Source organism: Erinaceus europaeus, chromosome 12 (assembly GCF_950295315.1).
Source record: "Erinaceus europaeus chromosome 12, mEriEur2.1, whole genome shotgun sequence".
Taxonomy (NCBI): Eukaryota; Metazoa; Chordata; class Mammalia; order Eulipotyphla; family Erinaceidae; genus Erinaceus; species Erinaceus europaeus.
Genome location: NC_080173.1, coordinates 92,535,795 through 92,607,883, shown reverse-complemented (window position 1 = coordinate 92,607,883; position 72,089 = coordinate 92,535,795). Strand labels below are relative to the sequence as shown.

Genomic DNA, 72,089 nt, shown 5'->3' with positions numbered 1-72,089 from the left:
GGTGACTCACCTGGTTAAGCATATACATCACAATGCACAAAAATGTGGGTTCAAGCCCCTGGTCCCCACCTGCAGGGGAAAAGCTTCACAAGTGGTGACACAGCAGGTCTGCAGGTGTCATTCTTTCTCCCTCTCTATCTCCCCTCTCCTCTCAATTTCTCTCTGTCTCTATCCAATAATAAATAAATAATACATATTTTTAAAAAGAAACCTTTGATCTTTGTCTATGCCTTAAACATCTTGAGAGGTATAGCTTTTAACCTATGTAGGCATTCAACTTGCCTTCTTCATTAAGCTTAATCATTTCTATTGAATAGTTTTTTTTTATTTTTTGGTTGAATTTTTTTATTTGTATCTATTTATTTATTCCCTTTTGTTGCACTTGTTGTTTCATTGTAGTTATTCTTGTTGTCATCGTTGTTGGATAGAACAGAGAGAAATGGAGAGAGGAGGGGAAGACAGAGAGGAGGAGAAGAAGGTAGACACCTGCAGACCTGCTTCACTGCTTGTGAAGGGACTCCCCCCGGCAGGTAGGGAGCCAGGGGCTCAAATGGGGATCCTTAAGCTGGTCCTTTCGCTTAGCGCCACATGTGCTTAACCCGCTGTGCTACCGCCCGACTCCCTTTTTTTTTTTTATTATTTAAAGTGATAAACATACAAGCCTCCTTTTCTACACTTAAAAAAAAAAATGTTTGTAAAACAATTCTTTGTCTTAATTTCAACATTGTCGTGTCTTGGGGAATAGACAGGCCAAAGCAGAGGGAATGGAATGATCTATACTGGAGCAGTCAGAACATATGTAATATTTACTAAGTTTTCTGTCTAACATGGGCATTGTTAATGATGCCCTAAAACAATTACACTAATAACATCAAACATCATTGATTTAAGATGGCCATACCAAAATATTGTGAGAATTGCCAAAGTATTCTGTAAGTGAATACATTGTTGGGGAAAATGGCACCATAAGATCAATTTGTAATATATATATATTCATATATATATATATATATATATATATATATCATATTTTCCCCCCAGATGGCTCAGTATGTAGAGTGTACAGCATAAAGTTCTGTATTTGATCCTCAGCACCACAGGAAAACATCAGGGACAACAACAAAGGAACTCCATGGGTGGGAGATGTATAGTTTGGTTTCTCTTCCTCAAAAACGAAGACTAAAAATTGGACCATGAAGGTCACTCAGAGGCATCATGTATACACAAAGCGCTGGCTTCATTCCAAGGCAGTATAATCATCATCATCAATAAGATAATGTACAATAAAACAAGGTGTACCTATAACTCAGCATTTTTAAAAATATTTATTTATTTATTCCCTTTTGTTGCCCTTGATGTTTTACTGGTGTAGTTATTATTGTTGTTGCTATTGATGATGTCCATTGTTGGATAGGACAGAGAGAAATGGAGAGAGGAGGGGAAGACAGAGAGGGGGAGAGAAAGACAGACACCTGCAGACCTGCTTCACTGCTTGTGAAGCGAACCCCCTGCAGGTGGGGAGCTGGGAGCTCGAACCCGGATCCTTAAGCCAGTCCTTGTGCTTTGCGCCATGTGCACTTAACCCACTGTGCTACTGCCCGACTCCCCATCATGGTTTTATCATGACTATCAGTCTTCTCCCATAATATTGTGGTTTGCAGTATGAAACATCTTTGCTCTTTATCCCTATTTCTGACACAGAGCTCTTAAATTTTTTAGGTATTCTTAAGAGTGGAACCCAGTCAAGCTCTCTTTTGTATGGTAATATGGCTACCTTTGGTAACTACCTAGTTGTTTAATAACTCAACCCCATGATTAGAGGCTTATAACTTTTAATCCTTCTTCCCACCCTCCTACAACCATACACACACACACACATACACACACACACACACTTCTGGAAAACAAAGAGAGGCTAGCTATTTAGGTCAATGTTCAGTGATTTGATTCATTGTAACTATGCAATTAAAATTCATTTTAAACAAAACTTAACTATGGTGGTCAGAAAACTTCTAAGCTGACCCCCTAAGAAAGGATACAGAAATTCACTCCCTCTTTTTCCATTCCTTAGCCATTCCATCTCTTCCACCTGGTCACTCCTGAGTTCTCTAACCTCTTACAATAATCTGCAAATCTAATAAGCGAGATTATTTCACTGAGTTCTAGAAGCCACGAGAGCAAACTAATAGAATCCAAAGAGGGTATCATTGGAACATCCTATCAGTAGCCAATGAGAAAAAGTCAAATTGGTATCTGAAGGGAGCAGGGAAGGAGGGCAATCTTATAGGGCTGATCGCTTAGCTGATGTGACCTGGCACTATTTCTGGGCAGCTAATGACAACCCATCCCCAGGTCATGTTGGGCACTGCCCACACTGAAGCCGACTAGAGTCACCTGCATAAGATCAAAGGCCACATCTTCTTTCCTCAGCCAGTGTAGGGGATGTGACTAGTCTTCAAGAAACATATTCTGAATGAAACTATCGACTAAAGTGTTTTAAAAGGTACTGTGCCTAAAGATCCTGCTAAAACACAACTCTGAGTAAATACAGTCATATTTACTGGCAACTTTAGTACTTCATTTTTCTTTCAAATTAAATGATTCTTAATCAAAAATGGAGTAAACCTGGACCAGGCACTCAGCCTGAGAAAAAACTCATTTTTGCTTACCTTGAACCATGAAAATTCTGTTTCCAGAAAAGTTGATCTTTCTGAAAAGATAAACTACGTCAAACTGAAAATGTTCTGCTCCGCAAAAGGAACCATCACCACAACAGAAACAAACCCTCCAGGATGGGAAAAGATACTACATGCCACACTTCAGACAAAAGGCTAAAATGACCAAGATATATGACAAGAAACTCCATATCACCGTCTGAAAAAGGCAAATCAAGACAACAGTGAAATACAATTTCACCTTGTGAGAATCAGCTGTATCAAAAGACAAAGAGATAAGTGCCAGCAAGGATGTAGAGAGGACTGAAGCCTCTACACTGTTGATGGGAATGCAAATCATTACAGGCCATGTGGAAAAGCTTGAAGACTGTTAAAAACATTACAAATTGGGAGTTGGATGGTAGTGCAGCGGGTTAAGTGCAGGTGGCGCAAAGCACAAGAACCAGCACAAGGATTCTGGTTCGAGGCTCCGGCTCCCCACCTGCAGAGGAGTCGCTTCACAGGCAGTGAAGCAGGTCTGCAGGTGTCTGTCTTTCTCTCCCCCTCTCTGTCTTCCCCTCCTCTCTCCATTTCTCTCTGTCCTATCCAACAACATCAATAACAATGACAATAAAACAACAAGGGCAACAAAAGGAATAAATAAATAAGTACATAAATATTACAAAAAAAAACATTACAAATCAACCTACCAGGGTCGGGTGGTGGCACACCTGATTGAGCACAAATGTCACACCAGGCAAGAACCTGGTTCGATCTCCCAGCCCCCACCTATAGGGGGGAAAGCTTTGCAAGTGGTGAAGCAGTGATGCAGGTGTCTCTCTGTCTCTCTCCTTCTCTATCACACCTTAACCTTTTGATTTCTGACTATCTCTATCCAATAAATAAAATAAAGATAATGAAAAAAAAAATTTTGAAGACTACCATATGACCTAGAAATTCCTCTCTAGACATTTATCCAAACAACACAAAGACACCTATTAGAAAAAAAATCTTTGAACTTCACAGGCAGTGTAGCGGGTCTGAGATGTCTAACTTTCTCTCCCCCTCTCTGTCTTCCCCTCCTCTCTCCATTTCTCTCATCCTAATAACGACGACATCAATAACAACAGCAAAAATAACTACAACAGCGGGTTGGGCAGTGGCACACCTGGTTGAGCGCAAATGTTACAGGGTGCAAGGACCCAGGTTTGAGCCCCCCGTCACCACCTGTGGGGGAAAGCTTTGAGAGTGGTGAAGCAGGGATGCCGTTGTGTCTCTGTCTCATTCCCTCTCTAAATCTCCCTTCCTTCTCGATTTCTGGCTGTCTCTATCCAATAAATAAATAAAGATAACTAATTAAAAAATATTTGTTCAAAAAAAAAAACTACAACAACAATAAAAAACAACAAGGGCAGCAAAAGGGAAAATAAAGAAATAAATATTTTTAAAAAGTTTTTAAATCTTTGAAGGGGCCGGGTGGTGGCACACCTGTTTGAGTGCACATGTTACAATGCACAAGGACCTAGGTTCAAGCCCCAGGACCCTACCAGCAGGGGGAAAGCTTCACAAGTGGTAAAGCAGGGCTACAGCCATCTCTTTCTCTCTCTCTCTCTCTCTCTCTGTCTCTGTCTCTCTTTCTCTCTCTCAATTCCTCAAAATTTCTGGCTATTTCTATCCAATAAATAAATAAAGATAATTAGGGGAAAAAAAGAAAAAAATCTTTGTACACTCCTGTTATTAGCAATACTATTTATAATAGCCAGCCATTTGGAAATAACAGATAAATGGTTAAAGGACTTGTGGCATATCTACACAATGGGATACCATACTGCTAGAAGAAATTATATCTTATTCTCCTTTGCAGCAAAGCAGATGGAACTGAACAGAATCACTTTGAGCGAGATAAGCCAGAAGAAGGACCAATAGCTGATTGAACTCAGAGATGGATTCTAAGAAACAGAGCAAAGGATGATACAAGAGGTATCCTCAGTATGCTATATTCTGTCACGGCAGATTCAGGAACTCCGAGTGCGGAAAGGAGGATTACTAAGGGGATGTTGGAGACCAAGGTCCCTATGTAAAATAATACGGCCGAGTAGGGCGGTAGTGCAGCAGGTTAAGCGCACGTGGCGCAAAGCGCAAGGACAGGCGTAAGGATCCCGGTTCGAGCCCCCTCCTCACCCCCAATTGCAGGGAAGTTGCTTCACAGGTGGTGAAGCAGGTCAACAGGTGTCTTTCTCTACACCCCCCCCCCGTCTTCTCCTCCTCTCTCCACTTCTCTCTGTCCTATCCAACAATGATGACATCAATAACAACAACAATAATTACAAAAAAAAGGACAACAAAAGGGAAAATAGATAAATATATTTTTTTATTTTTTTATTTTCCCTTTGTTTTTGCCCTTGTTGTTTTATTGTTGTAGTCATTGCATGCAGGGGAGACAGGGAGAGAGAAAGATAGACACCTGCAGACCTGTTTCACCGCTTGTGAAGCGACTCCCCTGCAGGTGGGGAGCTGGGGGCTTGAACTGAGACCCTTACACCGGTCCTTGTGATTTGCGCCACCTGCGCTTAACCGCTGCGCTACCGCCCGACTCCCAATAGATAAATATTTTTTTAAAAAGTAAAATAAGACGGTGATTTGGTTGAAGGTAGAATTACTGAGCCCTCTCTTGGGGAAATGTGGACATCTATCTTTGTGAAAACAAAAGTCCTGTTAATCAACATTTCCTTAATGTCTTGCCATTGGAGTTGAAAGATAAACATGAGAGATATAAAGCAAGATATAAAACTACAGTTATCCATTTTTATAATATCCACGTACAAATGTCTGCACAACTGTGCAGATAGATCATTATTCTATCAGCTTTCACCACGACTATCTAGGATTTAAGTTATTTTTATGTTCTCATTATATTTTTCTACATTTCTAAAATTTACATGTTAAGCAGGTACTAACTGCTTTATCCTGAAAGGGAAAGATAATAGTTTTAGAAGGTTCCTTGTTTGAGTTAATGAACAAAAGTCATTAGAATTTTCTGAAACTTGGATAATTCCACCCTATATGTGAATGATAGCTATAAGTAAATCATATTTTCATGGCAGTCCTTAATTAGATGGAAATAGTATCACTTTAAAAAAAACTTGCTGGAGTTAAGTTTTAAATCTTTTGATTCATAAATCCAGGATAAGTACTAGAGCTGTCAGGCCCTTCATATCAATCACAAACCACATTTTACATATTTTTTTCCATCTTAGAAACTACAGATAGTCAAGATGAAAAAGAATTAGATTTTACAAATTTTTCAACTAAAACTTATGTTTTTTTGGAAAATATATATATATATATTTCCTCTAAAAATACAATAGTCCATTCACAGAGCATCATGCATGATTACATATGCTAATGACCCACACCCACAAGGAATTTGAATAGGTTTCCTAATCTGAGTAAAATTTTTTTTTCTGGTTGAATTCTTTTTTAATTATATAAATTTTTATTTATAAAATGGAAATATTGACAAGACCATAGGATAAGAGGGGTACAACTCCACACAGTTTTCACCATCAGAACTCCGTATCCCATCCCCTCCCCTGATAGCTTTCCTATTCTTTATCCCTCTGGGAGTGTGGACCCAGAGTCATTATGGGGTAGAAGGTCTGACTTCTGTAATTGCTTCCCCGATGAACATGGGCATTGGCAGGTGGATCCTTACTCGCAGCCTGTCTCTCTCTTTCCCTAGTGGGGCAGGGCTCTGGGGAGGTGAGACTCCAGAACTCGTTGGTGGGGACATCTGCCCAAGGAAGTCTGGTTGGCATCAAGGTAGCATCTAAAACCTGGTGGCTAAAAAAAGAGTTAAGATATAAAAGCAGAACAAATTGTTGACTAATCATGAACCTAAAGGCAAGAATATTACAGATGAAGATTTGGGGTCTCTGTTTTGAAAAAAGTCAGTAGGTTTGTTTTAGGTATATTTCAGAAGGCCTATGACTTTACTAGTTTTTACCTGAACTTGACATCTAATATGCAGGTGGATCGGGTTATTGTCTAGAGAAATGGCATCATAGTTGGAAGAAGAGCTAGAAAACTGGATCAGGGAAGAGAGTAGCTCTCAGATATGCATACCAGCCCAGAAAACCATGAGAGAGAAGAAAGCAGAGAATTCCAGCCTTTAGGTTCATGAATAGTCAACAATTTGTTTGGCTTTATATGTTAACTCTTCTTTCAGCCACCAGGTTCCAGATACTACCGTGATGCCAACCGGACTTCCGTGGGCAGGTGACCCCACCAATGTGTCCTAGAGCCCTGCTTCCCCAGAGACCTGCCCCACTACGGAAAGAGAGAGACAGGCTGAAGGTATGGATCCACCTGTCAGCGCCCATGTTCAGCGGGGAAGCAATTACAGAAGCCAGACCTTCCACCTTCTGCACCCCATAATGACCCTGGGTCCATACTCCCAGAGGGATAAAGAATATGAAAGCTATCAGGGGAGGGGATAGGATATAGCGATTTTGTAATAGCCAAAACCTGGAAGCAACCCAGGTGTCCAACAACAGATGAGTGGCTGAGCAAGTTGTGGTATATATACACAATGGAATACTACTCAGCTATTAAAAATGCTGACTTCATCATTTCAGTGCATCTTAGATGGACCTTGAAAAATTCATGTTCGGAGTCGGGTGGTAGCGCAGTGGGTTAAGTACAGGTGGCGCAATGCGCAAGGATAGACGTAAGGATTCCGGTTCCAGCCCCACCCCCTCACTCCCCCACCCCTGCAAGGGAGTTGCTTCACAGGCGGTGAAGCAGGTCTGCAGGTATCTATCTTTCTCTCCCCCTCTCTATCTTCCCCTCCTCTCTCCATTTCTCATTGTCCTATCCAACAACGGCGACATCAACAATAATTACAACAATAAAACAAGGGCAACAAAAAGGAATAAATATTTTTTTAAAAAAGAATGATTCGTGTAAATGAGACAGAAACAGAAGGATGAATATGGGATGATCTCACTCTCAAGAACAAGTTGAAAAACAAGATCAGAATAGGAAACACAAGTAGAACCTGAACTGGAATTGGCGTATTGCACCAAAGTAAAAGACTCTGGGGTGGGTGGGTGGGTGGGGAGAATACAGGTCCAAGAAGGATGACAGAGGACCTAGTGGGGGTTGTATTCTTATATGGAAAACTGAGAAATGTTATGCATGTACAAACTATTGTATTTACTGTTGAATGTAAAACATTAATGACCCAATAAAGAAATTTAAAAAAAAGTAAAATAAAATAAGAAGTAGAGATTCTCTGAAAAAATTGTTTTGATGTTTTTTAAAATTTATTTATTCCCTTTTGTTGCCCTTGTTGTTTTGTTGTTGTTATTGATGTCGTCATTATTAGGACAGAGAGAAATGGAGAGAGGAGGGGAGACAGAGAGGGGGAGAGAAAGATAGACACCTGCAGACCTGCTTCACTGCCTGTGAAGTGACTCCCCTGCAGGTGGGGAGCCAGGGGCTCGAACCAGAATCCTTACGCCGGTCCTTGGAGCTTTATGCCACCAGCGCTTAATCTGCTGCCCTACCACACAACTATAAAAAAAAAAAAAAAAGAAAAAAAGAATTAATGACCTAGGTCGTGAGTTAGAGTATCCTGCAGAGAATTTTCACAGTGAGATGAGGAATTGTGCCCATAACCTGCCAATAAAAATTAGGACATAAAATTAAATCAGGGTTGCTTTCATCTTCTAGCAAAAACGGAGCTGAGACTTTAACTGTTGGTCTCATCTTGATCCAAATTAACTCGGAAGAAGCACATGAAGCAAGCAGTGCTTATTAAGTAGGAGATAGGCCAGATGGCATGACAGTGCTTCATGAATGTAATCTCTTTTAATCCCTATAAACCTGCTAGGCCAGTATCATGGACTCTGACTTGCTGTTAAAGGATCTTGGGTTCAGAGAGGTTTGATAATTACCCCAAGGCAACAGAGCTAATAAGTAATGTGGAGCTACAAGTTCAGAGTGGAATGCATGAAGACTAAGAAGACGATGTAAAAAAACAAACAAACAAACAAAAAAACTCCGTTGCAGGAATTGAGACAAGTAAATCTGTTATTTTTTCAGATTTGACCCAGGTTTCTTTTCTCCTGCCTCTTCATGAACCAACTATCAGACCCCAATAACAAATGGTCATTTGCTCAAGAAAAAGAAACAAATAATGTTCACAATGGAGGTTACTAAAATGATATTTTTAAGCTCTGAATTAATGCTTATTACTTATGACTTCTGTCTATTTATCTAACTGCTTATCAACCAATCAGTCTATTCTACTCAAAAATCTTGACAGATTTTATGGTTGCCACCTAGATACTTCAAAGTCACCATGTTAAGACAGAGAGAGTAGATAGCATAATGGTTATGCAAAAAGAATTTCATGCCTGAGGCTCCAAGGTCCCAGGTTCCAGAACTGAGCAGGGCTCTGGTAAAATAATAATAATAATATAAATAAAGTAAAATAAAATAAAATCACCATGTTATAAAGAGGGTTAATTTAATGGTATATTATATAAACCAATACGTTGATTACCAACTCAAAACCCCCTTCACTTGACAACACATTAACATATACTGGTTTAAAGTTGTGTAAATGTCTAGATCCCTCTGAACCAGAGAAGTCATATAAAACAAGCATTAGCAGGGAGAATGTTCTGTAACTATTTATCAAGTTGTTGACAGACATATATTTCTCTCCATGGGTCAGTAAGAAGGAAAAAAAAAGCTGAAGTGTCATAATATCAGAATTGAATTCTATGAGTCATAGATAATATTCATGAACAACTCAACTCAATGGTGTCATTTTCCCACCCACCCTCCCCACCTCCAGTATCTTCACTTTAGTTAAGAATTTCTCCAGCTTCCCCCAGTTCAGCTTGCCCTTCCAGGTTTCCAAATGCTTACAGAGCACATTCAGTCCAACGGTGCCCATATTGTGACATTTGGTGAAGCAGGCCAACTAGAAAAGCATGGGTTAGTCAGCAAGCCAGAGCCCTTAGCTGCCACCACACCACAGAAACTCTCATCCTTAATGTCTCAATTACTGCAGCAGCTAGCTCCTCCTTCTTAGAGAGAGACTCAACTTCAGTATTAATATCCACACAGATATTTCAGACATAAACCCATTTTCCATTCATGATGCCTCCATGTTTATTTTATTCTTTTATTAGTGATTTGATAAAGATTGACAAGACTGTGGGAATAAGAGAAGTACAATTCCATACAATTCCCACCAACAGAGTTCTGTATCCCCTCCATTGGAAGTTTCCCTATTCTTTATCCCTCTGCGAGTCTGGACCAAAGATCTCTAGGAGATGCAGAAGGTGGGAGTTCTGGCTTCTGTAATTCCTTCTCCACTGGACATGGGCCTTGACAGGTAGATCCATGCCCCCAGCCTGTTTCTCTCTTTCCTTAGTGGGGTAGGGCTCTGGGGAGATGGGGTTCCAGGACACATTGGTGAGGTCATCTGCCCAGGGAAGTCAAGTTGGTGTTATGGTAGCAGCTGATACTTGGTGGCTGCAAAGCATTAAGATATAAAGCAGAAAAAAAAATCCATGTTTTTTTTTTTGTTTGTTTGTTTGGTTGGTTGGTTTTTGTTTTCTTCCAGAGCACTGCTAAACTCTGACATTTGGTGGTACTGAGGATTAAACCTGGGACCTTTCTTTGGTGTCTTGAGCATAAAAGTCTTTTTGCGTAACAATTGTGCTATCTCTCCAGCCCAACTTCCACATCCTCTTCTTTTCTTAGATTAACTCTGGCTCCTAGTTCCTAGTCCATTACCCTACTCCTGACGACCATCATCACTCACCCTGGTCACTGCCACCCAGTCTTTAATTGTCTGTTTGCCTCTACATCTAATTCCTTCTATTCTGTTCTCCACATAGCAGTTTTCATCATCCTTCTAAAGTATTGATCTGTCATCATCAAATAAAGCAGACCTACCTGATCTTGTCTACTTCTTACATGTCTGTGGTGTATCCTTTTTCTCTCACACTCAATTCCTGAAACTCTCCCTTCATTCTAAGAGTCAGAACTAAGGTCTTCGAGAGTCCATCTGAAAGACCCACAAAGCCTGTCGTGATTAAGAAATGCTCTGAGGTTGCATGTTGTCTTAATCAGGGCACCTCCCCATAGCAACTTATCTTGGATAACAAATTTATGGATTAAATGTTATCTCCCCCTAAAGATATGTTAATCTTCTACCATTTAGTCCCGATCCATCTCACCATATTGAGAAACAGTGTCTTAAAGATAGAATCGAGTTAAGATGAAGTCACTAGCGTGCGCCATAATCCAATATGACTAGTGTCTTTTTAAGATAAAAGAAAGGTTTCATCATACAGGCACAGAGAATGCCACGTGAAGACACAGATACAGAAAATGGAAGGCTGTGTGAATACAAGCAGTTTGGCATTTTTCTGACACAAAACAAGGAGGCTGGCAAAGTAACTCTTTGAGTAGTGCATTGCTTTGCCATGTATGTCACCCAGGCTCAATACTGGCCTTCACCACATTGAAGGAAGCTTCAGTGCTGTGGACTCTTTCTCTTTATCCTCTCTCTCTCTCTCTCTCTCTCTCTCTCTCTCTCTCTCATCATCTTTATTTATTTATTGGCTATAGACAGCCAGAAATCAAAAGCAAAGGGGGTGATAGAGAGGGAGAGAGACAGAAAGACCCCTGAAGCTCTGCTTCACCACTTGCAAAGCTTTCCTCCTCCTGCAGGTGGGGACTGAGGGCTCGAACCCAGGTCCTGTAACATGTTCAATCAACTAAGCGTGCCACCATCTGGCCCCTCTGGCTCTCTTACATCTTGATTTTAGATGCCTGGCCTCCAGAACTATAAGACAGTAAGTATACTTCAGCTGTTTGGGGACATCCGGCTTGTGTTTCCAGTAGAACAGTCATTGGAGTCTAGCTGTTGCTGTCTCTTGCTGAAGACCTGACCTGTCTCCATGTGCTTAGAGGACCTTATCAGAACCGTATTTCTCATTCTTCTACATGCTTTATTTCCCTTCCAGACTTCTGTCCTCTTCAAGGTCTCGCTAAAAAGCACATCCCAAAGAAGGAGAAGGAAAGGAAGGAGGAGAAGGGGGAGGAATTCCGTTATTTTGCTCTGCCCAAGGAAATCACTTTACTGTGTCTCCCAGCAGCTTTTGGCCTCTTCTGTCTCATCCTCTATCACCAAACTAAGTTTAAAGAAGCTGTTACCTTTAAAAAAAAAAAACCCTAATTCTTTATTGTTTAACTCTAAGAAAACCTCTCTAAGCATTCTTCTCCTCTCATTAGAGGATAGCTTTTAAAAATATCACCTTTTCCCCTCCTTATAAAACCATGGTGTCACTCATCTGTTTACACTTCTTATTCTTTTTTTAAAAAAAACTGAATTTTTTCTACTTCTTATCTTATTTATTCCCTTTTGTTGCCCTTTTTTATTGTTGTCATTTCTGTAGGATAGAGCAGAGAGAATAGAGAGAGGCTGGGGAAGACAGAGGGCGAGAGAAAAACAGACACCCGCAGACCTGCTTCACTGCCTGTTAAGCCACCCCCCTGCAGGTGGAGCACTGGAGGCTCGAACTGGGATCCTTACGCAGGTCCTTGCGCTTTGTGCCACCTGCTCTTAACCCACTGCACTACCACTCAGCTCCCTACAATTCTTATTCTTTTGCCCTCAAGATAGGATCTAAACCCTTTTTATTCTTTCATTCAACAGGCAATTAAGCAACAGACTTGAAGAGATTTTGCTGGTGAATGAGGGATAGTTTCTGTTGCCATGGAGATGGTGGGTGGTCTTAGTGGGAGAGAAAGGCAACAGGTAAACACCCACAAGTAAGGCAAATGCTACTACAGCGGAAGTAGATTAAATTCTCTGAGTTAAAATGTGACTAAAAGTTCATTTAGATCTGTTAGTCAGTGGCCTCAAGGGAGGTAGACAACATACTTGAGAGACTTTCTGGAAGTTGTCTTGACAGGATTTAGTGATGGGTTGGGTATGAGGAATGTGAAAGAAGAAAAAAAAACCCTTAAGCTTTCTCACTTGAGTTGTTCAGAGTAGGCAAGATTAGGTCAGATGATTGAGGAAAGGGAATAAGGAGTTCAAATAGCAAAGGTGTTTTTTTAATATTTATTTATTTATTCCCTTTTGTTGCCCTTGTTTTATTGTTGTAGTTATTGTTGTTGTTATTACTGATGTCGTTATTGTTGGATAGGAGATAAATGGAGACAGGAGGGGAAGACAGAAAGGGAGAGAGAAAGAGAGACACCTGCAGGCCTGCTTTACCACTTGCGAAGCGACTCCCCTGCAAGTGGGGAGCCCCTGGCTCCAACCGGAATTCTAATGCCAGTCCTTGTGCTTTGCACCACGTACAGTTAACCCGCTGCACTACCGCCCGACTCACAGCTTTCAAAGTTTTTTTCTGAGATGCTTATGGAGATGTCTGATTAAAGGTGTCATATAGGCAAATGGATAGGGGAATTTTGAGCTGAAAGGCAGTAGGATTACTGTAAAAGTGTATTGCAACATAATCTTCTGCTGGTCGCGCCAAGACACACACACACACACACACACACACATACACACACACACACACCACACACGCACGTGCCTTCTGTATCCCTATTATATGGCCTGCAGTTTCCAACAAATTTATCCACATCCACATCTCTGTATCTCTCTCTGTATCTCTCCCTCTCCCTCTCTCTCTCTCTGTCTCTGTCTCTGTCTCTGCCTCCCTCGTACCCTCCATCCAATTACCTGGCTACATCTTACCAGATTGGTGGATTTGATCCTCTCTCTTCCCTGTCCCAAACCAAATTAGGTCCACCTGCTCAGATTCCCACTGCAGCTAGTCACAGCCTTTGTCACACTGCATTGAGATGCACCTTCACCTGCCCTGTAGAAGGCAGATTCCGGGGACTGGGTGGTAGCTTACCTGGCTAAACACACATGTGACCATGTGCAAGGACCTGGGCTCAAGCCCCTGGACCCCATCTACAATGGGAAAGCTTCATGTTCAGAGAAGCTTCATGAGTGGTGAAGCAGTGCTGTTTCTCCCCTCTCCCATCACCTCTCTTTATCTTCCCTCTCCCTCTTGGTTTCTTTCTGTCTCTATCCAATAAATAAAATAGTTAAACACTAGAACATTATTTATTGAAGGTTTTGTTTTGCTTAATACCTTGCCACCTTTCAGCCATCAAGTTGCAGATGCTACTATAATTCTATCCTGACCTCCCTGAGCAGACGATTTCACCAGTGTGTCCTGGAATCTCATCTCCCCAGAGCCCTGTCCCACAAGGAGAAGATAGACACAGGCTAGAGGTATGGATCAACCTGCCAATGCCTGTATCCAACGGAGAAGCAATTACAGAAGCCAGAACTCCCACCTTCTGTACCCCATAAAGAAATTTGGCTCAGCTGGGATAGATAGCATAATGATTACGGAAAGAGACTCTCATGCCTGAGGCTCCGAAGTCCCAGGTTCAGTCCCTTGTACCACCATAAGTTAGATCTGGTCAGTGCTGTGGTTGGGGGGGGGGGGGAAGGAATTTTAGTCCATACTTTCAGAAAGGGAAATGATAGTGGAAGATGAACAGACAAGACCCTAGTTCCACTGGGACCTGAAATGTTTGTCATCAGGACTCTATGTTTTTATACCATCACTGAAAAAAAAAGAGAATCTAGAAAGCACCAAAGGAGATCAGGCACTGGGGACTTATCTGAGAAGAGGAAAAAGGAAGGACATTCAAAGAAGAAATAGACTTAGGTGTGACTTTGAAAGGATTTGAAGGCAGGACTGTAGAAGTGAATGAAAATGAGATATATATGAAGAGAGACAGAGGGAGAGGGAGAGGGAGAGGGAGAGGGAGAGGGAGAGGGAGAGGGAGAGAGAGAGAGAGAGAGAGAACCCATATGTGTGACCTGGGGAGAAGTACTGCAGTTCAGAACTCTGGTGATGGGAACAATGTGGAATTATACCCCTATTATCATGTAATTTTGTAAATCATAATTTTAAAAAAATAGAATGTGAATTCCTTGTATCAGGAATATGTGTCTTGCTCAGGTTTGCATCCCAGACAGCAATGGGCACTCCATAAATATTTCATGAATAAAGGAACAATTACCTTCTTGTTCCAATTCCGGGGGCACATCATATCCCAAATAAACTTCTCTAAACATCCCATGTGTCAGAGAACACTCCTTCTCAAAAGCTCCTCAGAGACTCCCTGTTATTTACTATTTCCAGCAGAGAGTCAGTACTCTCTATTACCTTTTCTCTCGATAAATCTTCTCACTTAATCTCTCGCAATAAAGAGAAAACATTCAAGGTCTAGATGTTTTGAGGTCAAGATTTCATGGAGAAACTATAACAGTATTTACACAGCAGGGGTGTGTGTATGGGGGGGGCAGGCAAGTAGAGTGTAAGCACTAGAGGTTAGCAGGGAAACTTTTAAAAATATATTAGTTATTTAGTAATGATTAACAAGATTGTAAGGTAACAGGGGCACAATTCTATGCAGTTTTCACTACCAGAGTTCTGTGTCCCATCCCCTGCATTGGAAGCTTCCCAAGTGTGTGTGTGTGTGAGTGTGAGTGTGAGTGTGCGTGTGCGTGTGTGTGTGTGTGTGTGTGTGCGTCTCCAGGGTTATTACTGGGGCTCGATGCCTGCATTACAAATCCACTGCTCCTGGCCGTCTTCTTTTTTACAATGTTGCTGTTGCTGCTATTATTGTTGTTGTTGCTGCTGTTGTTGGATAAGACAGAGAGAAATTGAGAGAGGAAGGGAAGGCAGAGGGGGAGGAAGAAAGATAGACAGCTGCAGACCTGTTTCGCCACATGTGAAGAGACCCCACCCCACCACCACAGGTAGGGAGCTGGAGGCTCAAACCAGGATCCCTGCACCAGTCTTTGCACTTTGTACCATGTGCGCTTAACCTGATGTACCACCACCCACTTCCAAAGCTCCCTTATTCTTTACCCCTCAAGGAATATGGACCAAAATTCTTGATGTGATGCAGAAGGTGAGAGTTATGGCTTCTGTAATTGCTTCTCTATTGGACATGTATGTTGGCAGGTCGATCCTATCATACCCCCAGCTTGTTTCGATCTTTGAGAAAGGAAAATGTAAAGGAAGATTTTTTTTCCCCCACACAAGCAAAAGAAAGTAGACGCTTTCCATGCCCTGTGGTGACCTCACCATGAAACTACAAAAGCCCTAAATCTCTTCTAGTGCACAATCTCTCTCTCTCTCTGTGTGTGTGTGTGTGTGTGTGTGTGTGTGTGTGTATGAAAACAAAAACATCTCCACCTTTAAGATGGAGAGAAATTAATTTCGAGCCCACCGATGTTACCACAACAGACTGTATAAAATAGCACGGCTATTCTATCATCTTTTACCCCTGTTAGTAGTAAAAAGGAGAGTGGAGAAATTAAACTAGATACCAGTGGTAGCAATTCCAAGTTTAGATGAGCTTATTATCATTGAGAATGTGACACACACATGGGAGCTCTGACTGTGAAAGGACAATTAATAGACTTTGGAGAAATCAACTGTGCATATTCAGTTGTGAGGATAAGAAGGCATAGCTGTCAGCCATATGCAAAATTCTGAGAACATATTGAAGACTGAATCTAGAAGGGAAATTGAAATCAGAGATTCAAAGGATCTCATGTACATATATATGTATAGGTATCCACACACGTACATAATTCCCTTATAATTATCTTGTTCCACTGTTAGAAACATATTATACATGACATCTTCACAAACTACCTAACAAAAGAGAGCTCGATGAGGTGAGGAAAACTTGGCAGACATGGTACTTGAAATCTTGAGAGGAGATGGGGGAGATAGCATAGTGTTTATGCAGGAAGACTGTCGTGTCTGAGGCATCAGGTTCCAAGTTCAATCCCCAGCACCACCAAAAGCTGGAGTCAGAATAAAAATTAAAAAAAAAAGGAAAAAAGAAAGAAATGCTCAGAAAGGAACAGAGGGTAAGGGAAGTCCCTCAAAGGATAGCTAGAGTTGTAAGAGGCAACTGTTTACCAATTGCCTTCAATAGTAAAAAGAGTTACACAAAAAATGTTCTTGGTTAAAAACACAAGGTTTCGGTGGAGCTGAGATGGCGGCTTGGAGACGACGACTAGTGTGAGCTCGTTAAGGAAGCTGGTTTCAGTCTGGGAATCTCGGCCACCAGGTTCCAGATGATACCATGATGCCAACCTGATTTCCTTGGGCAGAGGACTCCACCATGTGTCCTGGAGCCTCACCTCTCCAGACCCCTCCCTGACTAGGGAAAGAGAGAGACAGGTTGGGAGTATGGATCAATCTGCCACTGCTCATATTCAGTGGAAAAGCAATTACAGAAGCCAGACCTTCCACCTTCTGCATCCCACAGTGATCCTGGGTCCATACTCCTAGAGGGATAAAGGATAAGGAAGCTGTCAAGGGAGGGGGTAGGATATGTAGTTCTGGGGGTGGACACTGTGTTCAAATGTACCCCTCTTATCCTATACTCTTATCAATATCTCCATTTTATAAAGAAACAAAATAAAAAATAAAAACACAAGGTTTCCAGTTTTTAAATACTGAGAAGTCTATGCTCTAACACCATACTTCTCAGTCTTCAGCTGGAGGGTTTGTTGAAACCTGTATCCAGTAGATCTGAGGTGAGACCAGAAAGTCCACATGTCTGTAAAGTCCCCAGGTGACGCTGACATGGTTTTGAGAACCATCATTATCAGTCTTGACCACATGTTTAGAACAACCTCCTGAGGGAGTTGTTATTTTATTTTATTTTATTTTAAATGTTTTTTTTCTAGCTTTATTTCAATAGTTCAGGGGCATAGACACTGTGCCGGCTGTTGATTTGACGGAATTATAAATTACAAGGTGATTGTCTCCATAATATTAACTATCATCTCTATCTCATAATTAACCACTATGGATAATGATGGTCCTATAATTAACATTTCTTTATTGTGGCGAGCACTTTAAAATTTTGCTCCCTTAGTGACATCCAAGTATATGATCCAATATTACTAGCTAGAAACATCATACCACACAGCAGATCACCAAACTTGCTAATCCTAGAACTGGAAACTTTCTTTTTTAATCATTATCTCTCCATTTACTCGAACCCCAGCCTTTGATAACTTTCACAATTAATCTGTTTCTCTGAGTTTGTCCCCTTAATTCCATATATAAGTGAGATCTTATAGTACTTACCGTTTTCTGTCTGAGTTGCTATTCCTAAGCAAAGTCCATGTTTTGGGAACTTTTTTTTAAAACCTAGGCTTCATCCATAAGAGATTCAGAAATAATTTGTCTGAGGTGTGTTCATATTCAGTGTTATTCGAACCTCTTTGGGTCACTGGGATGTTTGTCCAAGCTTGAGAACTACTGCTTGAAATGATGCCATCAGGTTAATGAATATATTGTAGATTTATTTTATAACTTTTCTTGAGGAGGTGGTATTTAGTTAATGGGATGATGTGGAAATTTAGGTCAGTGTTCAAAGCCCATACATATTTCACTTGAGTAGCATATTCTCAGGTTTGGGAGAACCTATCTCTGTGCACTGCTAACTTTTTAAAATATAATTTTTTATTTTATTTTATTTTATTTTATGAGAGAGACAGAGAAAAACTAAGAGGGATGGGGAAGATAGAGCCAGGGAAAGAGAGATACCTGCAGAGGGTGGAGAGTAGATAGCATAATGGTTATGTAAAGAGACTCTCACATCTTAGGCTCCAAAGTCCCAGGTTGAATAAGCCAGGGAGAGAGAGAGAGAGAGAGAGAGAGAGAGAGAGGCTGCAGTTCTGCTTCACTGCTTGCAAATCTTCCTCTGCAAGTGGGGACTGGGGAGACTTGAACTGGGGTCCTTGTACTTGACTGAGTGTGCCACTGCTTGGCCCCTCAATGCGGACTTCTAAAAGCCATCTATGAAAGGGGACTTGTTTCCTAAGTGGTTGAAGTGTCCTTTGCATTCATTTGATTGGTCTTTACACCACCTTCCAGAATGCTGATTTCCTACCCTCTACCTAAAGTATACGTTTAGGATAAATTCCAACGTTTCCCAAAGTGTGGCAAATGGAGGCGGGTATTTCTAGTTTAGAAGTCTGTGAATTCAACATCAAACCGCACTGAATGAACACTTCCCTCTTCAGCTCTCTTCAGCTCTGTATAGTAAGATGTGAAGCTGAGCTAAGCCCTGGTCCTGAATAGAAGACAGTCGAGGACAATAAATGAACTTAGGGCAGCTGTGCAAACACAACTTGTGTTTCATCTAAGTATAGTTACTAGAATTGCTTGTTTTCATTGTATTTTTATTTTATGATTACCATTTATTGGTGGCCAGAAACAATAGCTTGTTGTAGCTTTAATGTGTCATCTTTTAAATTAAAATAAGTTTTTGTTGTGCACAATTAATTAAGTCTAGATGTTGTAGTGTGTAACATAGATCCAATAGTTACCAGTACTATATTGTTCTTGGGCATCTATCCAAAGACATTGCAAAAAAACTAATTTGAAAGGATATATGAATCCATATGTCCATTGCTGCATTATTCACAATAGTCAGAGTGGAAGCAGCCTAAATACCTATTGACAGATGATTGGATAAAGAAGTTACAGGATAGATATTCCATGTAATACTATTCTGCAATCAAGAAAAATGACATTGTGTCCTTCTGGACAAGATGAGTGGAACTGGAGGTGAGTATGTTTAGAAGAGTAAATAGAGATGAAAGACAACTCCCAGATGGTTTCACTCATAAGTGAATTCTAGAAAACTCAAAACACATGGGCTTTAGAGGGGGGGGAACACAAGCAAAGTGTCTCTGAGACTTTCTGAGAAAGAAATTTGGTGCTGGGTGTGGTGTGGAACTCCATCTTGTAATCTTACAATCTTGTAAATTATGATTAATCACACATTTTAAAAAAATGGCTTGGGGTAAAATTGGGAAAAATACGGTGTTGATTTTACTGAGGGATCTTATGCTGTGTTCTGATCACCAAAGAATAAACAAGTTTCGAGGAAGGTTTTGAAGGAGATGAATAGTTTTATAGCATTGATTGTGGCAATGGTTTCATGAGTGGACAAAAATGATTAACTTGCATATAATAACTGTACTTTTTGCATATCAGTAGCTTTTTTTTCAAAAAGTTGTTTTTTTAAAAAAAAAGTTTGGGGTTGAATATTTTAAAATCAACCTATGTACCAAATTAATAATAAAAGTGAGTCAATGTTTGAAAATATCTCAAGTGTCCAACAACAGATGAGTAGTTCAGGAAGTTGTGGCATACCTAAAAATGGAATACACACAGCTGTAAGAAATGATGATATCTTCTCTTTAGCTCCCAGATGAATTGGAACTGGTGGGAATCATGTGGTGTGAAGTAAGTCAGAAAGAAAATGATGAAAACACTGGATGCTTTCACTCAGAGACAGGATCAATACAGGGTGAAAACAAATAAGAACAATACAGAACAATACAGCAAAGAACAATACAGGGTGAAACCTCAATGGACGGTAGTCTACTACAACAGAATTGAGGATGAAGAAGTGGAGAAAGAAGAACACTAAAGGCACACTGGGAATGTAAGTACCGGTGGTGGAATGGGATATGTTTGGTGGAGTGAAATGTACTGATACCTACATTGAAGAAACACAGAAATATACCCATTTCCTGTTTGCTAAACAATTTGTCGTGCTTTATATCTTACTGCCTTCCAGTCACCAGTTGCAGAAGTTATTAGGATTCCATCCTGACCTCCCTGGGCAGATGGATGACCTCACCAATATGTCGCAGAACGCCACCTCTCTAGAGCTCTACCCCACAGGCTGGGGGTATGGATTGAACTGCCAACGTCCTTATCCAGTGGAGAAGCAATTACAGAAACCAGCCCCTCCACCTTCTGCACCAAATGAAAAATTTTGAGGGGCCATGCGGTAATGTACCTGGTTAAATGCACACATTACAGTTCACAAGCCCCTGGACCCACCTGCAGGGGGAAAGCTTCATGAGTGGTGAAGTAGAGCTGCAAGTGTCTCTCTCCTTTTCTGTCTCCCTCTTCCCTTTAAATGTCTCTGTCTCTATTCAATAATTAATTAATTAATTAATTAATTACATTTTGATCCATACCCCCAGTGGGATAAAGAATAAGAAAATTCCAATGAGGGGGACAGAACACAGAACTCTGGTGATGGGAACAGTATGGAATTATACCCCTGCTTCTTGCAATCTTCTTAGTCATTATTAAATCACCAATAAAAAACTTAAAAAATAAATATACCCTTATGACAACAATTCTATAAGTCAATATCCCTTCAATAAAGTGGTACTAAAGTTAAAGAAAGTGGAAATGGATCAAATGTTTTAAACCATAATCAATAATCATAGAGATGGTATGATATGGCTGAAGAAAACCAAGTTGCTTCCTACAGGATCCAGACATAGGAATGCCATTTGTCTCAGGTTTTGTCTATATCTCATGGAAAAGGATATTTGAATACTCTGAAAATATGTGAAAGGGGGATTGGGCAGTGGCACACCTGGTTAAGCATACACACTATAGTGTGCAAGGATCTGAGTTCAAGCCCTGGTCCCCCACCTGCAGGGGAAAAGCTTCATGAGTGATGAAGCAGGGCTGCAGGGGTCTCTCTGTCTCTCTCCCTCTCTCCTCAATTTTTCTCTGTCTCTATGCAATAAAAAATTAAAGATAAAAAATAATGTTTAATATGTGGGGAGTCCGGCGATAGTGCAGCAGGTTAAGCGCAGGTGGCGCAAAGCGCAAGGACCGGCTTAAAGATCCCGGTTCGAACCTCCCAGCTCCCCACCTGCAGGGGAGTCACTTCACAAGCAGTGAAAAAGGTCCACAGGTGTCTGTCTTTCTCTCTACCTCTCTGTCTTCCCCTCCTCTTTCCATTTCTCTCTGTCCTGTCCAACAACGACGACATCAATAACAACTACAACAATAAAACAACAAGGTCAACAAAGGGAATAAATAAATGAATATAAACAAATTAATATGTGAAGGGAATACTATTAAGCAATCTCTGACCATCAATGTTCTTCTTCCATCAAGCTTAGCTGAGACACATGTTCCTTTATGGGGGCTCTCATGCTCTTTGAAGCCTGTGTGATGAACTATGCCTCCTGTGGAAGTCTCTCTCCAACCAAAAAGGCCTCCCCTACCCATTGCAGAGACTTCTGAATCATTTACAAAAGAATCTGCCCCAGTACTTGTGGGTTAACTGGATTTTGAATTTGACCTTCTAAACATGAAGAGAAAAATAATAATCATCGGCCTTCAGAATGTCTCCTTTTTTGATTTTTCACATCTGTATGTTGTTAGCTTTTGAATAAAATACCTCCTTTGTCCATCTACAGTAGGAAAAAAAAATGTATCCAAGAAGTTGGTAAAATATATTTTATTTATTCATACAAAGAAATAGTATGAACCAGAATTTCATTTTCCTAGAAACATCTTTCTCTGTGTAAAATTAATTTGTGTTATACATAGGACAAAATACTTGATTTCATTTTTTTTTGTACATATTGACTATTCTAACATCCAGATTACAGACGACACACTGCTAGAGTTTGCAAAGTATTTCAGATTACTGGGTTGAATGAAACGCAGTCATAAATTAAAAATGTGAAAACAAACAAACAACAAACAAACAAACAAAAACCACTAACCACACTTATAAGTTTTATTGACCGACCATCCTTGTAGATAAACTGAAAAGAAAAAAGAAAAGACAATCACTTCTGTGTCAGCATTTTAGTACATACTAGACATTTTCGGCTTATCAGAACCTCCCGTTTTCCTTAGGGGAATATTCTGGCAGGATCTACAACTGTGTTTCTCCAAAGCTTCTCTCACTCAAAATGGCTCCCAAAAAGAACCCCCTTGATGAAGATAATCTCTCTTTCTCGCCATCCTATTATTTATTATGCAGTCACTATACCTAAATGCCTTTCCCAGAACCAACTATCGAGTGAACGGCACACTCTGTAAACACATCGAAGCAATCATGGGAAAGATAAGGATAATAAAAGCCTCTGATAGTTTATTGACTTTTTGTTCACTCTTAAGAGCGAACCAAAAAGATGTGCAATATAGCATTCCAAGGACTATCAGAGAGCATTTTTCCTGTAAACTGGAAGAAACCCAAGACATGTGCTAGGACAAATTGCCAAAACATGAAATGGTGTTTGTCTTCTAGCAGCTATAAAAGTGACATAGGTGGCCTTATAGATTCCAAGGCTTAATTTGACTCATTGCCTGGCTACACGAGGAGGAAGATCATGGACCCATGTTCAGTTAAGAACCGTCACATAACGGCTATGGATCAGTGTGGATCAGTGGTGAACTATAAGCTGCCAGGCCTTTCGGAATCGAAATGCACAGGAAGTTTGATTTATTTGTATTACTTAAAAAAAAAAAATCTTGCTCTTGTTCAGTGCTAATTATTGACATCTGTTTGGATCCCGAGATTTGACCCAGGACAGGATCTTGATCCATTTCAGTGTTCATGACTAAATGACCCTTCTTGTCTCTGAATATTTCCTGTTTCAGCTTTTGTTAAGGCAAGAATAAATAATTAAAAAAAAAAAAAGCCAGCTTAGAAAGACAGCATGAACCTAAAGGGATAAAAGACAATTCATGCCCATCTCATTACCACACTGTCCCCAGCCCCCATAGTCATCTGTGAGTTTTGCTGCCACTGTGTCATGTGCTGCGTCAGAGCGGGTGAGTAGGCAGAAAGAAGAAAGGGTAGATTCAGGTGGGGACGGGAGTTTGAATCATACTTGGAGTGATATGTTGTAACAAGGAGGAGCTGTGTCCTCAGCTTCACTTCAAATGAGCCTTCTAACTGCAGAGGTGGACAACTAGTTTGCACCCTGATGGAGGTGTCATTAACATCTGAGCAGCAGAAAGGGAAAGCCCGTACAAAGAGCAAGTTCATCACTCCTGGTTCGAGTCAGTAAGAGAGCTGTGAATTGAATGAAAATCTGAGCAATGCAAGGAGTCCATTCCACCCCCCCCCACACACACACACACACCCCAATCCTACACAGAACCTACACAAGGAGAGTTTTGCTATGAAGTGTGAGCTAGCTAGATCTCAGCTAACACTTGGAAGCAAATACACACCAGAGGATCCGCTGGAAATCCTTCAAAGATCAATCCTTCAAAAATGGTCTCTGACCATTTTCTCAGGCATCCTTAGGCCATCGGGTAAGCGAGCGACTCCACAGAACACAGGATGAAAGTCTACCTGGTAAACATAACAGCCCAACCATTTTTGATGAAATGTTTATCTTTCTTCTCACATATTACTTGAGAGTATAACTCAAATACCAATTATTTTATGGCAGAGTCATTCTGGCTTAGAGACTTGAAGAAAAAGAGAGTCTCTCATTATGGGATATTGCTAGACAGAGACCCAGCTGTTACTAGCTAGCCATGATAAATGGTCTCTAAGAGCTCATTCAACAGAAGGGGAGAGCTTTCTGCATGAGTAGCAATAATGCTGACAAGCCTTCTGCCAGGATGTAAACAAGCTAAAACTAGGGACAGTTCCATAAGCATAAGCCTCAAGTGCTTACAGTCAACCTGGGGTCAGATTTCCTAGTGTCTGTCTTTATACTCCTGGTTCTCATTGGCTGTTGGCTTGCAGGCCATGTTTTCAATCTGAGATGAGCTCAGAATGTCAAGAAGCATTCCAGATTATCAGGAGAGGTGGTGAGTGGGTCAGAAGTTCCCTTCTTCTGCCAGGCCGTCTATCCTTTTGGAAAAAAAAATTTTTTTACCCCCATAAAGTCTGTTACCCTACCAACTGGGGTGTGCTGGACATGGGTTGGTTCTGCACCTAACAACAGGACCTTGGCAGGTGTTGAGGGTATGGGATCAGAGCTTTTTTGGACCTTTTAAAGCCAGGCATTCTCAGTTTGTGCAACCTAGGGAATTCTTTGGTGTGTCAACACAGAAGTGTCCGACTGGAAGACAGAGCATGTGAATTACAAGAGATAGATTAGTCTTTATTTCTTTTTTAAAATATTTATTTATTTACTTATTCCCTTTTGTTGCCCTTGTTGTTTTATTGTTGTTGTTATTGATGTCAACATTGTTAGATAGAAATGGGAGAGAGGAGGGGAGACAGAGAGGAGGAGAGAAAGATAGACACCTGCAGGCCTGGCCTGCTTCACCGACTATGAAGACACACCCCTGCAGGTGGAGAACCGGGGGCTCAAACCAGGATCCTTAGGCCGGTCCTTGCGCTTCACGCCACACGCGCTTAACCCGCTGCGCTACTGTCCGACCCCATTAGTCTTTTATTTCTAAAGCAGCATCCAAGCCTCTCACACATGTGACCTGGGAAAGAGGGGCCTCACATTTTCATACACTTTAAGTTGGTTCAAGAACTGGGGCCTGGGGCAGAAAAGGATGTAGGGTTATCTTTAAAAATTTTTTTAAAAAAAGAGGACCAGGAAGTGGCTCACCTGGTTGAATGTACATATTACAATGCACAAGGACCCAGTTTGAGGCTCCAAGGACCCAGGTTTGAGGTCCCAGTCCCCATCTACAAAGGGAAATCTTCACAAGTGGTGAAGCAATCCTACATGTGTCTCTCCATTTTTATCTCCCCCTTATTCTCACTTTCTGGCTGTCTCAATCCAATAAATAAATAAAGATAAAAAAATTAAGGGAGTAAGGGGAGCCTGGTATACAAACTCTAACTAGATGTAAAAGTTCCTGCAAAGGTCATGATTCCACCTGGTACAGAGTGGACTTAGGGGGAAATTTTTGCTTTGATTTTGTGTCGAAACCCTTGAAAATGGCATCACATCAACAAGGAGGCTGCTACATGAGGCCCACCCCTCAGATTACAGTTTGCTGTGGCAGACCCAAGACAGAAAGAGACTCAGAGGGCAATGTCAAGGTTGAATACCCGTAACAACAAAAATCTCAAGTTTTGTGCTTTTCTTCTTTTCAAATATAATGGGTGTCGAGAAAAAAAAATAGCATATGGAAGCACCATCAACTATGATGAAAAAAAAAAAGAAAGACCAAAATATTAGAGTGGAACACTTTGGAATGTTAACAGATTACGAAGCTAACTCTCTTTTTAAAGAGTGTGGCTAGGCAGCTTAGTGAATTAATTGCTTATGAATTAAAAAATAAATTATTATAAAATAGATTTCTGTACATTTTACATACATATAATCTCTCTCCATAGATAAACACAGTCGCTCCCCCCCTCCCCCTCCCCCTTCGTGAGTTCAGTCCCAGCCAAAGTCATGCCCGGTCATCTGGTAGAACTTCAAGTTGAAAGGCCGGTAGAAGTCGCGCAGTCTCTGCACCACCTCTCGGTCGATCTCGGGGTGGGTCCTGCCCTTGGTCTTGCCCAGGCAGTGGGGTTTGCTGCTGCCCTCGGCCTTCTTCAGGCAGGGGAAGCCCTTGGTCTTGTTGAAGTAGAAGTGCTTGTCGGTGATGATCCTCTTGAGGCCCAGGAAGTCCTGCACGCGGCCCAGCTCGCCGGCCGGGTCGCTGATGAGCCGCTCGCCGCTCACGAAAAGCATCTGGCCGAGCGGGAAGTGGCGCAGCCAATGCTCCAGGTGCTTGGCGTAGATGCCGATCTGGATGGCGCTCCACGACGTGTCGATGAGGCCCGTAGTTCTGTTTTTGAACGTCAAGCTCTCAAAGGTGGGGATGTCGGGCCGCTTGGAGAGCGTCTGCGTGTAGTCCGAGATGGCCCTGGTCACCGGGTCGCGCACCACCACGATGAGCTTGGTGTCCTTGGACATGGCCGAGATGCGGGCAGGTGCCTCCCGGGTGACAAAGTAACTGGGCGTCTTCTCCATGGTGATCTGCCCCTCCAGGGTCCTGGGCATCAGCTCCCTGGGGAGAGAGAACAGAGGCTTCATCAGTGAGCAGGGATAAAACTCAAAAACAAACAAACAAAAACAACCAACAGTTAAGTGGGGCAATTTTTGCAAACAGTAAAGCAGTCCTGTAGGTGTCTTTCTCTCTGCATCTGTGTCTTCCTTCCCCCTCTCAATTTCTCTCTGTCTGTATCCAATAAATAATAATTTAAAAAGAAATATGACGGAAATTTTCAGCTCTGCTACTTATAAACTGTGTCACCTTGAACAACTTAATTCTATCAGGTTTCCTTTTCTCATCTGTAAAAATGAATGTAATAATATATACTTCGTGGAAATGGAATAAGGATTAAAATAACTAATGAACAGCGGTCGGGGAGGTGGTACCACAGACAGCTTTGGACTTCTAAGCGTGGATCAGGAGCATGTACCCGAGTGATGTTCTTTTTCATTCTGCCTTCTCTGTCATAATAAACTATAAAAATTAATAATCATAATGTGCTTAGAACATGCTTGTTATAAGAGGGTCGGGAGGTGGTGCAAGGATCCCGGTTAAGGCCCTGGCTCCCCACCTGCAGGGGGGGGTCACTTCACAAGGGATAAAGCAGGCCTACAGGTGTCTTTCTCTTTCCCTCTTTATCTTCACAGTGGGTAAGTGCAAGTGCATGTGGCACAAAGTGCAAGGACCAGCTTAAGGATCCCAGTTTGAGCCCCTGGCTCCCCACCTGCAGGGGGGTTGCTTCATAAGTGGTGAAGCAGGTCTACAGGTGTCTATCTTTCTCTCCCCCCTCTGTCTTCCCCTCCTCTCTCCATTTCTCTCTGTCCTATCCAACAACAGCAATAACAACAACAGTAACAATAGTAACAAGGGCAACAAAATGGGAAAAAATGGGCTTCCAGGAGCAGTGGATTCAAAGTGCAGGCACAGAGTCCCAGAGATAACTTTGGAGGCCAAAAAAAAGTGATGTATTAACTAATCAGGTACCTAGTTTTGGTCACAGATATATAGAATCTTCCTGTAGTTATGGGGTAGATTTCTGGTTAATAGCCACATGGGCCTAAAGATATTTAAAAAAAAAAAAAAAAGGTTTGTTTTTGTTTTCACAGCAAATTGGACCAAAAATTTACCTCTAATAGGAAATTCTAAACTTCCAGCTTCAAGTCACCCTTAATTCACAGAGCCCACAACTCTTGTATGGAGTGAATTGATAAACTCTTATCACAAGAGCCAGAAAGGGAAGTACCCCCCAGGAAAGCTCCTTCTTCACTGAGACTTAGAGGGGGGATTTTTTTTTTCTTTAAGACTGCTCTACAGTGCTGAAGCCACCATCCCTGGATTAAGCTAACACTGGATTGACCCACTTTGCCCATTAACCGCTTAGATTAATGAAGCAGTGTCATCAGGCTAATATCGCCGATGTGCAAAGAGACTGGTTCTCAACTTAGTTTGCATTTCTCTAAAAGGCAGGCCAAACCAGACAAAGTCCAAGTTTTGTTTTCCTACCATCTACAAGGGCTTAATATTCAGAATCAAAGTGGCCACCGGCACTGAACGCCATCCAACCCTCCAGCTCTTCAGGACTGGGAGGTGGGGGTGGTCGAGGGGATGGAGTCAGACTACCAAGTGACAGGGTCGCTGAGCTGGCCATGCCTATCTTTCTCACAGGCATCATGAGAAAGATGATGGCATCTACCACAGAGGGGTTGTGAGAGGACTGTGAAGCTGACTTCGTATAAAGCAATGTAGCTTGTTGTCGCCAAGAAAATGCTAGCAATTTTCTTTTGGTGACGGGCTTTTTGGCAAGGATGTAAGGAAGCAAGATGTGCACAGGACAATGGTCACTCACTTGGTTCTACCCCCTCCCAACACACACACACACACACACACGTGCACACGCAGGTGCGCACGCACGCACACACGTGGGAGGGGGGAGTGTAACAGGGGAGGTTCAGCTTCTGTGAGAGCAAAGGGACCAAAACACTGAATGCTATTCTCAGTCTGACCAAGGTCCAGAACCATCTCTGCATCTTTGCTGCCTTGCTGTCTCTAAAGAAGGGCTTGGTGGCAACTGAAGAAAATGGCTAAAATAGGCAATTGTGAAGCAGAAACCACATAACAGCACTGGTAAAAAAGAAAATTGGAGAGACTCGCTGTACTCCAGTCCAAGGGCAAAGCCTACTCAACCATAAATAAACATTCCCTGAGTTGTGGACAGATTTCCTGTCCCTCACTGTCTGATGGCCACCCAAGCCATTGTGGGGTACCATCTCCAGGGGATCCCTCTCCCCAGGCTGGTCTGGAGTCAGCACACATAGTTCAGAAAACACACAGGGAGAGCAGGGGGGGCGGTGCTCAGGACTAATTTGATTATAGATAATTGGTAGAAGCAATGCTGCTGTGACAAAGAGATATCTCAGCCCTTGTCTAATGGAAGCTCCCAGGCCAGGCTCCCCTTGGGGTGCTTGAGTACAGACAGGAAGTGGATGTCAGGTGAGAAGCACAGTGATCACCATTCTGCCTCCTGAGCTCTCTTTCTCTCCTGACATTCTGAAACCCTTCTGTAGTGGACACTGGACTCAGATGGAGTCAGCCATCTTCACACAACACACAAAGTGGACAATACAGCTCTTGGCACAGAACCTTCTGGGAGGTGATAGATTGGTTTCTTCCCTTTCCCCTTTGCATTGCTTTTCCCTACCCCCTAGTCCCCACCCACCACCGGGTTCTGGAACAAAGCCCTTCCCCTTTGGTGACTGGGTGACCCTCCTCTCTCCCTGTCTCTACACTAGTCACACTCCCCTGTCCAGACACTCAGATTCTCTCCTAGCGCAAGTTATTGGAAGAAGAAAGGATGACAATAAGGATGATAATAAGGGGGAGGCAAGTCCATTCACATGGACCCTGCAGTCCTGGAAGCCCTAGGCTGCCCTCCTGAGCCAACAGGGAGGATGCAGAATAATTTGAGAGGCTCATTATAAAAGCCAGTTTCTCAAACTGATAGTCATAGCTAATAATTACATGGTGCTTAAGAGCTTGCAGTGAAACTTTCACATGCATTATCTGATTTCATCCCTCACAACAAGCCTTTGAGGTAGGTATTGCAATTCCCTAATGAGGAAACAAGAGACCAAAGGAGAGAGGGTGGTCTGTGCTTCACCACCCTGCAGGTCAAGAGTCGGGACACAGAGTGAGCCTCTTTGATGCTCCCCGGCCACTCATCCCAACCATCTTCCTCCAGTCCCCTTTGTCTCCTCCTCCTATGAAGAATACACAGAGCCATGCACCTGTCCTCTCTTTTAATAGATACCTTTATTTTTCACCTCTCATTCACAGATTAGGATCTTAATAGCAGGCATTTCAGGGCTAGAATCAGGTGACCGCAATCATAATTGTTCAAATATGAGTCAGATTTCGAAACAATAGACCTCTTAGGTTCACATGCTCCCATTGTTAACTGCCTTCTATTAATGAATATTAATATTAATCATGGCCATAGCCATTCTCCTCTGGTTCCCTCATCTCCCTGGTCCCATCTTCTCTCTTTAGCATGTGGGCAGGAAGAGACATATGGTACTTATCACCAGTGGGTACTTGGGGCTTTCATGGACCAGGCAGTATCACTTAGAGGAACCACAACAAGTGTCCCTTGAAACAAGTCTAGGAGATCCTAACCAGACAGAGGATAGCAGCCCCAACAGAAAGTAGAAAAGACCCCACTACTTATGTTTTTAATATTTAATTATTTGTTCCCTTTTGTTGACCTTGTTTTATTGTTGTTGTCATTGTTGGATAGGACAGAGAGAACTGGAGAGAGGAGGGGAAGATAAAGAGGGGGAGAGAAAGATAGACACCTGCAGACCTGCTTCACCGCTTGTGAAGCGACTCCCCCTGCGGGTAGGGAGCCGGGGACTCGAACCGGGATCCTTTTGCCGGTCCTTGAGCTTTGTGCCATGTGCACTTAACCCTCTGCGCTACCGCCCAACTCCCTAGACCCCACTTCTTTAAGGAGACCTAAGAGGCAAAACAGCCTTGTTTCTGCATGTAGGCACTATCACCTTCTAGGGACATTAGTGTCTTCAAAGAGCTCAGTCACTGAGCAGGAACCTGAAAACTCAGTGGGACCTGAAGGTGGTATTATGTCACTTATGTGGCAGTTAGACTTATTCCTGTTTGTACAACAGAATCACCTAGAATCATCTGAACTAAATGCCCCTCTCTTAGTCCAAAGCAACCAGGTGAGACTCATGGTGAGTGAGACCTCAGTGTGGGTTGGAATCTATTGAGATAATTTCAATGTATAACCAAGACTGAACATCATCATCCTGAGGTATCTGTGAGCCTGCAACTTACTATGAGCTTACATCATATACTCGCTGAAATTTAATCCTTAAGTAGAGAGATGTGAGTACAGAGATGGGGGGGAGGGAATTGAAGAAGGAAGGGGAGGAGGAGGAAGAGGAAGAAGAAGAGGCAGAGAACAAAGAAGGAGGAGGAAGAGGTGGAGATGAAAGAAGGAGGAGGAAGAGAACAATATTATAAAGAAAATTGAAATTGTGCAAGTCAAAAACATCGATTGAGTCAAGATAATTAAGAATTACCTAGTCTCAGTTGAAAATAGTCTAATTCTCAGGATGTGGGTTATCTCTGAATGGACTACAAATAGACTAATAGATAAGACTCTCTCTCTCTCTCTCTAGAGTACACAAACTGAACTAAAACACACAGTACACAAACTGAACTAAAACAAAATGAAGCAACCTAAAGGGTATGAAAAGAAAGATGAGGCCACCTCTATATTCACGTGCTACAGAAACACTAACAGAGGCATCTAAATTCTTTCATCATCAAAAGTTAGATACTATCAATATACACAGCAGAAGTGAAAACAAACAGCTGAAAAGCAATCCTAAACTAAGTTATCTGATTGATGCCTCTGCCAAAGTTCCTGGCTGAAAATGAAACTGAATTTTCTTTAAAAAAAAAAAAAAGTCATGAAACTTAAGACAAATTAATGACAAGAAAAATAACCACTGGGCTCTTTTCCTCTCTGCTCACCAGGTAAGGATTCAGAATCTCAGCCTCAGTCCTGGTGTCCACCCTACCTGCGCCTCTATCAGAGCAGAGGAGTCAGCTGAGAAGGTAAGCATGTCACCTGCACATCAATTTCCCATTGAGGATTGGCTGTCGGAGACCTTTAGAGAATTCCAGATGTTACAAATGGATATGCCGTGTCTCACCGGGCCTTCAAAATGTAACTTAATTGCTAAGGCACAGAGCCTTATAAGCAAATCTTTAGACCCTACATGAGCAGAACAATGAGAATGAAACAGAAGTTCTGAAAGACTCTCATTATAGTTTTTCTGATGTTCACTAGGAACAGATGACCCTGATTTAGCCTTTTATTATTATTATTCTTTTTAAAAAATATTTATTTATTTCCTTTTGGTTGCCCTTGTTGTTTTTATTGTTATTGTAGCTATCATTGTTGATGTCATCGTTGTTGGGTAGGACAGAGAGAAATGGAGAGAGGAGGAGAAGACAGAGAGGGGGAGAGAAAGACAGACACCTGCAGACTTGTGAAGCGACTCCCCTGCAGGTGGGGAGCCGGGGGCTCAAACCAGGATCCTTACGCCGGTCCTTGAGCTTTGCACTACCGCCGACTCCCATTATTATTATTCTTATCACTGGGACCTCACTGCTCCAGGCTGAACTTTTCATCTAGAAAGGTAGAGACAAAGTAAGAGAGACAGAGAAAAGACAACAAAGCAATGAGTCTTACACCAATGCAGAGGGAGTTGAGTTCAAACCTGGCTCACGTCCATGACAAAGCAAGTGCGTGATCCAAGTGAACTATCTTGCTTGGCCTCTGATTTCACCTTTTTCCTTCTTTCCTCCTTCCCATGGTGTGCCTGCTCCTGTGGCCCAGCAAATGGACTTATTGTTGGAACTGGTAAATCACACCACAATAAATAAATTTAAAAAAAAAAGATGATTGAGAAGGGTGTGACTAAACTTACTACACCCAAAACAGATGCCAAGACATTCATGCAAAACAGATGATGGAAGTGAATGAGTTTCAGGGGCCACCACCACCTTGAAGAGAAAGAACTGCTTCCATAAGTTCAATTTCTTTTTTTCTTATGCAACCCCTTTTTGATGATGTTAAAGAAAATCCCCTTACAAGTGGTCACATATTCCCAGTGGTGGAGAAATGATAGGGGAAAGATGAACAGAGGGAGAAGAGGAAAAAAAGGAAGGGCATTTAGAAGTAGTAATAGGGTGCCAGGCAGTAGCACAGCAGGTTAAGTGCACATGGCGCAAAGCGCAAGGACCCATGTAAAGATGCTGGTTCGAGTCCCTGGCTCCCCACCTGCAGGGGGGTCACTTCACAAGTGGTGAAGCAGGTCTGCAGATGTCTATCTTTCTCTCCCCCTTCTCTGTCTTCCCCTCCTCTCTGTCCTATCCAACAACAGTAATAATAACAACAACAATGATAATCAAGGGCAACAAAAGGAGGGGAAAAGTAGTAATAATAGGTGTAGGTGTGACTTAGAAAGAGAGAGAAGACAGGACCATGGGGGGAAAATAAAGGGCAAATATATATAGAGAGAGACAGATATAGAAACAATAGTCAACCTATATCTATGACCTTGGGAGGGCTACTATAGTTTCCAATGGAAGGGACTAGGAATACAGAACTCTGGTGGTAGAAACAGTGCGGAATTAGACCCCTGTTATTTTTAACTTGGTAATCAATATTAAGTCACTAATAACATTAAAATTTAAAATTAAAAAAAATTAAATTTAAAAAAGTGGTCAATAGAGACTTAGAAAAGATATTTGTTTTCATGAAGACCATTATTAGACTCCTAGTTCTGCTCCCAGCTGGCACACCCCTCTGATCATAATCCTGACTTTATGAGTCTCAGCCTTCTAGTCAGTAAAATTGTCACAGCAGAAGAAACTGCAAATGTCTGTACGTTCTAATGCCAAGGGCACGAGCCAGGAAACCATGACACACAGTGCCTTTAGTTTATCCACAATGCCCAAATCTGATCTCTGAGAGCTGAAAACACAAAGTGAAATGAGGATAAATCCGTACAAGAAGATGGATCAAGATTTCCAGGAAGATTATCTCCCTCCACCACCACTACCATCACCACCACCACCCCCACCCCCCCCCCGCCTCCATCACCAAAAGCCAAACAAACAAATATACAAAAAAAAAAAAAAAAAAACCTAGTCCCTGGCATCTGCACGGTCCTAAGTCTACCTGTTCAAAACAAGTAAGAAAACAAATAGCCATTTCTGAGTATCTGCTAAACCCACAGATACTAGTAGCTGATCTCAAAATCACTGGGATCCCCACCCTCACACCAAGCAGTTAGGAGAAAGGGAGAGATGAAGAGTAAAAAAAGTTCTGATACTGGGAGTCGGGCGGTTGCGCAGTGGGTTAAGCACACGAGGCGCAAAGCACAAGGACCAGCATAAGGATCCCGGTTCAAGCCCTTGACTCCCCACCTGCAGGGGAGTCACTTCACAGGCAGATCTGTAGGCGTCTATCTTTCTCTCCCCCCTCTGTCTTCCCCTCCTCTCTCCATTTCTCTCTGTCCTGTCTAACAATGACGACATTAATAACTGCAAGAACAATAAAAAAAAAAACAAGAGCAACAAAAGGGAAAATAAACATATAAAAAAAATTTTTTAAAAAGTTCTGATACTACAGAGACAGATGCACATCCTTACACATTAATCCAAACTCAGAAAGTATACAGAACCTCGACGTAGTCTATAGAATCAGAGAGCAAATGATATATCCATTGTAACAAACGCACCACCCAGATGAGGCTATTGGTTGCTGAGGGGGGAGGCTTTGCGTGAAGATGGGAGACCTCTGTATTTTCTGCTCAATTTTGCTCTAGTAGAGTGGAGAAGACCAAGCTTCAGAGCTGCAAGACAAACTCAAAAGTGAAGAGGCTGCTGGGCTTGGGAAAGTATTTTCCCAGGCTTTGTGAGCACTTGGTATGCTAAGTCCAAGTATTAAAGTATTTATTATCTTTCTTCCTGTCTTCCTTCCTTCCTTCCTTCCTTCCTTCCTTCCTCCCTTCCTTCCTTCCCTCCTTTCTTTCTTTCTTGCTTTCTTTCTTTTAGTATTGGATAGAGACAGAAAGAAACGGAAGAGGAAGACAGAGAGGGAGAGAGACAGACACCTGCAGTTCTACCTTATCTCTCATGAAGCTTTCCCTGTACAAGGGCTTGAACCCGGGAACCTTGTGCACTAGAGTATGTGCTTAACCAGATGCACCACTGCCTGGCCCCTTAAAGTATCTTCTTGGGGGAGTCGGGCAGTAACGCAGCAGGTTAAGCGCACGTGGTGCAAAGCACAAGGATCGGCTTAAGGATCCTGGTTCAAGCCCCCAGTTCCCCACCTGCAGGGGAGTCCCTTCACAGGCGGTGAAGCAGGTCTGCAGGTGTCTATCTTTCTCTCCCCCTCTCTGTCTTCCCCTCTTCTCTCCATTTCTCTCTGTCCTATCCAACAACAATGACATCAATCATAACTACAACAGTAAAACAACAAGGGCAGCAAAAGGGAATAAATAATAAATATTAAAGAAAGAAAGAAAGCAACAAGAGTGTTCCAATAAAACTTTTTTTAAAAAAAGTATTGCTTATTTTATTTATTTATATATGACTGGAATCAGAGAGAAACTGAGAGGGGAGGGGAGACAGAGGAGAGAGTCCGAGAGACGCCTACAGCTCTACTTCACCACTCGTGAAGCTTTCCCCCTACAGGTGGGGACCAGGGGCTTGAACTCAGGGCCTTGTGCATTGTAATATGAGCACTTAACCAGCTGCACCACCACCCGGCCCCTAAAGCATCTTCTTGAACACAATCAGGAGGATGAGGAAGAGTAGTAATCATTGCAGTCCAATTCACAGGAGTTTCTGTGGCATCACGTGTGAACTGAATTATTCGGGATTTTCTGTTTGTTTTAATCTTTATTTATTGGCTAGAACAGCCAGAAATCGAGTGGGAATGAATGAGGTGACAGAGAGGGAGACACCCGCAGCACTGCTTCACCACTTGCAAAGCTTTCCCCCTGCAGGTGGAGACAGGGGCGCAAACCTGCGTACCATAGGATGTGCGCTTAACCAGGTGTGTGGCACCAGCCAGCCTCTCGGATTTTTTTCTGTAGGATGGTCTCCCAGTTCTACAGACCCACCCCAGCAACACCCAAAATATTTTACTGATGGATACCATTCTACCTCATGACCTCAGATATTACAGTGGACTTTCAAAGTGAGAAAGGCCAACGCTCCTGACTAGTCTCTCCCCTCCCACAGAAAACCCACACACTCAAGGATAAGGAAAGGAACTTCTCCTGGAAAACTCGACCGTGAACAGTGATGGAAGAGCCTGAGAGTTGTAACTTGAACTCTAAGTGGTGACTCTGGGAAGTTTCTTCTTTAAAGCAACTTTCTTCCCAGGGGAAGCAAGGAGGATGGGTGGGAGGAAGATGTGCATCGGTTGGCTCCTATTTATCTGGAACCTTCTTCCTTTTATAGGAAGTCTACAAACCCACCAGTGCTGAGCTCCCCTTCAAAGGGCCACATCTCCATAAATAATTATCTCCATTTGAGAGAGAGGTTTGCATATCAAAGAACTCCTCTGGGAACACTGAAAAGAATTTTTAAATGAAATTGTAAATAGTCTGTTCTCAATTTCTGTTTCTTGGACCAGGAAGCTGGGGGGGGGGGCTGCCGGAAGTGGTGTCATTATTCAATATCAAGTTTACTATTTCCTACCTTTCTTTCTTTCTCTCTTTCTTTCTTTCTTTCTTGTGTTAAATAAAGGTAATGGGGTAGGAAAAAAATAACAAAGGATGCATTCCCCCCAGGCTTCCTCTCCTCTTCCAACCCTCTTTCCTTCCTCCCCTCCAGTCTTCATCCTCCACCACAAGGATTTGGTCTCCATTGTCCTAGAGTTTCAATACTGCTCAGAAAAGGCCTTTGAAAGCTATAAGGGGGTGGGGTGCAAAAGAGCATCTCAGCTCCTCTGGGTCAACTCAAGACCCCTTTCATTTTGGCAGAATCCTCTGTTATAGAGGCTGCTTCACAAAGGCCTGGGTTCCTGTTCCTGGAAGGGGCTGGAGGGGTGGGGGGGGTGGGTAGAGGGAGGGTTTCAATTAAGAGCTAATAGCCTTTTGTGTCTGAGCTCTCTGGGGCATTGCTCATGTTTACTGGACCTCACCGTGTGTTGGGACAAAAACCATGTGAAATCAGAGTAATCTGTCCCATTTCCTGGGGGGAAAAAAATGAAAGAAAACACACACATACACAACTTCTCTTCTTATGAACAGAGAGAAAAAGTGGTTTTTCGGGAAGCGGACTTTAAAAAAAAAAAAAAAAAGAATCTTGCTATTAGGTAAAGGAAGGGAGGACGTGGAAGGCCCAGAAAGACTATAGAACACCAAATCCCGACTGTGAAAGACTGCATGAGGTGACTTGGTGATAGATACTCCTCTGCACAGACCTGGCTGGTATTTTGTGTCTGATCAGTGCAGTTGTGCCGGCATGAAACACACTTCTTTCCCCTGGGGTGGGAGCCCTAGTTCTCCCTGAGTTTCTTCCCTGGCAACCAAAGGCCCAGGGAAGGGCTTGTAAATCTTCTCCCAGCTATCCCCTCTTCATCCCAAGAAAAACTGCTTTCCCTTGTGCCCTTGGTAACTCCACACAAATGTTTGTAAATAGACCTTCACCTAAGAGCTTCTAAACTACTCTGTACAGGCCGGTCAACACAGAATAGACAAAAATCACTACCCCTCACAGAGGAGCCCTGAGGGAAGACTAAGGGAAAGGCTTCCTGGCAGCAACGCACAGGGAAGCCCTGAGTTCTTGCCCTACCACTGACCATAGAGCCTGAGGACATGGACAAAGCACATACTCAAAAGTGTTAGGTTCAATTTCCCGGTGTCTAGATTGATTAAAAAGGGTCTTCTTGGGCTATAAAATGATCCCTACAATCTCTGTCTCTCCCCTACCCCATCCCTATTCCATTTCCTTCTTCAGCTAGTAGTAGATTAGTACAAGTTGACAGGCTAAAAATAAAGCACAAGGACCCATGCAAGGATCTGGGTTTGAGCCCCTGGCTCCCCACCTGCTGGGAGGACACTCCACAAGCAGTGAAGCTGGTCTACAGGTGTCTCTTTCTCTCTCTCCCCCTTGTCTCCCAATTTTGCTCTGTCCAATCCAACAAAATCGGGGGGGGGGGGGGAAGCCACCAGGAGCAGTGGATTCAAGCCCCAGCACTAACCCTGAAGGCAGAAAATAATAAAAATAATAATTATTATTATTATTATTATTGTTATTATACAACTTCCATGATGGAGTATGTAGAAAATATAGCTGAAGGACATCAATATGTTACTAACCCCCCCCCAAATTGTAGTTCAGATGGAAGTCAATGTCAACTGTACCCCAAAGCAAGGTCCCCACTTGCCAGGCAGGTGGCTTGGTGGAGAGAAAGGTGGATTTCAAAGTCAGGACGTATGGTCTCAGGCAAGTTGCCTAACATCTTTGAATTGGGAACATTTATTTATCTGCCTAGTTTATAAACAATCTTCAAGACTCAAGTATACTTTGTAGGTGAATACTCTGCAGTCAGCAAGACCCTACATAAAAGTGGAATGAATGAATCCCACTCTTTATGATATCCTTTGACATACAGTGCTCTCTCTCTCTCTCTCTCTGTTCTTGTTTTTCTGGTTTGATGAACTAGATGGGGGTCTTCCATATAGGTGATACCACCATGCCCATCTGCTTTTATATTCAGATAGAGACAGAGAGAGGGAGAGACATGACAGTCCCAGAGTCTCTTCTCATGCCATGATATTCCCATATGTTCCTGGGACTCAAATCTGGGCTATGATATGACAAAGGCAGGTGCCCTACCCAGTGAACTATCCCTCCGGTCTGACATTTGGCTCTTGATATCAGGTAGATGTCTATGGAAATGCTCTGAAGGGGAAAGAAACTCCAAGTGTTTTCTTAAATACCCATTTATGAACTTGTGTAAGAATATATACATATTTTAAGTCTCAATTTCTAATCATTCTTCACTTATGCTATAATGGACTCCATTTGGGGGCCTTCCTTTGTGACTGTCTGGTAGAACACAGGAAACTAAAGAAAGGGAACTCCCTCTCATGCTTTCATGGGCTGGCTTCTCTGACCAAATGTGATGATCCAAGCAAAAGAAGAATGGGAAATGAGGCAATCCTTAATACAAATACCACCTACTTTGCAGGAGTCTTGCTGTTTTTTATCATGGTCAAGAATGAGGTTTACAAAAGAAGTAAATCAGCCACAGTTTAGGGGTGGGGGTGGGGGTGAGGAGGGGTTCTATCTGAGGCTGGTGAAAAGAAACAACCCAAATGTTGAAATCTGATCCATCTAGTGAAGACTTGATATAATCAACTACCACCCTGCCTCCTCCCCACAGTGAGACCAGTAAAAGCTGGAGAGGATAGAAATACCAGTCAATTCCTAAGGCCAAGATAACGGCCTTCTCCTGCTCTCACTCCCCTTTCTGCTCAACAAGAACCCCATTTTATGATTATCATCTGAAAACAATAAATTAGATCAATGAAAAATCCCCAGACATATAAATTTGAGCTAAGCTACAATAAAAGAGAAGTGAGGGCAAATAAATTCCCCTTATGGTGGGCTTTAAGAAGCTCAAGAACATTTGAGAGGAAGACAGAAATACTTTCTATTCAGAGTGTATCTATACTCGGAGAAACTGCTGTTTCTTTTCTTGCACTCTTTGCCACTATCAGTCTTTTTTTTTTTCTTTCACTCTAGTTGGTTTGGCCAAGTATTTGAATCTGACCAAATGGTGTCTTGAAAAATTAAGTTGCATGGTAACACCAGTGGCAACTCCAATTGGACAGTTACCAAATTCCCCTTCCAGGTTCAATCCCTGGAACCACCATAAACCAGAACTGAGCAATGCTCTACTAAAAATGTGTGTGTGTGTGTGTGTGTGTGTGTGTGTGTGTGTGTGTGTGTGTGTGTGTGTGTGTGTGTGTGTCTGTTCATTATCATGGTCAACCATGACACAAGCTCAATAAATCGACAACAGATTACTGAACAGAGTCCAACTAGCCTTCATGTATATTTCATGTTCACAGATAGAAGAGATTAGGAAGTATTTGGAGGCTAATGCTACGTTCAAATGTTCTATATTATCTGGGTGTATTTTTTCATTATTTTCATACATCCTCTGAGAATGTAAATGATGACGCCTAAACAGTAAGTCTTACAGTAAAATGTTCAGCAATTCTGTACTTCAGATAAAGCATTCCTCCCTCCCACCCCACAATTCTCAGGAGAGAACAAGACTGTAAGCACCACAGGAGATCAAATAACTAAATGACTAGAGAATGCTGCTAAGAATTACAAGTGAGATGAGACTTTTATCTGCATTAGTCTGCGGGGGAAACAAATGTGGCTGTTTTTAAGCCTGACTGTTTCTAAGAACTAAATGTTGGGTTGAATTTTTATTGCCCTCCCTGTTTTGATTTATTATTATTATTATTGTTATTATTATTTGTTTGCACTGTGAATTTTAAAGATGATTATCTTCAAAAGAAAGGAAAAGAGTAGCATACCAGGTCTGGGGAACATTTGGAACTACTTGCTGAATGAACACATAAATAAATGAATGAAAGAGGGTGGGATGCATAGTACTCAGAGTTAACGACTAAAGGTCACAGTGCAAATATGTGCAGAGAATCGGGGGAGCAACCTGAAATAATAAATCACCATTTGGGCCAGGACTGAAAATGGTGATGACCCGAGTATCCTGAGGCCCAAAGAAGTTAACATTTATGTATCATATCCATTACATTAAGTGACACAATTACATTAAGAGGCCATACACATAAAAAAAAAAGGTCTTGAACTTGAAGGCTTCACTAAAGAGCAGATGTAGTATAAGACCAAGGGTTGCTTATTTCACTTCCGAATAGAGATTCACCTGAGCCAATTTTCTATGTTCCACCTCTAGTGAATAGTAATACGCTATTCAAACTGAGGAGTTGCCAGTGAGGAAAAATGACTCTCATTAGTAGATTGCATTTTTAAAAAAAAATTTTCCTTTTACTATTGTTAGTCTATTTGCATCACAGTAGATTGCGATACCCCTAAAGGTCTCTCTCCTGGGTAACAAGAGGAAAGCCAACGTCAAATTCATCCCCAGAGGAGTCCGTGACAGCACAGGTCTGATCTGTGGGGATGATTCCTGACCTCTGGCATCTCACAGTGTGTTTGCAGACATGTTCCACATGCAGAAAGTTCACCAACAGATATTGCAGACTTGGCTCAAGAAATGTGGAAAAGAAGAACTCAATGTTGAATCCTTTGAGACTCTGAAAGCTTTCTTGTGTTAAATCCCAAGGGTTGGTGGCCATGAAAAGTCAGACCAAAAAAAAAAAAAAAAGCTTCACTTTAGGAACATAAAATACTGATTGGGTCATTGAATCTGAAGAAATGTTTTAAGGTATAGTGAGACATAAAATTAGAAAACAATCAGAGAGGGAAAAAATGGATTATTCTTTAGTTCTTCTGTCCATATAATATTATCTAAGGTTGATGTAGGCATTAAATGTGTTGTACATTGACATCTGCATATAGTATAATTATTTTAATATTTTTTACTTTTTAAATTTTTTTATATTTATGTATTTATTTTCCCTTTTGTTGCCCTTGTTATTTTTACTGTTGTTGTAGTTATTGTTGTTGTCATTATGGATGTCATCGTTATTGGATAGGACAGAGAGAAATGGAGAGAGGAGGGGAAGACAGAGAGAGATAGACACCTGCAGACCTGCTTCACCACCTATGAAGTGACTCCCCTGCAGATGGGGAGACAGGGGCTCGAACCAGGATCTTTACACCAGCCCTTGTGCTGAGCTACCACCCAATTCTCCATATAGTATAATTATTATGCTTGCCACTAAAAGTCCAGTTCTATCCTTCACCAAACAATTTATCCCTTTTACCTGATTTAGCCATTTCTGTTTCCCCTTCTCTTCTAGTAAGCAGTAATTTGGTCTTAAGTCTAAAAGTTTATTTTCATATATATATATATATATATATATATATATATATATTCCCTTTTGTTGCCCTTGTTTCATTGTTGTAATTATTATTGTCATCATTGTTGGATAGGACAGAGAGAAATGGAGAGAGGAGGGGAAGACAGAGGGGGGAGAGAAAGACAGACACCTGCAGACCTGCTTCACCTCCTGTGAAGCAACTCCCCTGCAGGTGGGGAGCCAGAGCCTTGAACTGGGATCCTTACGCGGATCCTTGAGCTTTGCACCACGTGCACTTGACCTACTGTGCTACCACCCGACTCCCTAAAAGCTTATTTTCATTTCACTTTGTTCATTTTTTAGGTACCAGATAAGAGTGAAATCACGTTTGTCTTTCTCTACTTGACTTATTTCATTAGGCATAATACTCCCTAGGTTTATCCATGTTGTTGAGAATGACAGGATTTCATTATTTCTGTAGGCAACTAGTGCTGTCTTGTAACAGTAGTTAATCCTCTCTAGCCACTTACCTGTTGACGGACACGTAGGCTGTTTCCATAGTTCTGCTATAATGAATTAACACTACAATTGACGTCAGATGCATGTACCTACCAACTGCTGGTCACTTGTGATCTTTTGATTTCTGTTTTGAACCAATGTCATAAATAAGAAACACAAACTTCGACGCTATATTCAGAATCAGGGTTTTAGTCTTTTGTTTTAGGAAACCTACCTATCCTTTACAGAAAAGGCTGAATTGTGTTGCTCATAAGAGTGCTTGCTCTCCACATCCCTGGCTACCCTTCAGAGCCTCCCTCTTGGTGGAAAGCTCCCATCTGAGCAGAGACGTCACTCTTTCTTTTAAGTGAACAGCCTGTTTCTGTGATTTATGTAAGTGAGGTGTGTGTCATTTTTATGAAGGCCACTAAGAAGCTGAGGATTCATTGTCATTTGTGAAACATTTCATTGATTGGTTCCTGGCTCTATGTTATGGTCACACTGATGAATCTCTTGTTTCACTTCCACAGTTTATGTGCCTGTGCTTCTTAATGTATTGTAAAAAAAAAAAAAAAAAGTAGACACAAAATAAGTGAAGTTCTAAATGTCTGAATGGGAAAGGAGTGGTGGGGATAACAAAGACAAATAATAGTTTGAAAGAAGGGGAGAAGGGGGGCAGTAATGGGTCTGATAAGGAAGAAGGAAACAGAAGCGAGGAACCCCTTCACTTTGTGAGTAAGTTGGGTTACAGAGTAACACTTAAATTATAACTCTCCATAATTTTCAGCAGTGAAATGTGGGTGCTCATCCAGAAAATCTTACAAATAAATGAGAATTTAGATTTTTGTAACAGTCTATAAGAAAAAGCATAAAAGAAAGACAGAAGGAGAGACAGAGAAAGGAAGAAAGAAAGAAAAAAAGAAAAGACAGAGAAAGAAAGAAAGAAAGAAAGAAGGAGAGGAAGGGAAGGGGAAGGAAGGGAAGGGAAGGAGGAAGAAAGGAAGGGAGGGCTGGACAGTGGCACACTTGTTTAAGCACACATTAAAATGCACAAAGGCCCAGGTTTGTCCCTTGTCCCTACATGCTGGGAGAAAGCGTCACAAGCAGTACAGCAGTGCTGCAAGTGTCTCTTTCACCCCCCTCCATCCCCCTTTCCTTTTATATTTCTCTGTCCCAATCCAATAAGTAAATAAAGAAAAAGTGTTCTGGTGGTGAGAATTTTGTGGAGTTGTACCTCTCTTATCCTATGGTTTAGTCAGTGTTTCCTTTTTATAAATAAAAAAATTAAAAAAGAAAGAAAGAAAAAGTGAAGAAAGAGAGAAAGGAAAGAGGAGAAAAGAAGAGAGAAATCAAAAGAAGATATCACCCTAGATTCTAGGTTAGAAAAGACTAACTGATGCACCCCACAATGACCTTGGATCCATACTACCAGGGGGTTAAAGAATAGGAGAGCTATCAAGGGAGGGGATGGAATAAGGAGTTCTGGTGGTGGGAACTGTGTGGAGTTGTACCCCTCTTATCCTATGGTTTTTTCAGTGTTTCCTTTTTATTATTAAAAAGAAGAAGAAGAAGAAAAGAAAAAACAGAAAAGACTAACTGGGAAGTCGGGCAGTAGCGCAGAAGGTTAAGTGCAGGTGGCACAAAGCACAAGGACCAGCAAAAGGATCCTGGTTCGAGCCCCCGGCTCCCCACCTGCAGGGGAGTCACTTCACAAGCAGTGAAGCAGGTCTGCAGGTGTCTATCTTTCTCTCCCCCTTTTTGTTTTCCCCTCCTCTCTCCATGTCTCTCTGTCCTATCCAACAAAGATGACAACAATAATAACTACAACAGTAAAACAAGGACAACAAAAGGGAATAAAGAAAGAAAAAGAAAAGACTAATTGGATTTAGACAGAGCATTTGTGGTCTCCTAGAGGGTCAGCCAGGAAGAATGTGACCTAAAGACTAGGCACTTCTCTCTGAAACGTTCAATGAGTAGTGTTTTCCGATAAAGAAAGACCTTTCAGCTGCTATTCTCCCAAATGAGGCCCTTTCCAAAGCCCATGGCTGGGATACATAAGACTAAGCCGATGAGCAAATAGCACCTAAAGGAGAGAACAAGCAATGTGCTCACTCCTGTCCCATTTGCACATTTGGGGAATTAATCATGCTCAAACCTCTCCAAGGACACTGTTTCCTGACTTGCTCAGTGCACACAGATTAACTTGTCACTTGAAGGTACACAAAGCAAACTGAGGAGTGGAATCAACTGATTATCAAGATCCCCTAAAGCTGGTGTACTCACCATCTTCTTAAGATATCCCTCCGTGACTTTGGAATCTCTAGAGATCTCCTTAGGAGACAAATACAATTTCTGGCCATGGAAGGGCCTCTGCTTACCTACCCACCCACTGCCACCTGGTCCCCAACTTGCCTCTGAAGAGAAACAGTTTCCTCTTATTCAAAATAGAAATGGGGCTTGTTAATATCAATTAAGGACTGAAAATCTCAATGAATAGTGCCCAAGGGCCACTTCTACTTGTACAGGGTGAAAAGCATCAGAGAACACGGATAGAACGTCCTTTCAAGCAAAACACACACCACATACACAACACACCTCAGGACTCAGCTTAAAAGGTGCTACAGAACTTCCAGCCCTGCCCACGGGCCCGAGGCTAAACGTCTCTGATACAACCGAACAGCAACCCCCAAGTCAAGTGTCCCACAGTTCCAAAACTGACTGCTTTGGCTTGCAGGTAGGTCAGTGCACAGAGCACAGAGCACAAGCATTCTCTGCCTATGTATGAGGTCGGCATCTGATTTTGGCTCCATGAACTTTACTGAGCTTCAAATATTTTGTCAGAGCTCTCTACAGGGGCTGGGCAAACTTGGATGCCTGAGTTGCACAGCAGATGTCATCAGTGTAGATGAACTTCCTTGAAGAAGTTTCTGGAAGGTCATTGATGTAAATATTAAATAGCGTAGGAGCCAGAACAGAGCCCTGGGGGAGGCCACTTGAGACAAGTCTCCATCTGCTAGACTTGTCACCCAGATGCACCCGGAATCTTCTGTTTTGGAGAAGAAACGATATAGTGTTGGCCACCCATGGAGGCAGGCATCTTGAGATCTTGACTAGGAGACCACGGTGCCAGACCGTGTCATAGGCTGCTGTGAGATCAACAAAGACAGCACCCGTCTTTAAATTCTTCTGGAATCCATTTTCAATGTAAGTTGAGAGGGCCAGGACTTGTTCGCAGGTAGATCTTCCTGGGTGGAAACCAGCTTGGGCGGGTGATAGGAATTTCTCTGTAAGAGGAGAAATACGTGACAGAAGCAGCCTCTCAAGGAGTTTGTAACACACGGAGAGGAGAGAAATTGGTCTATAGCTGGCGCCCAGTGTTGGGTCTTTCTTTGGTTTCAAAACTGCTATTATCTTGGCATGACGCCAAATTTTGGGCATAGATTCGGATTCCAAGATGTGGGACAGGAATGTAGTGAGCCACTTCTTTGCCACGGGGCCCAAGTTAAGAATGAGTTCTGGGGTGATGTTATCATAGCCAGCAGCCATTCCCGGTTTAACCCTCTTCAAAGCGTTTGACATCCTCGAGGAAACACTCACGAAAGACATGTCTCTGATATCTGATTACTGTAAAAAATGGCGACTAATCCCTAGCACTGCAAAAAACGGTATCATCTGTTTTCCATCTACACCATGCCTCGGCCTCGCGTGAGCTTAATGTGCAGCTTGACGATACGAGAATCCGGCATGAAGCCCAGCTGGTCTATCTTGGCGTTACTCTCGATCGCACTCTGTCATTTCGCGAACATCTCATAAAAACTGCAGCAAAGGTGGGCGCGAGGAATAACATCATTGCAAGACTGGCCAGCTCCTCATGGGGCGCGAGCGCTTCCACACTACGATCATCATCTCTGGCATTATGCTATTCCACTGCAGAATACTGTGCCCCAGTATGGTTCCGTAGCCCCCATGTCCACTTGGTCGATTCCAAATTATATTCCTCCATGAGGATAATTTCTGGAACCATCCGTTCCACCCCGGTTCCATGGCTGCCAGTTCTTAGCAACATCGCCCCGCCAGATATTCGTCGGGATGCGGCATCATCTAAGTTCATTTCCCACGTCTACGCTCGACCGGACCTGCCAATATACGCGGATATCTTCGCCCACCCTGTCCAACGCTTGACGTCTCGTCACCCAATCTGGTCCCCTACGCCTACACTGAACTTCTCTGTTCCAGTCTCTTGGAAACAGAGTTGGCAGTCAGCTGAGGTAAAGAACAAACACCTCATCACAGACCCCTGCAAGCATCAACCCGGCTTTGACCTAGCACGTTATGATTGGGTCCTCCTCAATCACTATCGAACAGGCCATGGCCGGTGCACCACTGTTCCATCGCTGGGGAGCCAGAGATGACCCGAACTGCCCCTGTGGCTACAGACAGACTATGACCCACATAGTCAACGACTGCCACCTCTCCAGATTCAAAGGAGGTCTCGAAACTTTATATCAGGCTCAACCTGATGCTGTTGACTGGCTACGGAAGAAGGGCAAACGCTAGAAGAAGAAGAAGGGGCTGGGCAGTGGCGCATCTGGTTAAGCGCACATGTTCCAATGCGCAAAGACCCAGGTTCAAGCTCCAGGTCCCCACCTGCAGGGGGAAAGCTTTGCAAGTGGTGAAGCAGGGCTGCAGGTGTCTCTGTCTCTCTTTCTGTCTCTCTCTCTCTACATCTTCTCCCCTTCCTTCTTGATTTCTGGCTGTCTCTACCCAATAAATAATAATTTTAAAGAGAATTAAAAATTATAAAAAGAATTATCTACAAATGGGATGTATATTATTAATGCCACAAAGATATCACCCTTTGCATAAACTCAAAGGTCATGCAACAGAAAAATTATTATTAATAATAATAAAGAAGAAACAGGCTTCCTTTTCATCAAAAGATGACATTCTCTCTTCGGTCATAATGAAGTTTATTCCAAAAAGCTGCTGAGTATCTTATCCATGAGAAAGGACTTGCATCTAGGATATAACAAGCTCATTCTGACAGCCTTCTCAAGGACTATTTGCTCCAGGTTAGAGAAATAGGGAGAGTGGTCTGGGAGGTGGCGCAGTGGAGAAAGCAGTGGACTGTCAAGCATGAGGTCTCAAATCCAATCCCCAGCAGCACATGTACCAGAGTGATATCTGGGTCTCTCTCTCCTCCTATCTTTCTCATTAAAAAATAAATAAAATAGGGAGTCGGGCTGTAGCGCAGCGGGTTAAGCGCAGGTGGCGCAAAGCACAAGGACCGGCATAAGGATCCCGGTTCCAGCCCCAGTTCCAGCCCCAGTTCCAGCCCCAGTTCCAGCCCCAGTGAAGAGTCACTTCACAATCGGTGAAGCAGGTCTGCAGGTGTCTATCTTTCTGTCTCCCTCTCTGTCTTCCCCTCCTCTCTCCATTTCTCTCTGTCCTATCCAACAACGACAACAACAATAATAACTACAACAATAAAACAACAAGGGCAACAAAAGGGAATAAATAAATAAAATAAATATTTAAAATAAATAAATAAAATAGGGAGTTGAGCGGTAGCGCAGCTGGTTAAGCGCACACACATGGTGCAAAGCACAAGGAACGATGTAAGGATCCTGGTTTGAGCCCCCGGCTCCCCACTTGCAGGGGAGTCACTTCACAGGTGGTAAAGCAGGTCTGCAGGTGTCTATCTTTCTCTCCTCCTCTCTGTCTTCCCTTCCTCTCTTCATTTCTCTCTGTCCTATCCAACAACGACAACAATAATAACTACAACAATAAAAGAACAAGGGCAACAAAGGGGAATAAATAAATAAAATATTTTTTAAAAAACTCTTTAAAAAAAAAAAGAGGCTTCCATCTTCCCCATCCTTTCTGACAATCAAAACACAAAGCAAAGTTTATCCTTAATTGAACTTTTGGAATCATACATTATAATGAAAAAAAAAAAACACAGAATGCTCTCAATCTATGTATGCACCTAGTGTGTACAAAGAAAAGCCAAAAGACAAGAAAAAGAATGGAAAGAAAGAAGAGAAATAAAAAGAAAAAAATGTGAAGGAAAGAAGGAAAGATAGATTCAAAGAGAGATCAGATCTCTTATTCCCTATACTTAAGCTGTTAATGTCTTTCTTTTAGGAGGTTATTTTTCACCTAACCTGAATAAAACAAAACTGAAAGTAACCAGACTGGCTTCCCCAGTGGCAGCCCTGGTTCTGTGGTCACTATTCTTCTCTACTGTGCACTTTTTATCCCCCCCCCCCCACAAAGTGTCAGTGTTGTATCATAGAAAAACAGCACTTGCCCCCAAGCCTGGGGTCTTTTTACTGACTAAGATGGCTCCGTATAGCCATTACAAAAAGCTGTGCCGGCCACAGACACACATACAGCTGGAGTGAAATTAGAAATGGAAATTTCACATGCTTTACATGTGATAGGTGAGCTGGCTTGAGGCTATATCCCCTCTACTCTCATTTTCCCTTTAAATAAGCCAGGTGTGTAAAAGAAAAAAAAATGGAAAAAAACAAGCTGGTTCTAAACGTTCAGGGGACCAGAAGTCACAGCCCAATCCATCTTGAGACACGGAGAGAAACACGAAGCCGTGCCAGGGTGAACAAGCCTCTCACACCAAGAAACAAACAGGCTAATAAATTAGTTCTGGGAAGCCTCTTGGGTGAGCTCCTCAAATCAATCCAATGGGCTGCCTCCTCTTCTAGCTCATTAACTGTTTGAGATTACCATCATATGGGGAGTAGCCTCTCAGCTGGAAATTAAATTAGCTTGGCTATAAACCAGGAATGTCGAGTGAAGAGTATCTAATGAGTAATCCTGGGGAAAACTCCACCAACCCTCCCAGATGCCTTAGTTCTCTAAGCAGGCCCCAGCTTTGGCATTTGTCTTTGAAGCAATGAGAGAACAGAACAAATAAAACACCAGTGAGAGGGCAAGATGTTCTTATTGTGGTTTTCAAACAGAAGCAGAGGAAACCAGAGTAGCTCCTGGTAAAATCAAGAATGGCTTTGGGATACCAGGTGGGCAGAAATTAGGCTTTCTGGTTCTGGGTGGTGAGGCACCAGGTTGAGCGCACATGTTCCAATGTGCAAGGACCCAGGTTCAAGCCCCAGGTCCCCACCTGCAGGAGGAAAGCTTTACGAGTGATGAAGCAGGACTGCAGGTGTCTCTCTGTCTCTCTCCCTCTCTATCCCCCTCTCCTCATTTTCAATTTCTGGCTGTCTCTATACAATAAATAAAGATAGTAAAATTTAAAAAAAAAAAATCAGAAGTTAGGCTTTCAGAAAAAAAACAAAAGAAAGAAAATGGCTTCGAGTAGAAAGTTAGGAAGTCAGAGGGAAGAAGGGAAGAAGGGAGAGAAGATAGGAGAGAAGAAAGAAAGGGCAAATGGAGGGGGGTGAGCAGTAGCGCAGCGGGTTGATTGCACATGGTGGGAGCACAAGGACCAGCTCAAGGATCCTGGTTTGAGCCCCAGGGTCCCCATCTGCAAAGGGGTCTTTACAAGCGGTGAAGCAGGTCTGCAGGTGTCTATCTTTCTCTCCCCCTCTCTCTGTCTTCCCCTCCTCTCTCCATTTCTCTCTGTCCTATCCAACAATAGCAATAACAACAACAACAAAATGGAAAAAAATGGCCACCAGGAACAGTGGATTTGTGGTACAGGCACTGAGCTCCAGCAATAACCCTTGGGGCAAAAAAAAGAAAAGAAAAGAAAAGAGAAAAGAAAAAAGGCAAGTGGAAAGAGACAGATGAGAAAACAGGGAATAAATATGCATATAAAAAATCTCTCCAACCAAACAGTCTGGAGAGCTCTCAGAAGGCTAGAAATGGACCTACCCTATGACCCTGCAATTCCTCTCCTGGGGATATATCCTAAGGAACCCAACACACCCATTCAAAAAGATCTGTGTACACATATGTTCTTAGCAGCACTATTTGTAATAGCCAAAACCTGGAAGCAACCCAGGTGTCCAACAACAGATGAGTGGCTGAGCAAGCTGTGGTCTATACACACAATGGAATACTACTCAGCTATAAAAAATGGTGACGTCACCATTTTCAGCCAATCTTGGATGGACCTTGAAAAATTCATGTTAAGTGAAATAAGTCAGAAACAGAAGGATGAATATGGGATGATCTCACTCTCAGGCAGAAGTTGAAAAACAAGATGAGAAAAGAAAACACAAGTAGAACCTGAACTAGAATTGGCATATTGCACCAAAGTAAAAGACTCTGGGGTGGGTGGGTGGGGAGAATACAGATCCAAGAAGGATGACAGAGGATCTAGTGGGGGTTGTATTGTTATATGGAAAACTGGGAAATGTTATGCATGTACAAACTACCATATTTACTGTTGAATGTAAAACATTAATTCCCCAATAAAGAAATTAAATAATAATAATTCCAACTGGTGTACCCAGGTATAAGCTCCAGTAAGAGGGGCAGCAGGCACTTAATTGCACACCCAGAACAGGTGTGCGCCTGCAGTCACCTCCTAATTACTGGCTTGGCACCTGGCACAGGCAGCCTGGCCCTGCTCAGTTTCTAAGAATGTTGGAATTGAGGGTCTATGGGGCTGCTCCAGTTGTAAAGCCAGAGCTGAGAAGTGGAATTTCTAATTACATGGCTTTGGGCTTTCTTCTAGCGATAGACTCCACCCAGGCAAACACAAAAAAAAAAAAAAAAGTCTTATTCAACAGGATCTCAGAAAAATCCATCTTTCCTTTTGAAATACTTAAAAAAGAGAGAGAGAGAGAGAGAAGAGAAGAGAAGAGGGGCTGGGCAGTAGCACAGTAGGTTAAGTGCATGTGGCATGAAGTGCAAGGTCCAGCACAAAGATCCCAGTTCAAATCCCGGGCTCCCCCACCTGCAAGGGGGTTGTTTCACAAACACTGAAGCAGGTCTGCAGGTGTCTATCTTTCTTTTCCCCCTCTCTTTCTTCCCCTCCTCTCTCAATTTCTCTCTGTCCTAGCCAACAACAATGGCAATAACAACAAGGGCAACAAAAACGGAAAAAAAAAAAAAAAAAAGATGGCCACCAGAAGCAGTGAATTCATAGCACAGGCACCGAGTTCCAGCAATAACCCTGGAGGTTGAGAAAAGAGAGAGAGAGAGAGAGAGAGAGAGAGAGAATAAAGAAATGGAAGAAGGGAAGGGAAGGGAAGGGAATGGAAGGGAAGGGAAGGGAAGGGGGAAAGAAAGACATAATAAACCACTACTTAGCCTACTTAGCCTTTGAAGTCAAGATGCTAAGGTCTACCCACAAAAGACATTAATCCTCAAAAAAAAAAATTAACCCTTCTTCTGCATTACCCCATCTCACTTGCATTTCTGCCCCACTGCTCTGTTTCTGCATCCATCACATTTCTCTATGTAAACTTCTTGTCTTTTCACAAGACAAAATGACCCCCATGCTCCCCATATGTTTTGCAGACATCTATCAAGGGAAAATGAGAAATTGTACCCATGTGCCAACAACCATACTGTAAGCCATTAGTCCTTCAATAAAAAGATAAATAATTAAAAAAAAGAAATACAAAGAGTTTCCCCTCAGCTCCTCCCCTCCCACACTCTCTGATCTCATCTTTCTGATCATAGTATTTTTCTTCCTTCATTCTTGGTTACCCTTTCCTGGTTTCCAATGGACACAGTCCCTGCGGACATTCTTTTTTTTTTTTAATATTTATTTATGTATTCCCTTTGGTTGCCCTTGTTGTTGTCGTCATTGTTGGATAGGACTTAGAGAAATGGAGAGAGGAGAGGAAGACAGAGCGGGGAAGAGACAGACACCTGCAGACCTGCTTCACCACCTGTGAAGTGACTCCCCTGCAGGTGGAGAGCCAGGGGCTCGAACCAGGATCCTTACGCCTGTCCTTGCGCTTTGCACCCCCGGGGACATTCTTAATGGCAGTTTCCTCCCAACTGTTTTTCAGTATACTTTAGTGAGTAGAGAAAAGCCAGCACCAAATCCAAAGCAGAATGTAACTGACAATTAACTGGTAGCTGGAGAATCTTTTTAGTGTTCAACATGGATGAGACTGACTTTTAGGCTCTAAGCCCACTGCTGAGTTTGAGTGGTGTAATCATTAGGGAAGTATCTTGACTCGTGGCCAGCCCACTGCATCTACAAAGGCTGAGTCCACACCTCAAGCTTCTGGGACCTATGAGCCACTGTCACACTGAAGTAGCCGGCACACACACACACACACACACACACACACGCACACACACACACACACTGCATACAGATGGGTAGTATGTTCCTATCTCCCTCTCTCCAGGCTGCTATCATCCCAAAGATATCATATGGGTAGGATGAAGCAGTCTTACTCAAAGGCTCCAAAATGAGAGCTTCCGGACCCAAGGAAGCAGCTGGCACATGTTCTCCCTGGCAATTTTTTTTTTTTTTTTTACAGAATACACACAAAAAGCCGTAAGCTTGTCCTATACTGTTTCCAGCTGGGATGGGGAAAAAAAAAAAAAAACAACCATAAATATAGCTGAGTGACTAGACATCCCACCAGCAGAGACAGATGGGAAGGAGCTCGGCCAGTGCACAGGACCCCATTCACATTGGCGCCCCCCCCAACTCATATCCCCCCTGATGTGTTCTCTTGGGCCCAACTTGTCCCTTCTCCTCTTTTCCCATTCTGGAACAGGGAAAAACACCCATCGAAGTCAGATTTGATCAATAGCAGCAATTGCTTTTATATGCTGCAGACGTGGAAGGCTCCCCAGTTTAACTGAGTTCCTCCACAGTGAGTGATGAATAGGAGAAGACTCCACTACACTGGAGACATTTGCGATCAGGAAGCAAACATAGTTATTTGCTATAGATACTGAGACAGTGAGCAAGACTTCCCCAGGACCCAAAGGGAACACTGGTATTCCCTCTCCTCTTATTTTTCTCTTCTTGTTCAGAAAAGCTTTTCAGGAATAGCTGAGCCCTGCTGCAGCAGAACTGGTTAGGAACAAAGGATCTGGGTCGGGCCTATGCTGTGGGATTACAGACTATCAACCACGGGTGCCATATTGGCTGGAAAAGCTGCTGCTTGGAGCTGACTTAGGAGTTGGAAAAGAAAGGTTCTCCTTCTCCCCAGGGAAAAAAAAAAAAAGTCACATCTCATAGGCAAGCTGCTGAGGAACAGTCATCCAAGTTACCCCCAGAGAGGCAACAGGGAGAGATGGGTGTGAGGGTTCTGTCATGAGTGAGGAAGCTGGACCTCCCTTCTCATGAGTACCATGGGGGAGCAAATTCTTTCTGAGAACTGAGTGCCGCCTACAAGTCACCAAGCAGGGCTAAGTGCTAGTCATCTTAGTACCTGGTCTTTTCATGTTCTGACTTTTTCAACACCAAAATACCAAATTATTTCATCTTCCTCAGAAGTACATGAAAATATTTCACAGGTATTGTTCATGTTTTAAAAAAAAAGTCTATGAATTTCTGTGGTATGGCAGAACCCTGCCCCCAAAGGTCTATGTGGCCAGTAAGATGAATGCTCCCCCAAGTGACCAGCTGGTAGCATACTGGGTTGAGTGACACATTACCATAATTGCCCCACCCTCATGGTAACATTTTCCTACTGAGCCCGCCTTCTCCTCTCAATTTCTGACACTTTCTCTGGTACCACTTAACTGGAATCTGTGGCCCTGTCACAGTACCCTCTGGCCAGGATACTTTTCTCCACTTTCCAAGACAACTGGCTGGCAAACTCCTATCCATGCTTCAAAGCTGCAGCCAACAATGACCTCTCCTCAGACTTCCACACTCTGTTCCCACAGCATTTCTCACTTTATTCTATATTCTATTTCACCATGCCCCCCCCACCCTGCTTCCCCGGAGGCTCCTTACAACCTCTGATAATAATTCAGCATAGTCATATCTTCCCAAATGCCTTCATACTGGTTAGGTTTGTTCTAAGTGTCCCAGTGCAACCTGGTGGACAAATTCCAATCATAAATGAATGGTAGGCACCCCATTATTCCACGACTAATGCCATCTAAATGCTTTAGTAGTGACTTCGCAACAAGGCTGCCTGGTGAGTCTGATGTCTCACAAGGCTCCCTAGAAAGACAAGGTAAGTATCGAATATCCTGTGAAAAGATACGCAACTTTATAGGAAGGGAAGTGTGATAAGAATGAAAAGCTAGTCAGATACATGTAATAAAAGACCCCACTCTAGCGTGAAACTATTCCTCCCACCAGACCATGTGAAACACCTTAGAAAAACACCTCTCTGTAAACCAGGGTTCAGGACAGAAGTGAGTGGGTTGTCTAAACAGGTGTTAGAATTTCACCCAATACGAGGAGTCAGTTGTAACAGTATCAGGAGAGAGTCAGATCAATACAGCACGATTAAAGTGTGTAGAGGAGAAATCCAGGTACTCTTGTAACTTAAGTTTTGTACAAACAGGTAAATTCATCCCTGGCCTCTGTAAAAGGTTCCACTCACCTCCATTCCCCGTGATACCTAATCTCAATGTTGCCTTCGTTTCCGGTGCTGTGTGACAAAAGACACCTCTAAGTGATCCTCTGCCCCCCAGACACAAAACAGGAAAACACGTGTTTTGACAAGAAAGTGAGTGACTGGCTTTGTCTTCAGCTCCAGGTAGCCAATGCTGGCATGTTCATTTGCAGAGACCTCAGCACTAAGCGAGGAATGGGCCATCCTTTCGGTGCTGTGATAAAAAACACTGACCACCAAGGTCACACTGTGCTGGGCAGGGTGTGAAACCCCCCCTTTTTCCATCACCATCAAACACCTTGCTCTGTAAACACCCTAGAGATGGAGACAGAGCACATACTTTTGAAAACAGACACAAGCTTCTTGGAGGAAAGCTGAACCAGCAATTAACCTGCTTTGCAGAATGGCAGAGTGTGGAAGGCTCGTCCCAAAGGGAGCAGAGCAAGACTGGACTTGAAATTCTCAACAGTAAATCTTCTTCCAGGGCCTTAGCCTGCAGAACTTTCTGTCCAGGGTTCCTGATTTACTGAAACTCTGCTTCTTGTTCTATACTCTTGATGAAGAAATCACCCAGAGGAGATGAGAGAGAGAGAGAGAGATACTAGGCTCAACACACCTGAACTGCATTTAAACCTGACACCACATGGTAACACCAAGCACAGCAATTTCATGAAAGGTGAAGCTGTGGCATAGTCTCTCTCTCTCTCTCTCTCTCTCTCTCTCTCTCCCTCTCTCTCTGGCTCTCTCTATACTTATCTGAAATTAAAGAGGGAAGGGCCAGAAAACAGTCCACCTGTATAATATACCTCCTCTCGGCCTTGTATACAAACTAGGTTCCAGCCCAGCCCCCACCACACTGGAGGAAGCTTCTGTGCTGTGATTATCTTTCCAGTTCTCTTTCTGCTTCTCTCAATATGAAAAAAAAAAAAAGTCAAGAATGGTGAAACTCCAATGACAATAAAATAAAGAAATAAACAAAGACATCTGATCGTACTTCTCAAAATACAGTCTGCAAATAGCCTGTGGCTTTCCTCAAGGAGATAAATATGTGATAGTAACAATTTGTCCATGTCACAGTGTCCAAAGCCCTGCGTAATTAACTTCCTAGACAAGGTACAGACCATTGTGACTGCTGCAAATCTTGTGGCGAGAGGAGTCTTCCAACTATACACAGAAGAGATCACCATAGCATTGTGCAATGAACTGGGACAGAGTAACATCCAACCCGAAGCTTGCTGAGCCCCGGAATGGGAGACAATGAATGGATCCATGTCCACCGCACACATAGGGATATTGATACCAAGGCAATTGAGTGACTTACTCAAGATCTATGTCCAGAGCAAAGAGCTGATCCTAACATTTGCCAGGTATGGAGGGAGGGGGCATATAGAGAAAGGGCTCAACTTTTCTTAATCAAATTTGAGTAGAGGGGACAGGCGGTGGTGCCCCTCATTGAGCACATAAGCTACAATATATAAGGACCTGGGTTCAAGCCCGTCTCCCACTTGCAGAGAGAAAGGTTCACAAGTGGTGAAGCAGGGCTGCGGGTGTCTCTGTCTCCCTCTCTCTTTCTTCTTCCCTCTGTATTTCTCTCTGTCTCTATCCAATAAATAAAACTTTTTAAAAGTCAAAATAAAAACTTTTTTGAATAGGAAATATGTCACTTGAAATCACTTTATGACTGTGATTCTGATCTGGAAGCTAGCAGATATCTAGTGTCACTACAGGGGCACAAAATGAAAAAGTAAATAGATAAAAAAGCTAATTCCAGGGGCCAGGCAGTAGTGCAGCGGGCTAAAGGCACATGGCATGTAGCACAAGGACCAGCACAAGGATCCCAATTCGAGCCCCTGGCTCCCCTCCTACAGGGGGGTCAATTTATGGGTGAAGCAGGTCTACAGGTGTCTATCTTTCTCTCCCCCTGTCTTCCCCTCCTTTCTCCATTTCTCTCTGTCCTATCCAACAAGGACAGCAATAGCCACAACAATAATAATAACAACAACGATAAAAAAAAAGGACTACAAAGGGGAAAAGATGGCCTCCAGGAGCAGTGGATTCGCACTGAGCCCCAGCAATGACCCTGGAGGCAAAAAAGAAAAAAAAAGCTAATTGCAAAACCTAACAAGAATATCAGTGATGAAGTGGATTAGGGAAATTCAATCCTGAAACAGTGTGTATCTGAAAGAAGGGGCAATCAGTTTGCATCTGTCCACCTCTGTCTGGCATTAAACCAGACACCCAGGTAGGCAACAAATGAATGAAGTCAGGACGTAAGGGACAATGGGGCCTGTGTGAAATGGGAGGAACTGTGCCCCCCCCCCACCCATGGGGCAGCTAATCTCCAGTGCTTCCTTGCACACTTGATGCCATGGGAAAGGCATGCCTAGGGGGTGGGTGGTAGCACAGCAGGTTAAGCACACATGGTGCGAAGCAAGAACCAGTGTAAGGATCCCGGTTCGAGCCCCTGGCTCCCCACCTACAGGCTGGTGAAGCAGGTCTGCAGGTGTCTATCCTTCTCTCCCCCTCTCTGTCTTCCTCTTCTCTCTCCATTTCTCTCTGTCCTATCCAACAACAATGACATCAATAATAACTACAACAATTAAAAAAAAACCAAGGGCAACAAAAGGGAATAAATACATATTTTTTTAATTAAAAAATAAATAATAGTCAGGGTCAGGTGGTGGCTCATCTGGTTGAGTGCACATGCTACATTCAGCAAGGACCCAGGTTCAAGCCCCCCCCCATTCCCACCTGCAGGGGAAAAAAAGCTTTGTGAGTAGTGAAGCAGGGCTGCAGGTGTCTCTCTCTCTCCTTCTCTATCACCCCTCCCCTCTTGATTCCTGTCTGTCTAACCAATAAATAAAGATAATTTAAAAATTATAATAATCAACCCATTTCTGTGACCTTGGGAGAACCAATACAGTTTCCAGTAGAGGGAATGAGAGGACACAGAACTCTGGTGGTGGGAACAGTGTGGAATTTTACCCCTGTTATTTTGAAATTTTGTAAATAACTAATTTAAAAAACGTTTTAATTAAAAATAAAGACTCATGCCTATAGTTCTGAAGTCCCAGGTTCAATTGCCAGCACCACCATAAGCCAGAGCTGAGCAGTGCTCTAGTTAAAGAAAAAGGAAATCAGTAATAGTGAAATAAAATAGTGAGTGTACTTAGTGTGCAGAGTAAACTAGAATACTGGACTAGGGATAGGGAAATGATATAGGTATGTATCTATGTCTATGGACACACACAGTATCTTGGGAACGGTGATTCATGCAGAAAAGTCTGTGTATTGGGGAAGAAAGAAACAAGAGATGGCTGACCCAAAATGGACACCACATGGAATGCCAGCCATTTATAGACGTTTTGAGATGTGGTGTTTAAACAGCCCTCAGGGAAGTATTTATTTGCTTGCTTGTTTGGGTTCTAGAGGATAAGCCCCAAACAACCGTCTGACATTAGGCAAACTCTCTAAACTTCCCATACTCCTCTTCTCAGGGCAGGAGACGATTCAGGACACAAAGCTCTTAGGATAAATTCAGGCTACTAGCTTGCACGCAGCAGGCTCTGCTCACTAAAGCACAGCTATCTATGTTTGTTCTCCTGCATCGCTCGCTTAGTAACTGACAATCCCTCTCTTTCTTATTTTCTTCTTTTTTGCCATTGGAAAGCTCCTAGAAAAGTAAAATACAAAATCATGTTTCCTCATTTTGACTATTTTTGACATATGTTAGGTTGATTAGTGATTCAACAGAAGTGATCATTTCTTTTTTTTTTTCCCCCTCCAGAGTTATCGTTAGGGCTTGGCACCTGCACTACGAATCCACTGCTCCTGGGGGTCATTGTTTCCATTATTTTATAGGATAGGACAGAGAGAAATTGAGAGGGAAGGGGAGATAGAAAGGGAGAGAGAAAGACAGACATCCGCAGACCTACTTCATCACTTGTGAGGCCATTCCTCTGCAGGTGGGGAACCAGAGGGCTCGACCAGGATCCCTGAGAACTCAAAGATGTTTGAGAAGCCTGTGTATCTATAGATTTTAGTCCATCCTCCAAGAACAGACTCATGTTTCTGTACTTCCTCAGTCCCTTGAGCGTTTGACTGGCACAGCATCCAATGTAAGTGCTCAAACAGGTCGTTTTGAGGACTTACTTCTATCTAGGGTATCACAATGATGGCTATATGTCATTGTTCGCATGTCAACAAGGTCACAAAATATGTGATATCAAGTGTAAACCCCAATGTAAACTAAGTACTTTTAAATACAATGTGTCAATGCGGATGTATTGATGGCAACAAAGACACCACCCTAGTGGGAAATCATAATCGAGGTGATAAAGGAGATCTTTCATGTTAAATGTGGGGGAGGTGGGATATGGAAGGCTGACAATTTGTTGAGCACATTAAAACTGCTCCTGGGTTGGGAAAATAGCTCACCTAGGTGGTGTGCTGTTTTCCCATTTGTGGTGTCCTCTACATTGAAGGAAGCTTTGGTGCTGGCTTCTATCTATCTACCGATCTATCTATATGTCTTTTTTTAAAGGGGGGAGAGGACCGGGTGGTAGCACAATGGGTTAAGCGCACGTGGCACAAAGTGCCAGGACCTGTGTAAGGATCCTGGTTGGAGCCCCGGCTCCCCACCTACAGGGGAGTCATTTCACAGGTGGTGAAGCAAAACTGCAAGTGTCTTTCTCTCCCCCTCTCTGTCTTCCCCTCCTCTCTCCATTTCTCTCTGTCCTATCCAATAACAACAACAGCAGTAACAACAACAACAATAATAATCACAATGATGTTAAAACAACAAGGGCAACAAAAGGGAAAAAATAGCCTCCAGGAGCAGTGGATTCGATTTGTGGTGCAGGTACTGAGCCCCAACGATAACCCTGGAGGCAATAAAAAAAAAAAAAAAACTACTCCAAAAAAATAAAGACAAAATGCTTTTTTAAATTGCTTAATAAAGTCTTACTAGATAAGTGGAAACAGTGAACATGATTTATGAATATATTATTCATTAACTACAAAGGAAATTGGTCACCTTTTGGTAGTCCATTAGGTATTCAAGACATTGCCACAGTAGTGATCATCTTCACCACCACCTTCTCTCCCCACCTCCTCCCCCCACACACAGCCATTCCCCCACTTGGGCTTCTGTAAAAGCTCTTTACTGAGAACAGGATGTTTATTTCTTTGTGTATCTGTGTTAACTGGCAGCACTAACATATGCTAAGAGCCTAGAGACTCTGAAACAATCAGACTGGAGGGCACAAGGGACCCTAAGAATACATCAAAAGAGGAAAAAAGGCAAATTTCCATCCAGAGTGGCAAAGAAAGGGGGGTGGAAAAGAGGGAGGCCCCCCTTAAGAAGAGAAGGCACCAGGAGTGATCTGGGAGTGGATTATTCTCTGATTGTTGGCTCAGTGTGTGTCCTCTTCCCTTGGGGAGACCATTCTAATAGTCTTGAAGAACCAAATTCTACATTTCTTTAACATCTCTTGCATCAGTAAACAAGGTCCTATGTGAGCTTCCAAACCCTTGTATTTTTTTTAGTTTGAGCACCTCTAGAGACTCCTAGAGAATAAAGTTGACTTCCCAAAGCCATAACTGAATGACTTCTGAGTATAAAATGTAAACCCCAACCAAAGGGGAAGTTTCTTTGGGCTGTGGACCCACCTTCCACTACACTGAAAGAGGCCAAGCTTATGAGCACCCAGAGACACTTTCCATCAAAGCCAGGCTGAACCCAGTCAGCAGCCCCATCTTTGGGGGGGAGGGTGGAGTGGGTGGGTGGGCACAGCTGCAGACTACAAGGATTTAGGGGGTGGGAGCTGACCTCAAAGTGTATGGCACCCAATGGCACTTGGAGATCAGAGAGTTATCTGGAAGAGGTCAGATCACAGTGACTAAATGTCAGTCCTGAGGAAATTCAGGAATTTGAAGGGTGAGTTGCTTTTCAAAGGCATGATGGAAATGAAAAAAAAAATTCAATCTACTAAATTTCTTGTATTGCATGTTCAGTCATTCCAGATATGAGTGATTGAGGAGTCTACATTTCATTCTTCCACAAAGAAAACTGGGGAGTGTGAAGCAGAGAGAGGAAGAGAGGAAGGAGGGGCTATTTATAAACTCAGTTTTAAAAAAATCCACTTCGAGCTGGGTGGAGGCACACCTGGTTGCCGCACAGGTTACATTACTCAGGGAACCCTTGTTCAAGCGTGCATTCCCCACCTGCAGAGGGAAAGCTTTGCAAGTAATGAAGCAGGGCTGCAGATATCTCTCTATCTCCCCTCTACTCTCTTGATTTCTGGCTGTCTCTATCCAATAAATTAAAGATTTATTAAAAAAAAAATAAAAGAGAGAGATAGACTATTAAAAAATCCACTTCCTCGAGTAGAATTCTTTTTTAAACGACAGTTTTTTTTTTTTTTTGGTCTGGCTCTTTAAATTCATTCAGTTCTATGTCAGAAGACCACGGATTGGGGGAGGGGATAGTGCGGGGGGCGGGGGGAGACGACAGGGGAGGACGGGAATCTGACTCAATGATCACTACTACTCTAGCCAGCAGGGGCAAATATTCAAAGAAGAAATAACTCCCCTGGCAGAAGCTGGTAAAGTTGTGCAAGGGGGGTTAGAGAAGACTACACTACGAGGAAGCCGGTCGGTGGCGCAGGGCAAGAATCCCGGTTCGAGCCTCTGGCTCCCCTAGGAAGTTCGCTTCACAGGCGATGAAGCAGGTCTGCAGGTATCTATCTTTCTCTCCCCCTCTCTGTCTTACCCTCCTCTCTCCATTTGTCTCTGTCCTATCCAACAACAACGACGGCAAAACAATGACGACGATAAAGAAGGGCGACAAAGGGGGAGGGAAGACTACGAATTTCAGCGGAGAAGCAATCACAGAAGCCAGACCTTCCACCTTCTGCACCTCATAATGACCCTGGGTTCATACTCCCAGAGGGCTAACTAGGAAAGCTTTCAAGGGAAGGGGGTGGGATATGGAACTCTGGTGGTGGGAATTGTATGGAACTGTACCCCTCTTATCTTATGGCCTTGTCAATATTTCCAGTTTATAAATCATTTTTTAAAAGAGAGAGAAAACTACGAGTGACAGAAAGGAAGAAGAGAAAATAGAGCCTCAGCTGATAAGTCGCAGTGACCATACACCCATTCATCTACCCGCAAAAGGATACAAAGCTTCTGAGCAACCGGACACGCCCCCCTCTGGGCGGGGCTACGGAGTAGACTGGCGACTATTGGTCTCAACGCAGATGCTCGAACCAATCAGCACCGCTCAATCCAAGCGCGGGGGCCATACCGCCGGGGCTCAGCCCTACAGGTGAGGCCGGAGCACCCCAGCTAGTCACGTGGATCGGATAGTGGCCAGCGATCCGCCAAGCCGCGGGCGTGCTCGGGGCCAGGCCCCGCCTTCACCGCAGGGACTCTCGGCCATCTGTCCCTGTGGCTCAGCAATCCTCAGACCAGATGCAGTGATCTCATGCCACCCTGTGCTGAAGGATCCCCAGGGCTGGCCAGCCACGGAGCCATTTTCTGACATTGGCTACGCCCTGGGATACCCTTCCAGAATGGGCAGTCCATGTAGACGCTCCTCTTAGCCGTTAAGACACGTGGCAACTTGGCAGGAGGGTAGCTGGGGGTAGGGGGTGTGCGTGCAAGGGGGGTCCTGTCTGGGACCTAGCTGGACACTTCGTTACATCAAGAGACCTTTGCACTTCCCTCGCCCCCAACCCCTGCTTTTCCATTCATGAAATCATGAGTGGAAAATGTGATCACTTTTCATCCCTGTGTTCTCTCCCTCTCCCTCTCCCTCTCCCTCTCCCTCTCCCTCTCCCTCTCCCTCTCCCCATTTGTTGCCCCAAGCCTTATATTGCCCAGAACAATCGTCTGGTATTTTATGGGTTTCTTGACAGGTGTAATTTTTTTTTTTTAAGTAGTGTAGGGCAAAGTTATGGGAGAAAACAGGAATTTTAAATAGCAGGATATCCAGTTGCTAGATGAACACACAAGGCAACCATCCACTTCTAGCTTAAGGTAATCAAAAGTACTGACCACCAAGGTACACAATAGTCTAGGGTAGGCTAAAATTCAATCGTTAAATCAGTTATATCATTTAAATTGGTCTTATCTGGACGCGTGTATCATTTAAGGTGGAAAAATGTGTTCTTTCTCTTTTAATAAATGTACCATTTTAAATTCACACTCAACATGTGTAGATGTATGTATACAACATATAAGATGTTACAATTCAGTTAGAAAATATAAATTCCTCTCTGGAAGTCCTCTAACCATCCTGTCTCCACAGATCCACAGTCATGGTTATTAAAAAGCAGCTTTCTTTGGGGGACATACCAACTCAGTACTGTTTGGAATTTAAACACGTCTCATCTGTGAGGCAATAAAGTAAATGTTTTGAATGACCTGATAGTGCTATTTTTTATATTTTTAAGTCACAGAAATGTATATTTAAAAAAAAGAATTTAAGATCAAAATATAATAGCTTTAAAAAATGATAGCACACTTCAATGTAGAAACAATTAAAGGCATTTTTTAGCATTGATGAAAATGATTTATTATCATGTTATTAGGTTGTGAATTATGCCTCACATCCTAAACCCTACCCCAAAACTAAAATTGGAAAGAAGAATCAATACTTGATAACTTTGGGGTTTTTTTTCTTTCTTTTTTTTTTTTCTTTATTTGGTATAGTTCAACAGAAATATGAGAATTCTACTAAGATAATGTGTGTACATATATATGTGTATATCTAGACATATATATATTTTTTCTTTAAGTTTCATGCTCTACTTAGAAGGAACTTTCAAAGATACCAGTATCTCATTTCTTTCTGGTCATGGTAAATGTTTTCATTTGAGGTAGGCAGCATATTGTATTCATTACTCTTGAAAATGTACCACATATTTGGGGAATTCATTTTGCTGGGATTCCTGAGTTTCCCAACAGCTTTACAACTCAAATGATCCTTACAGTTTAAAATCATGTACTATTTGGAAACTCACTCTATTCACAGCCAAAGAGATGCTTATTATGGTCTGCCTTTAGACTGGACGTTCTGTGTTTCTGTCAATCAACTTAATTTCCATGTTCGTAGAGAGAAGATAAACTACCCAAATACAACTGGCCAGAAAGCAGTCAGCAAGCAGTCTTAGCTACATATTTCATTTCCGGAACTTTAAATATATGTCACTTTCTTGATTCTAAAAATTAAAAATGAAAATGAAAAATGCTGTTGTTTTTCTGTTTGTTTTTTTAGTTCATGGTACAATTTCAATTCAGATTATCATTGTATAGAATCTGAAAAACCTTATATCCTGTAACATGTCTGAAACCAAAAGGTAAATCAGCTTACATATTTGAGGTTTAGTAAAATGCTGATTTTTCAGAAATTTCAAAAAGGTAAAACTATGATTTAGTCAGCATTCAATTCCTAATTGTAGTATGTCATTTGAATATATATATATATATATATATATGACATAGGTTGGAACCTAATTTTTTATAAAATTGTTCAACAATAACATCACTTGGAAGATAATAAGTGCAGTTTTATTTATGTATTTCAACATTTTACATTTCTAGAACAAATAGGATGCTATTAAATATTGATTATTTTATTAACTCAGAGCATCTGGGAAAACACTTATGATTAGGTTAATTTATGTTGTATTTTCCTCTCAACATGTGAAAGATTAATCAACCATTTTATGGTCTAATTTAAGTGCCTAATTAAAAACAGAGTTCAACACATGCTACACTGTCTTGCTAATAAATCTTGACAGCCTTGTAACATGATGGTTTGTATTTCAAATTGTTGCATATAAATGTAGATTAGTGATCTTCTCCTAACAGCTAGAGGTGAGTTCCACATTTGGCTTAAACTCCAACAGGGAGAAAGTGCAGTTACTTCAGAAAGGATTCTTTTCAACTGGACCTTATCTTAAACCTTAGACCTCCCCCCCAACCCCCCAGTGAATATAGAAGCAATCTGTGTGTGTGTGTTCTTTTTTTTTTTTCCAAAATAGACTAGAAAAATAGGGGAGAAAACATTTATCTTAGCCTCTGTTAAATTAAAAATATAGGGAAAGTTGCTATTTTCAGTTATTGGCTTTCCAAGGAAAGACTTCTGAAGTCACTGGGTTTTAGAACTGAATTCCAATGAAATGTGTTCAAAGCACATTTAGTCATGACTGTCTTCCGGTTATTAAGTTTGATGTGGGCCACTCTACTTGTTTTAATGAAGAAATTTCATTCTGAGAAGCTTTGGAATATCTCATTTATCTGTGTTCTCCTTCAGTTCTTGGTCTTAAATAGGCAAGTGAAAGAAATTAGATCTGTTGTCAGTGGTAAGACTCAGCTAGGTTTCCCCCTGACTAATTTTATCCATTTTTACCAACTCCTTTAGAGAGGTGAAAAAATGAAACTATTATAGTGGTGTAATTTTCATCCTAGCTACAGCCAATCTAAGGCTGGTTCTGGGATATTCTAAAGTGATCCGTAGTATGAGCAATCCACGGAGCACACTGATGATACATGAACAAAACTCAAACTCTCTTAAAGTAAATCCAGTTTTAAACTCATCCTCTATAACCAACATCAGATGTCTTGGTCTCTTAGGTAAAGCAGCTTGGCATAGAGTGAGTAGGACTGTTTGGGCTGGTGTTTTGGCTTTGTTATATTCTAGCTGTGAGACTTAAGGTCAGATGCTTAACTTCTCTGTGCCTGTGTTTGCTCATCTGTGAAACTACCGACTTTGGTAGAACTGTCTAAGAATTGTAATGAGGATTGAATCTACTAATCTGGTAAGATTTGAAACAGTGTCTAGTACATAGCAAAAACATTCAGTAAGTGAAATGTTAGCTGTCAATGGTATTAAACTACATATACACACACATAAAATCTCTCCCTCTCTTAATATGGCCACAGTATTAAAGTGACAACAAAACTATTATTTCATACAACTGGAAATGGGGGGGAAAGTCAAGTTGGGGGAAGAACTTTGCACATTTCTGCAAATAATAATAGTAGCAGTTGTCATCATTGTTGTTTTCAAGACTCAGTCTGTTAGAGCACCAACTTGTATGTCTGAGGCCCCAGAAGTTTCAGGTTCAATCCCTGGCACAACCATAAACCAAAGCTGAGCAGTGCTCTGGTCATCTCTCTCTTCTCCTTTCATTCTCCCCCTCTAATAATAAATAAATCTTTAAATAGCAATAATCATTTAGCTTTTAGCTTTGTTGATTCCCAAGTTAGGTCACTAAGACTTGTGAATATCTATCACACTTAAGCTAAATCAAAGAGAAATAATTAAATATATGTATATATATGTATATATGTTTGATATTAGACTACTCAAAGTTTAAAAATTTCACAGCCTAAATGGTCAGCATGTGTTGTCCCTGACTGGCCATGTCTGACATCCTCCTGAACCCTGGGCCCATATTTGTCAAACACCATCACACTTGAGGAAACAGAAAGGCTAGTTTCACCAAAAGCTCCTTGAGGGTCCTTATTAGCAACTACTAAAATTGGAAGGCCTGATTCTTAAGAGGACTGGATAATGAACTGGAAACCCACAAGTCTCAGATCCCAAAATAACCAAAGTCCCTGGGAGGATGGACCAAACTTAAAGTGTTTGATTTTTGCAGTGGATAAGGCAGCAGAAAAGAGCTGGTTTCTCGGGACAGGTGTCTAGGTCAGCTCCCAGTTCTGCTGCACCACTACTGTGGGTCCTATTTCATCGTGCCCCCCCCCCACCCCCTGGGCTGATGATGTCTCTTTATGCCAAGTGGTAACAACTACAGTGAAATTCCAAGACTTCATGCAAATCTGCCCAGGCCCTGAGCTACTGGTTAGGCCACTAGCAGGATTTAGGACTTTGTATCAACCAATGAAATCCATTAACTTGTTCAAGACAGCCAAGCTGTCTCCTTCAACCCAAAATTGACCCTCGGGTTCAACGGGTTCAACCATCTGCATCCACCCAGACTTTTTTTTTTTTAATACCTTTAAAAATGTCAAAATGCCTTCACAACATTCTCCCTCTCTCCTGCCTCTCGTAGTGCTGAGGAATTGGCTTTCATCGCGTTTCTGAACTATACCTCTCTGGTTAATTATTATTTATACTTCTGCAATCTGCTGCCTGGTTTCACAGGCATAGAATGGAGCCCAACTCCAATGATAAAATGGAGAGAACTCCAAGCAGAACGAAGGGTGTTGGGGGGGTGGGGGTGGGGACTGGATTTTAAGAGGAGGGTCAGCCAGCCATTCTCTGGCGGCGAGGTCTGTTTAAAGTTAGAACGGCCGCTTTCAAAATAATTAAGTCCATACATTTGCCCGAACATTGAGAATATACCTCTTTAATTAAAACAATTTAATAAAGCAGATGGCATTTAAAAAAAAAATCCCTTCTCTTAGGACCACGCCTGGGAGCTGCAGTGGGGGGGAGGGAGGGCGAGGGCAGCTGAGATGGCAAACTGCAGTTTGCTCCCTCCAGCTGCCCAGCTCATGAGGCCGCGCCACCAGGCCCAAGAATCCCTGACCAGGACAGTCCAGTGTGGCTCTTTAATTCAGGAAGCCGGCCCACTGAGCCTTGTCAAGCCCCCACAGTCCCCCAAATCCAGCAGCCCCCCTCCCCCAGGTACAGATGCTGCCAGAAGCTTCCCCCCTCCCTGAGCTCCCTGCGGCAGGCGTGCAGCGAGGGCTCCCAGGGCGCTGGCCTCTTTTATTCAGCATTTCTGAGTCGATCCGAAATAACTGGGGCAGGTGGAGGGCAGCCGCCTGAGAGACTGAATGAGAATCTTCCTGTGGGGATTTCCACAGCCTGCCCCGGGCGCTTCGAAAACTGCCTGACTGGAGAATTCAGTTTATTTCCCTACCAGTTTCCTCCCAACCTGTCCCTCCTCCTCCCAAGTCGTCTGATCTCTGAAAGCCTCGACTGACTCTGGCCTTTGGTGGATTCCACCTGGAGGGGCGCTAGTTATAGCCTGCCACCCAAGCCCCTGGAACACCCTTCCAGAGTAGGTGGGGTGGCAGTAATCCCTTCCAAGAGTAGGTGGGGGTGGCAGTCAAAGTAGTGACAATGCAACCGATGACAATAGCTTAACAATTAGAGAGGCCCAGCAGGCCAGGCACCTGACTGTGTGTGCATTCATGCCTCCCCAGCCTTCGAGAACCTCAGGATCGCCACTGTACAGATGGCAGGGAGCATGGAGACCCAGTGCGACCCATTGCACCAGCAACCTGCCCGCGGGTCCGGACAGGATTCCAGATTCCATGCGTCGGAGCCAGAACCCCCCCCCCCCAGTTATTAACAACCGGGTGTGCCCCAACTGGGAATGGTGGCTGTCACGGCTGGCTACACCTCGAGACTTGGGCAACTCCAGACAAATAATTAAAACATTAAGACAAAGAGGAAGGGTGTGGGGTGGTGGGGAGGGAGATGCTGGAAAGAAGGCGGCTTTAATCCATTGGGTCAGCCCCCCTTTTATGCTCTATCTTCTCTGGGTCCTGAAAGGGAGATGGGGGTAGGGAGTAGGGTACATTGTCACCCCTCCCCTTTTGTTTTCTTAAGTCTGGAGCCTCTGGGAAACAGGCTGGGCCTGGACGGGTGTAGGGGACTTGAAGGAAGCATAGGTTTGGGGAATGGTGACAGGACAGAAATGTGGGTGGCAGCTGGTGGCAGCCCCCGGGGCTCCCCCAAGGCCAGAGGCTACACCGGTTCCCCCACCCTCCACTCCCCGGAAGTTCAGTGAACCCAGCCACGCACCCCAAAGATCACAAGCTACAGGAAGCATTGATATCGATCCTAATGATGACCTCGAGATCACAAAGTCTTTGGAAACCGACTCACAACTTTGCCAAGAAACGAGTTTCCAGAAACCCCAACTTCCAGGAAACCTACTTTTCTGATTCAGTACGCTCGGAATATTCTACGAGGCCCTGCGTGCAAAAGCGCGATGGAAACCAGAGCCCCGGGGATCTGGCCTTCCCCACCACCCAGGCCCGGGAGGTGGAAACCCGCAGGCGGTGCGGGAGCCCCGGGGGCAGCTTCCCAAGCAGCGCGCCTCTCTCGCCCGCTGCAGTTCGCGCCTTTGCCCGACAGGGACCAGCACCGATCCACGCTCTGCGCACAGCCGGCCGGGCAGAGGCGCCAGCCCACCCGCCCGGCTCCCTCACCTCTCCGAGCCAAAGCTCCTGGGCGGCCCAGTGGTCTGGCTCTTCTAGGCTCCCAGCAAAAGGAGACATGGAACCAAAAGGTTAAAAGATTCCTGGAGGCCTCTGCAGGACACCGTCAACCCCCCCCCCCCGCAAAACACACACACACACACACACACACACACACACACACACACACACACACACACACACACACACACCACCCATCCCTTACTCCCATCTGGGGAGCAGAAGCTGCGCTTAGAAGTTGGTTTAGGGTGGAGACGGCGACCCGCCGGGTTTTGAGCAGAAAAATTAAATACGGGCCACACTGGGATGGCTCGTTTGGGCCAAGACTAGCGGACTGTGTGGCTTTCCTGCGCGCTGTACCTTCTTCGAGGAGAGTCCGCTAAATTACTTTAAAGGACTCCGAAGCCAGGCGGTGGCGCATCTAGTGAAGCGCGCACACTACAGTGCGCAAGGACACGGGTTCGAGCTCCTGGTCCTCGCCTGTGCATGGGGAAAGCTTCACGAGTTATGAAGTAGAGCTTGCAGGTGTCTCTCTTTTTCCCTCTCTATCTCCTTCTCCTCTCTCAATTTCTGTCTCTATCCAATAATAAATCATTTAAAATAAAAAAGAAAATGATTTTAAAAAAAAACAAAAACTAAGGCCACCACGAGCCACGGAGCTGCCAGAGTTCCTCGATTTGTTTCTACCGGCTGCGGCTAAGCAGAAATCCTCGCACCCGGTACCCGATACCGCACTGGGGCAGGAGCCTCCGCATGGCTGGGTAGTACAGCGAAGCGGTTCTCCCGCACCTCGCAGCCCACGGTGGTACCAAGAGCTCTCCTCCCCCCGCATCCGGACCCATGCCAACCGTCCCGCCTCTGTCGCTTGGGGTCGTGGATGGTGGCCCCTGCCCCTGGCGGCGGCGGCGGCGGCGGGGAAACTCACCGGTACCAGGCGAGTCCCTTGTCGTAGCTGCGGTCGAAGAAGTGGGGCTCGGCGCCCACGGCGCGCACGTCGGGGTGCACCCGCAGGAACTCGAGCAGGGCCCGCGTGCCGCCCTTCTTCACCCCGATGATGATGGCCTGCGGCAGCTGCTTACTGCCAGACCCGCTGACGAAGCTGGAGATGGGGCTGGGGACGTCCGGCGCCTCGGGACTTGGTTCCTCCAGGCTGGCGGCGCGCTCGGCCGCCTCCTCCTTGTCGGCAGCCACGGGGGTGGCCGGCGCCGCGTGGAGCGGCCACCTGGAGGGGGTCTCGTCGGGGCCCGGGGCCCGGGCTGGCGGGGCGTGGGCGGTGCGGGTCCCGGAGCCCAGCAGCAGCAGCCCCGGCGCTGCGGCGCAAGAGCCGGCGCACGAGTACAAGAACATGTAGAGCCAGACACAGAGCATGGCGAGGAGCAGGGCGAGCTTCCTCCTCACCGGGGGCGGGGGCGGGGGCGGCTGCGGCAGGAACCCGCCGGGGACATCGAGGCAGGACCGCTGGCCGCTCAGGCGCTGCCCCATGCGCTGCCCGCGCGCGCGGCGAGAGGCATGGCTCAGCACATGGCGGGGCGGAGGGTGGCCGGGTGGCCGGGTGGGAATCGCCGACGGGGCGAGCTTTGACCGCGAGGCGCCCGGCCCGGAGCGCTTACTGGCCCCGTGCGCCCGCGGCCGCCGCTGCTGCTGCTGCTGTTCTTCCGCCGGCGGTGGCGGCAGCTGGAGCGGCGGCGCCTTTTGACATGTTGCCCGAGAGGAGCTGCAACTGGAACGCAAAGTCGGGGTGGTTGCAATTACAACCGAGAGACTTGCTGCTGCTGCTGCTGCCGCCGCCGCTGCTTTCTAAAAGGCGACCCGCTGGGGGCCGAGAGGGAGCGGCACCCCAGAGCCCTGAGCCCCGTAGACTGTGCGCACTCGCCACTGGAGCTGAGCCTGAAGAGCGCAGACAGCCCCGCACTTCCCCGGCGGAGGCTGCGCAGGAAGGAGCTCAGGAGCGAGGTTGGAGTGGGCGGGCCCCGGGCCTTGCGGAGTGACGGGCCGCTGCACCTACCACAACCCGGGGCCCCCATGCAAATATGTGCGCTTGGCTGAAGACCCAGCAGCCAATCGGCTCCCGAAACATGGGGGTGTGGAAAGAGTTTGGGGCGGAGGGGAGCCTTCAGAGCTTATGATTGGCTGCGGGTTCAGAGGAGGCGGGGCCGGGGAGGGCTGGTGACAGGAGCAGATGGTGGAAAGGTTGCAGGAGTGACCCGAAGCGGGGGAGAGGTCCCACCCCACCAAGTGGCGCTCTCCGGCACCCGCACGCATTTCCGCACTCGCTCCCCAGGAACTAGCCTTCGCTGTAGTGGCCCAGATGTGTCGAGACACGAGTTCCCATCCAGATGTTCCGCTGGAGGACTCGTGACCGAGATGCGTGTGAAGCCTCAAAGCCAGACTAGTCCTACACCGGAGACCGGCAAGGGTAGAGGGGGGGAGACTTGCTGGGGGAGCTGATTGGGGAGGAGGGACTTAAGTGCAGACACCGGTTTAGGAAATTTGAGCAGAAAGAGTATTTGGAATTAGTTGCCCATTATTTTAATGTCTTTTTCTTTTTTTCTTCTTTGCCGGGAATTCTTCTAAATAGGATCAGGGTCAACTGAACACAGAAAAGAAAGAAAACAACAACAACAACAAAACAACTTCACTAATTTCCCAAGCTGCTGGGGAAAGTTTGTGAACAAAAGGAAAAAAAAAAAAAGAAGAAGAAGAATGTTACAGACTGGTCCAAAGTTTCCTGGCCGAAATAATGTGAAAGTCACATTGATTTTTTTTTTTTAATCCGTATTTAAGTTTGTGAGGGACCTGAGTTTGAAGGAAATGATTTCCTTTTGCCCTTGCAACTTTTAAAAGTTTTTATTGTCTTTATTTATTTATTGGATAGAGACAGCCAGAAATTGGAGGGAAAGGTGATAAGAGAGACAGAGAGAAGCTTACCTTTTCTAGTAAAAGAGAGAGGGAGGGAGAGAGAAAGAGAGAGGGAGGGAGAGAGAGGGAGAGGGAGAGAGAGAGAAGCAGCACAACTTCACCACTTGTGATGTTTTTCCCCTGGGGGGGGGGAACTGGGGACTGGAACCTGGGTCCTTGCTCCTTGTAACCCTTTGTTCAACCAGGTGTGCCACTGTTCGGCACCAACTCCCCCTCAATGAATATTAATGCCAGACACTTGGGCTCTGCTGAGCTGTCACTCCAAATGTTGGTTTTTTGCCAAAGTTT

The 72,089-nt window shown here is 43.6% G+C and overlaps 1 protein-coding gene across 1 annotated transcript; it reads right to left on the bottom strand.

The window, feature by feature from the left end:
* Positions 1-22,415: 22,415 nt before the first annotated feature.
* On the bottom strand, positions 22,416-70,882 carry HS3ST3B1 (heparan sulfate-glucosamine 3-sulfotransferase 3B1). The gene is made up of 2 exons (XM_060204458.1): positions 69,808-70,882; positions 22,416-26,602 (listed from the first exon to the last, which is right to left on the bottom strand). The coding sequence occupies exons 1-2, from the start codon at positions 70,362-70,364 to the stop codon at positions 25,984-25,986; spliced, it is 1,176 nt and encodes a 391-aa protein (XP_060060441.1). The 5' UTR covers positions 70,365-70,882; the 3' UTR covers positions 22,416-25,983.
* Between the last annotated feature and the right edge of the window lie 1,207 nt (positions 70,883-72,089).

What these genes read in the sequence shown, in the direction of transcription:
- HS3ST3B1 (XM_060204458.1), bottom strand. Translation starts at nt 70,364, where the DNA reads ATGGGGCAGCGCCTGAGCGGCCAGCGGTCCTGCCTCGATGTCCCCGGC. An exon ending in AAGGGACTCGCCTGGTACCG is followed by an intron (nt 26,603 to 69,807) that starts GTGAGTTTCCCC and finishes CTCTCTCCCCAG; the next exon opens with GGAGCTGATGCCCAGGACCC.